Source organism: Staurois parvus, unplaced genomic scaffold (genome assembly GCF_062004578.1).
Source record: "Staurois parvus isolate SC_StPar_1 unplaced genomic scaffold, SC_StPar_1.0 ptg001049l, whole genome shotgun sequence".
In the NCBI taxonomy this organism is placed as follows: domain Eukaryota; kingdom Metazoa; phylum Chordata; class Amphibia; order Anura; family Ranidae; genus Staurois; species Staurois parvus.
Genome location: NW_028318845.1, coordinates 721,456 through 783,562, shown reverse-complemented (window position 1 = coordinate 783,562; position 62,107 = coordinate 721,456). Strand labels below are relative to the sequence as shown.

Below are 62,107 nucleotides of genomic sequence, written 5' to 3'. Positions count from 1 at the left end.
CCGTCTAAGAGACCTGTCGTGCGGAGGACCCATGGACCCCAAGGTGGATGTGTCAGGCCAGGCCGGCCTCATCACAAGACCAGGATCGTCATCGGAAGTGTCCATCTAAAGACGCCGAGTCAAGTTGAGGAACAACCAGCATGACCGCTGCCATTTTATTATCGGAAATTTTTTTTTTTATTATTTCATTCCCTTCACCGGAGAAGACGAACAATCACCCTAGCCAAAAGCCTCACTCATGTTTTGCGACACAGACACCCCTATACACGTGCCTGTACCCCAAACAAAGGGGGATTTTGTTGTGGGCTTTTGAATCATGTCTCAAAAATATGACTTTTATCAAGACATAATATTATATGGCAAACAGCTCAGCAATAGCCGGATGCTAAGAGTTAATTTTGTCTTGGTTGAACCATCTAGCTAGAGAAATGTAATGGGTAAAGGGATTGTTTTTCTTTCCTCCTAGAGACAATACTATTTTAAAGTTCTACAGGTGATCAAACACCATTATTCAGACTTCAATAAGCAGGTAAACATATACAAGGTCTGGACATGACAATAGAGGAACCAAACTGATTGTCTGAGAGCTTACCCAAACCTTGTAGAGTGTGATGAACCAACAGACCTCTGAAACTATTACTATCTACTATTGTTCACCAAGGGTGAAAGCATTAACAATTGTTTACCATGAGTCAAATACAAGGGCTAGGCAAACAGAGATTTTTTTTCCCTACACAGAGAAAAATGTTGATTCTGAAACAAAGGGGTGAAATTCAGGACATTTAAGTCTAAAAGTTCACTGTATATCATTACAAAAATGTATTACAAAAACAGATTATAAATAAGATGTCATAGACTTTAAACACCACTAAATACTCAGCAATGGGAACTATATATCACTAACTTGAGTATTGAGATGATGGGAAGTAAGATGTATTATAAACTAGCATTAGTTACATGTCTTATCAGGAAACAAACAGGATGGTACTTCAAGGAGGAATAACCTAATATACACCTATATTCCATGGTCCCTATTTAGAATAATATAGGGATCACTGCTATATCTGGAAAGTGCTGTATATTTTATTCCTGAAATTACCTGAAGATTCCACCCAAGATATGAGTCATATCAAATACTCACATTGTTCTGTGATACATGACCGCCACCTGGCGGGCAGGTGAGAAATAGCTTATGTACACACATTTCTCAACTAGCCAATCAGGAAGCCTGGTGGGAAGGTATCTTAGAACAATGGACTAGTGGATATAAAAAGCCCATGTGCTGTAACAAAAAAAAAAAAACCTCATGAAAAAGAAGAACCCTCATAAGACCTCATGGAAAGACCTGACATCTGAAGAAGATCTCTGCTGAAATAACTACTCTTCCATCTTTTCAAACTTCCTAAAACTTTAAACCTCTAAACTTATAACTTCCTACATTCTCCCCTATTGAATCTATCACTTGCCTATATATCAGTCTAAAGGCGTTCCACTGCCAGCTAAATCCACGGGAGAGTTGCCTAGTCTGACGTCCGGGTGTGGTGAGATGTTTATTTGATGTTGTATTAATTATTTCCTCTGTTGTGTAGAATCATAAAAATTACCGTAGTGTATTACAACAATATTGGATAGTTAGATATATGTAGTCAGATACTGTGTTACTGTTAAAAATTGTTTATTGCCATATTATAAATTTTTCCATATTTCATAATTTATTGAATATTAATAACCAGAGTATCACATATCAAGGGCTTACTTCTTGCAAGCCTATGGCCACGGCATGCGAGAATATAACCTTTGAGATATTCGAAATTATTAATTATTAATAAAATTAATAAATAATCATATCATAAAAAATTTGTGATTGATGTAATTAGTTAGAGACCTTATTATTGTGTCTTACATTGGTAGGATATGTTTTTGATTGTGTGTACCAATATTCATTTATCACCAGTCTTCTGTGTTTTGTGTTAATATATATATAATTTTTGTACATAAATAAATTTTTATATTTATCTATTATAAGGCAAATTTTGTGTGTATGGTACGAAATCATATTGGCTAAAAGAATTCAAGGTATAATAATAAGTGGTGATCAAATTATCAAGGTGTCCAAATTATTGGTTTACTAAATATTTGCCGTATTTTAACGGCTGGAGGCACTGTAATATTTCATCTAAGGGAAAGGGACACGCCCTTTATAAATAATATATATCCTTACATAAACCACCACAACAATTCACACCGCAAAGAAATCGCATGTGATTTGCGCAGGAATGCAAACATTGTATACTTGCCTGCTCTGTGCTATGGTATTGCACAGAGCGTACCCCAAACCTCCTCTTCTGGGGTCACTGCCGATGATCTTGGCTCCTCCTCTTCTCCGAGTGCTCCCATAGCTTCTGGTTACATATGTAGGCTCAATCCGGAGCCAGGCTCTGTGTGCCCTCCACTCCCTTCCAACAGGCTTTGACTGACAGCAGCAGGAGCCAGTGCCGGCAGGGACAGTGCTGGATCGAGAGTGGTGTCAGGTAAGTGATTGGGGTGGGGGAGGCACACACACACACACAGGTTTTTACCTTAATACAGAGAATGCATGAAGGTGAAAACCCTTTTTGCCTTTAGAACTAAACATGTGTGGTTCATGTCGCTCCAAACTGAAATTCGGACAAAAATTTTCATTATTCAGATGTATCCTAATTTCCGAATTACAACAGTAATTAATTTAAATGAATCCAAAATAAGGAAATAAAATTTTGTCTAAAATTCAAATTGAATCGAATTCAAAACCATTTGAAATATAAACATATTGCTAAATAATGCTGATTTCCTTCAAACACTGTGTGTATTAATGTTAGAATATAGCCATCTTGTAGAATTAGAATTTCAAAAAGAATAGAATAGAACAAAACAGAATAGAACAGAATATAAAAGAATAGATATGAAAATAAAAGAATAGAATAAAAAAGAACAGAATAGAAAAAACTAGAATACATTTGAAAGGAATAGAATAAAACAGAACATAATAGAACATAAAATAAAAGATAAGAATAAAATAGAATAGAAAAAAAAGGAATAGAATACTCCACCAAGTGCAATTCAAAGCATCGGATGCTGTGGTGTAAAGCATGCCGCCACTGGACTCTAGAGCAGTGGAGACGTGTTTTCTGGAGTGACCAACCACGCTTCTCTGTCTGGCAATATGATGGACGGGTCTGGGTTTGGCAGTTTTCAGGAGAATGGTACTTGCCTGACTGCAATGAAGCAAGTGTAAAGTTTGGTGGAGGGGGGATTATGGTGTGGGGTTGTTTTTCAGGGGTTGGGCTTGGCCCCCTAGTTCCAGTGAAGGGAACTCTTAAGGCATCAGCATACCAAAACAATTTCATGTTCCCAACTTTGTGGGAAGAGTTTGGAGTTTGGGGATGGCCCCTTCCTGTTCCAACATGACTGCACACCAGTGCACAAAGCAAGGTCCATAAAGACATGGAGGAGCCAGTTTGGGGTGGAGGAACTTGACTGGCCTGCACAGAGTCCCGACCTCAACCCCATAAAACACCTTTGCAATGAATTGAGGTGGAGACTGTGAGCCAGGCCTCCTCCCCCGACATCAATGCCTGACCTCACAAATGTGCTTCTGGAAGAATGGTCCAACCTTCCCATAGACACCCTCCTAAACCTTGTGGACGGCCTTCCCAGAAGAGTTGAAGCTGTTATAGCTGCAAAGGGCGGGGCCAACTCCATATTGAACCCTACGGACTACGACTGGGGGGCCATTAAAGTTCACATGCGTGTAATGGTAGGCGGCCCAATACTTTTGGCAATATAATTTACTTTACATTAAAATTAAAGTCAAAACCTTTGGTGAGATTTTTTTTATTGCTGTATTTTTCCCAGTTGGGATATTCACTTTATCTGTTTGTTCAATTTTCACCTATTTCCCCAGAAATAAATGTGAGGGGGAGTTGCCACCAGAACAAGAATGGGGGGGGGGGGATTTTCCTATGAGCAAATTCCCAAGGCAATAGTAGAAACATAGAAAAGTGATGTCAGAAAAAGATTGAGTGGTCATCAAGTCTGCCCTTTTTTTTTATGCGTTTTTTTTTTTGGGGGGGGGTGTTGTTTTTGTTTTGTTTTTTTGGTATTTCTTTTTGTCTGAGTATAGATCTATGCATGTTTGCAGCTATTTACTGTTGACTGGCTCACTACCTCTGCTGGGAGTTTATTCCACACATCAACTACCCTTTCAGTAAAATAATACTTTCTGAGATTAGGTTTGGACTTTCCTCCAGTTAGCTTGACGTCATGTCCCGTGTTCTTGATTTTGGTTTCATGTTGAAAATCCTGCCCTCCTGAATCTTATTCACCCCCTTGATGTATTTAAAGGTTGCAGTCATGTCTTCCCTTTCCCTTCTTTCCTCCAGACTGTACATGTTAAGTTCCTGAAGTCACTCTTCATATGTTTTATTTATCCATTTTTATATTTGTCTATTTTTCTTCACATTGGAAAGATATCCTCTCACTTCCTGTTGAGTCTACAGGGCAGGAAATGGAAGGAAATCTCCCTAATGAGACACAGATGGCAAAAACATCGCAATGATTTGAACCTTTGCCTACTCTATCCAAAAATGAGTTTAGATATTTTAAGTAGATCAGAAAATTGCAGACGTCTAATTATGAACTGAAGCCTCATTGATCAAATGTCATTAATTTTCTCTTAGACATTTGAATTAGAGTACAGCTCTGTATACACGTCATACACATTACAGAACATAATTGTAGAGTGTAAAAAGAGACACCAGTTGGCTTGATGTGTTTGCTTATACTGACAATGGACTGTCAGAACTTTCATGAAAAGAGGAATATACATATTCTATCACTTTACATTTTGGACTGTAGGAGTTTTCTTACCAGGCCAGAGACAAGCTCCCATTTTACCCAACACAAGAATAAACTGCCAGGGGTCTGCAAACAAGCTTGCTTACAGAACACATTCTCTGGACAATGGAGTTTCTGATCTGCACACACACCTGAAATTTAGGAGGAACCTTTATTTCCTTGAGAATGGGCTATCTTGGTGAACCAAAAAGCCTTATGTGACTAGATAGGCGAGAAAGAAACCCTGGTATATGCATCGTGTCATTTGTGCACACAACCAATCACAAGCCCGGTGGCTCACCATTGTCGCAGCTTTGGGAAAGACAAAATCAGGACAAGACCCCACTCACAAAAAGGAACTGCTTGAGAAAATCTACAGGAGAGAGAGAGGTGCGCCAGACTAAGTGCAGTAAAAATGGTAGCTGTTTATTGCACACAAGATATTTAAAAAGTTACAAGATGTGGGTAAAATTCAGGCATCAGGTTATAGATATAGGAGGTCATCTAGGGTGGACATCTGGAGCGGATGGCTGAGGTACCAGGGGCCAAAAGCTCCCTCAGTGGCTGGTGCTCTGGAGTGGGTCTCAGTGGAGGAGCGAGGAAGGCGGGTGATTGTCCTGGGAGTCGCGGTGCAGGGAAGGAACCGTGCTCTGGACGGGTGCTGCTAGCCTCTCACATCAGCGAGGGTAAGGTCACGTAGTAGAGCCAACTTGAAGCGCATCCAAGATGGCCACCGACCGGAAGTGACGTCAAGACGAAGGAAGGGGCGGTGACGAGTTTCTAGTCAACAGCCTTTTCATCAGACCTCTGATGACCCGACCCACGCTGAGGTGAGAGGCTAGCAGCACCCGTCCAGAGCACGGTTCCTTCCCTGCACCGCGACTCCCAGGACAATCATCTGCCTTCCTCGCTCCTCCACTGAGACCCACTCCAGAGCACCAGCCACTGAGGGAGCTTTTGGCCCCTGGTACCTCAGCCATCCGCTCCAGATGTCCACCCTAGATGACCTCCTATATCTATAACCTGATGCCTGAATTTTACCCACATCTTGTAAGTTTTTAAATATCTTGTGTGCAATAAACAGTTACCATTTTTACTGCACTTAGTCTGGCGCACCTCTCTCTCTCCTCTATTTTCTCCACACAGAGTTCCGGTTTACTCTAGAGAATGTGGCCTCACGTCGGTGTTTATATTGCAGCTATATATATATTTTTAAATATATATATACATCTTTTTGTTCCTCACCATATCTCCCCTTCCTGCCCATCACTACCTGAACTATAAGACTCCTCCACCTTTTGAACTACGCAAGCTGCAATACCCTTCCTATACTACCATATACTATATATATCTCTCGCCCCACCCTCCCCCTTTTTTCTCCCCCCCCTGTACGGAGAAACCCCCATGCTCTCCTATAACTGAAATGTTTTTACACACCTCAAAAAACTCTTTACAGTCTGCATACCCACTGCTACCTCTCCTGCGCCAATATGTACTTCTGTTTTGAGAAAATCTACTATTTCCTTAACTCAAATATTTATATAATATAAGTCAGTTCACAAACTCTGTATTGCAAGTCATAAGGTTGGACACATGTGACACTGTTTATTATATATATTTATATGTATGTGCCTGCTTACAATCTAATAGAATATAAACTCTTTTACTGGACAATGTCACTATAGTTATTGTTGTGCCCCTCGGGTTTAGCCAGGGGAGCTAGTTTGTATTTATTAGATAGAGGCTGAATAGCAGCCTGGGATGAGTCAGCCTACTTGTGAGTCAGCCAGGTTATTTTAGGTTAGGGCTGACAGCTCTGCAGGTTAGTTCCCTGATACCTCCCCCTGCTCTAGAAGCTTGAGAAGTTTCTAGAAGACAGTGAGTGGGCGTAAGGAGGGGCTGATCTGCATGCTTAAGGAATCTTGACCAATCCCAAAGCAGGAGGCTTGGCATAGGATCAAGACAGGATATAAGAGAGCCTGGTCAGCAGGAGAAGTGTCGGGTAGAAGATGAAGTGAAGGATGGAGTGTGGAGTCTGGGAAGGGGCCCAGGAGAAGGGCCTAGCTGCAGGCAGATGCTGGACAGGAGGATCTCTCTACATCAATCATCCCCTGAGAGAGGACAGCCTGGGAAGCAGCTTTTGGGTCCCCTTGCCCTGGGATTCTGTCTGGCAGCTGAGAGAAGAAGAGAATTCTTCTGGGGTCTGAGGTGGCACAGCTCTTCCGAGAAGAAACCTTTTTGTCTATGGACTTGTAAATAGCTGCTAAGAAGTTTGTTCTCATGATTGCAGTTTACTTGGGCATCCCATACACCCCTCAATCCCATCCAAGTTTAATACCCCTTAATAAAACTACAAAAACAAGCCCAAGGACTGTTTACTGTCTCCATTGTGCAAGTGTTGATGAAAATGCGTGTTTCCTGGCTGTGCAGAACTATAGGGGGACCTAAAAACCCAGTGACTCCTAAGGGGGTAGTGCTATATTATCATGGACCTAGTGCTATATTATCATGGATCTATCTATAAATATATGACTTTAAACTGTAACAAAATATTGAAAGTGTATATGGTGATTAGATAGAAAAATATTTTATCATTACAATATCCCCCATTACTAGAAAGAGTTTCATAATATGAATACAATCGCTAAAAACATATGTGTGTGATTTTTTTAAATTTTATTTTCTCTGTATGTGTACAACTATTATTTTAATTGTTATGTATGAAATCCCACCTTTTTTATAGTTAAAAGTTCCCATTTATTTGCTGCTACCATAAAATAGAAAATCAAAAGATTCTCCTAGGCATTCTATATATTTTTTTAAATAAAATCACCTAGTCCAACTTGTTATAGTAAAATATTAATTTGTCCAATAACAGATTACTTTACAAGATCAATTCCCACTAAGAATAGACAATTCTTGTTCTAGGGTACCATCTTGTGGCCAAGTGAGCTAGTACATAAGTAAACACAAGGTTGACAATTACATTTCCTTACCAATCCTAGAGAGGGTTACACCTTCTGGGCCAAGTTTAGCAAAGTTTTATGACAGTATTGTCTGGCCACTCCATAAGAGATCAAATCAGGTGACAGAGGAGGAGACACTCATCATCGGCAGACACATGCCAATCATGTAGAGAACAGATGCCCATCATCTGGAGACCATCACATCATCTGAAGAGCACTCATCTAGATCTGACACTTCACTGAATCCAGGGCCCCAGCTCCAGCCTAGATAGACACCATTTTGGGGAAGATCAACTCTACCTGTTAGTCAGCAGTCATTTTATAAGAGTCTGGCCAGATAGCCATTTTAACAAGTAACTATAGTTTCCTATATATTTTTGATTTACTGTGTGCATGTATTGTATGCTAGGTAATTTTCTACCCCATTAGATCTAACACATTTTAATTCGCCTTAATTGGCATAACTTTAGATGAACTTCACCAGGTAATCCGACTACAGCGGTTTCAGGGGTCAATTTAGTCAAATGCAGATTATTATCTGCCTAATTTAATAAAAACAAGTTAGGATATCTACATTTATTTTAATCCAAAAGATACATCAATGCTTTAGCAATCCATTATAAATTGTAATGTCTGTGTCTACCTATTACTCAAACTGTTAGTGCTGTTTTTAAGTGACTTATTGTAATAAATATTAATTTTTTTTTTATATTACTTTGATATTCTTTGTGCTTGGAAAAAAATAGTTCAAAATAATTAATTAAGTCAGTTAAATTATTTTATAAATTATTTTTGCATTGGAGGCACTGTGGTTTATCGGGTGAATAAAACAATTTTGTTTGATTAGCCGACTAATTTAATTGTTGACTTTAGCTGACTAATTTAATTGTTCAGGCATTCCCTGATAGGACAGAAGGCTTAATACAGACCTTTATTTAAAAGTGAAAGTTCCACTAATCCTCCTCCCCTACTGCATCAGAATTGGTGTTTTATATCTGGGAGAGGGTACCTTTTTTCTGTTCCCAACTCTGCAATTCTTACTTTGACAAGAATTACATAAGCTTGGCCTACCCCTGACCCCGTCCCAGGAAGCTGTAGGATCAGTCTGAAAGCTCCACATGATCAGTGGGGAGCCAGGTGTGAAACCTCAGGAAGTTACAGCCGCCTCCTATATCCAAGATGGTGGCATTGGTGATTCAAAGCCTGGCAAAATCAGCTCCAGTGAAGATAGCACTGAACTACTGTGGTTGGTAAGTGTATTTTGTTTAAAAGTCAGTAATTCCAGTATTTGTAGTTGCTGACTTAATGTTTTTACAACAGGGCTGAAGTTCCTCTTTAATTAACCCCTTCCCTAAAGAGAAAGTACACGACATAAACTCTTATGCAGTATAAAGCAAGCTGAGCATGCAGCCATAGTGATGAAGGAGGAATTGCTGTAAGAAACAGGGAAATATTTTTTTTTCTTCAAAACCTCCTGTTCATGCCTGTTTGTGCTGCTCCATCTGTCTCCTTGTCTTGGTGAAATGGAGTTGTATTTATTTTCACCATGTTTTAATTTGATTCTCATTAAAGGGAATCAATGGTTAGAGCATGTTTTCATTTTATAGCATCAGCATCGCAGTAACAATACAAGCAAACGTTGTTTTTGACAATCATATATAAGCTTTCCTGCATGCTTTGCAGCTTCTTTTGCTGTCTACTTTCTATTTCTAAGGACTACATATCTCATGATACCTGGACTCCTGTACTGACTCCACCTCCTGAAACTCCTCCTTTCAGCCCCTCTGTAGTCCAGAAGGCAGGCTCTGTGAAATGTGTGACACAGCAGTGCCTACCCACAAGGCATAGTGACTACATGTCACAGAATTCAAGGAAGTAAATGTGTGGGGATCTTCATACAGTAAATTTACAAACTTCAAGATCATTCAGATTAAAGGCTAAATTCACTTTTTTTTACAACAATATACAAGTTCTCTTTGATCTGGAGAGCAAGGCCTTACCTTAGCCCTTGGTAAATTTCTTATAAAGCTCTTTCAATTCCTGGAATGTAGACAGAGGACAGAGGAACCAGTAGGTCCCCGTAAGCAGATTACCAGCTGATCTCTCCCCTGTCAGCTCCTGCACACTGCTCTGGATGGCTCTGCATCTGGCATCTGCTTACAGTGTAAAGCACACCCACAGCACACAGTTAACCCTTTGATCACCCCCATGTTAACCCCTTCCTGCCCAGTGCCATTAGGACAGTGTCAGTGCTTTTTATTAGCACTGATCACTCTATTGGTGTCACAAGAAATGTCACCCCCCCCCCCCAGTGTCAGAATGCCCGCCGCAGTCCCCCTATAAGTCGTTGATCGTCACCATTACTAGTAGAAAAAAAAAATTCCCGTATATATACCCCCATTTGTAAACACAATAACTTCCACGTAAACCAATTAATTTAGACATATTGGTTTTTTTTTTAGCAAACACATGGAGCAGAATACATTTTAGCTTAAATTTATAACGAAGTTTGATTTTTAAAATTTTTTTACTGGACATGTTTAATAGCAAGAATATAGTTTTTTTTCAAAATTGTCAGCCTTTTTTTGTTTATATCGCAAAAAATAAAACCACACAGGCGATCAAATACCATCAAAAGAAAGTTCTATTTGTAAGAAAAAAAGGATGTAAATTTCATTCGGGTGCAGCATTGCATGACCGCGCAATTGTCAGTTAAAGTAACGCAGCGCCGTATCGCAAAAAATGGCCTGGTCAGGAAGGGGGAAAATCTTCAGGAGGGCAAATGGTTAAGACACTGACATTCACATTCATTAGATGCGATTTCAGGTGTGATTTAAATTTGCAAATTGCACCTGAAATCTCACCGGTATGACTGGGCACTAATAGCAGTAGGCTAGAAATAACTGAAATACAATGTGAAAATGAATTTATGATTTTACATTTTGACCGGAGACACATTTTAAAGCTGTAATCCCATTATAGTTTACAAATGACTGAATAAAGAATTGTAGTTTATATGATGGCTGTTACACTGTATGTTGTATAATAGAACATTTATGAAATCATAGCTCACCATAGGCTACATTGCTCAAGTTTACGATCAAAAGTTTCATGATGATAATAACAATAAAATTGAAAAAATCTGATGAAACAGGAATTGCCTTTCACATAGTTTTTAATGTTTCATAGTTTATTGGGTTGAAAAAAGTACACAGGCCGATGCGGTTCTACGAATGTACATATACACATGTGTGGGTTTTAGTCTCTAACAATTTGCATGTATGTGCTGCTTCCAGAAGGAGATAGCTAAACTTTTTTTTTACGTTGTTGTCACTCTCTGCTAGAACCACTTCCTGGGGATGGAGTGCCAAGAACCCTGTATTCAATCTAATTGTAAACCTTCTTTCTTCTAACCTCAAATTGTGGCCATGTGTCCGCTTTAGGAACCTTCGAGTAAACTCCAACTGTAACCTATGTAATTGATCCTCATAACTGAAGCCTTTCATTGCCCTTAAAGTGTTACAAAACCCATAACATCAGTCTGTATATTATGCAGTAAAGAATGCTTGTTATACTCACTGTGGAACCTAAGGGGTTAATCCTCTGCATTGAGTAGAAAGGCTGTTCGATCCTTTCTTCTCTGCCCCTCCTATTGTTGAAATGACCACCTGATACAGACTGAATCTGTGGTCACATTCACATGCTCAGTTTGGTGCGTATTGCTAGAGAGGTTTTTGTTTTTCTTGGGAGGGTGCATGTGATCAGCACAGGGCCAATCAGCACTGTCCAGACAGAGGGTCAAAGGTTTCACATCCTCCTAGAGCAGAAAAAAAAACTCCTCCTACAAGCTTTAACCAGTGCTCTGCTGAAGTCACAAGACTGCTCTAACTGCTGATGAGAAAAGGTATATAACAGTTTATATTTACTAAATTAATTGCATTCCCATGTTCCGTGTATTGTGGGAGACCGGATATAGTGAATGCAGGATCCAGGGTTTAGTATCACTTTAATAATTTTGTTGCTGTTCGCTGAACTCCAATTGAACAATTGTCTTGCATGTTTTAAATCATCAGCTACTGTATAATAAAGACATTAAAGATAAGTATTACTTTCATCCTGTTAGTATTTGTGCTTAAAGTGATACTAAAGAATAGTTTTTTTTTCTTTTTTTTAATATCAAATGTCATACTTACCTGCTCTATAATGGTTTTGCCCAGAGCAGCCCGAATACTCCTCTTCTCGGGTACCCCCGGTGGCGTTCCTGGCCCCTCCTTCTTGCTGAGTGCCCCCAGAGTAAGTGGCTTGCCCAAGCAGTTGTGCTCCCGAGCACAAAGAGCGGTGGCTAGCCACACCTACTCCCTCTCCTGATTGGCTGTGATTGATAGGTACTCATGTATAACTGGATTGCAATGCGGCTCAGGTAAGTTTTGGCTGGGGGGGGGGCTGCTGCACAGATAAGGTTTTTTCACAGCTTTAACATACTCAGGCACTTTGCCCAGCACAGCTAAAGTGACAGTTACTTGAAAGCCCACCCCAACCCCCCTATAGTCATCTTTATTATGCTCACCTATTACTCTGTTCATCAGTTGGAGTTACACCATATTCAAGATTTGTTTTGAATTTTCAGAGCCTACACAATTTACTTTTTTTTATATTCTTGATCTGGCCCACTCTCCCTTCATTTTGCCTAGACCAGAACTACATCAGCCATGCTCTTGCAGATGTCAGATATTCCAGGAAGCATCGGCTTATGCTGGGTGGCTGTAAGTGGGTGGAACCAGCAGTGCATCATCAGGGAGCCAGCTGCCTGAACCAAGAAGAGACAGATAGGTCCCTGATGAAGAAGATGAGGAACAGGACCCAGCATGAGGTGGCTGTTCAGTAGAGCACAGCTGCACAATGATGAATTTGTTGGTGTGGGTGAGTATGTGAATTCAGAATATCTTAACAAACCAGGGAAGAGAGGGTTAAAATCAAAATTATCTCCACGTGTTTCCAGTTTTGCTGTAGTGCAGTGATTTCTCCAGTAGGATGTGCTTAGGGGTTTCCTATGATGTGTCATCTGCCTTACTTAGTTGAGAGATTCAGAGGATTGACTCAGAGATACAGCATGGACTGACTTTGCAGGTTTCTTGACTGGCCAATCACTGATAGGCAGTGGGTTGGGTCTAGCTTTTAACAAAACATCCTGAGTAGGCTTCTCAAAGGTTCTTGGTCTACAGGCTGTTGACTGAGTGTGGGGTGCTGTACTGGAGCCACCATGTGCTACCTAATTCATGGAGGACCTTACATAAACTGTTCTTGCTGCTAAAAGGGATATCATTTGGGACACTAGAACCATAGTTGAAACTTACTGGTCTTAGACCCCATCCATGTTGATGCAGTAGATGAACAGATATCACTGGGGATACTGAAGCCACACTTGAACCTTTACTGGTCTGTGACATCATCTTAGTTGATTCAGTAGCTAAACAGGTATCACTGGGGAGAGTGGAACCACACTTGAACTTTTACCAGTCTGAGACCCCACCCATGTTGACCTAGTAGGTGAACCGATATCATTGGGGTTAATGGAAAACACTTGGATATTTACTGGTCTGCGACAATATCAATGTCAATCCAGTACCCCAATAAATACCACTGGGAACACTGGAGAGACACTTGATCCTTTACTTGTCTAGAACCTCATCCATGTTAATTCAGTAGATGAACAGATATCAGTGGAGACACTGGAGCCACACTTGGACATTTACTGGTCTGACCTCACCCTTGTTGATCCAGTATCTGAATAAATACCACTGGAGTAACACTTGAGCATCTAATGGGCAGCATAGTGGCTAAATGGTTAGCACTTCCACCTGGCAGTACTAGGGTCATTGGTTTGAATCCCAACCACGGCACCACCTGCCTGGAGTTTGGATGTTCTCCCTGTGCCTCCGTGGGTTTCCTTCTACACTCCAAAGACATGCTGGTAGGTGAATTAGCTTCTGTTTAAATTGGCCCTAGTATGTGTATGTATGAATGTAAGTTAGGTATCTTAGATTGTACGCCCCTTGAAAGTTAGGAACTGATGTGAATGTACTATACAGTATATATATGTAATATCACTGGGGACACTGGAGCCACACTTGAAACTTTACTCATCTGGGACCCCACCCATGTTGATCCAGTAAATGAACAGATATCACTAGAGACAATGGAGTAACACTTGGACAGTTACTGGTCTGAGACCTTACCCATGTTGATCCAGTAGATGAGCAGATGTCACTGGGAACACTGGAGCCATACTTTGACAGCTACTGGTCTGGGACCTCACTCGTGTTGATCCAGTATAAGAATAAATATCACTGGGGGCAGTGCAACCACAACTTGAACTTTTACTGGTCTGGGCCCTCACCTATATTGATCCAGTACTTGAACAGATATCACTGGGGAAACTGGAGCAACACTTAATCCTTTACTGGTCTGGGACTTCACCCATGTTGATCCAGAAGCTAAACATATATCAGTGGGGTCAATGGAGTATCACTTGACCCTCAACTGGTCTGAAACTGCAGTCACTACATGGCACATTGAAAGCTTGCAGAGGCTCAGCATTAAGTTTACATAATGGGCACAAGTCCTTTTAGTAGCCTGAAGAAATAAAGATCTAGTATTGTTTAACAACATTGCTACATTAATTAAATATTGATTCCATACATTCCTGATTAAAAAGTCAAACAGTTTACAGATTATAGCAGTACTGTTGGAGTCTGTTCATTTTCCTTTGGACAGTCATCTTCAGAAAGCTTCAATGCTGTAAATAAAAAATGTTGTTCATTATTTTAAAATAGTACGTGAATTTTAAAATAGTACGCTTGTGGTACTAAAACTTTACCCCGAGCTACACTCAGGAATACCACCAGGGAGGTTAAAGAAAACCCCACACCAAAATTTAAAAAAAAATGCCCTTAGGTCTGGTATGGATTTTGGGGGAACAGCACACCATAATAAAAAAACAAACAATGGCCTGTAGGTGCCCTCACAATCCAAACAATTTTGTGGGTCTGGTATGGATCTAGGGGGACCCCACGCCGTTTTTTTTTTTTTAATCTTGGTGTAGGGTTCCCCTTAATATCCATATCAGACCTCTAGGGGTTGGGGGGGGGACCCTCTCGCTGCATCTGAAAAAACACTGCATGTGATGTGGCCAGCAAAACCCTGGTGATAAATATTGTATTTTTTTTTTACTTTCTGTTGTGTTTGTGAATTGGACGTAACAGCTTACCGCATGGTTATTTGCGGTATTTACTGACACGTTATTAAATTCACGTTAAATACCGCAAAATCAATTTTTCGGGGTTTTTTTCTCAATTGGACAGGTGAGGACAAAACATCTCCCAACTCCCGCCAAGTCAAATGACCATTTCTTGCCAAGCCACATGTAGCTATCTGCAGGTTTTTGTACTCTCCCAGCCTCCCTTGGATGTCTGTAGTTGCCTTTAGCCAAATGTTAGCCCTATTCTTAAAGTAAAAATAAAGGAAAAGCTTTTTTTCCCATTTGGATAGGGTAAGGGAGGGTTATAACCCCTGTCAGTTTTTCTGCCATCTGTATCCCTTTCAAGAGATTTCCCATTACTTCCTGTCCCATAGCCAAAACAGGAAGTGAGAGGAAATCCCTCCAAAGTGAGGGAATCGCTGGTTGTCACCAGAACCAGTGTCCTCTATTGAAAGATTCCCCCTCTAATCCTGTTCTGGGGGATTTTCTTTTCCATTCAGTGATAACAGTAAACAGGACACTAGTGAGAGGGTAAATCTCCCTAAATACAAAATGCAAAACGCAGATTTTAGATGGCATTCATTTGAATGACACCTAAAAACGTGGTATGATTTTGCCACAATTGTCACGCGATAAATCACAATGCAATCTCAGCAGACCATAACATGCGAAGCTTGTCACCCAAAAGAAGCTCTTGCTCCTATTTGGGTGACACGCTTTGTGCATTGTGCCGCGACTGCAGCGTGATTTATTGCGTGACAATTGTGGCAGAATCGCACCGTGTTTTTAGGTGCCATTCAAATGAATGCCATCTAAAATCTGCGTTGTGCCATCTTGTTAGAGCATTTTGAAATTGCAGGCAGAATCGCAGCAATTCTGCCTGCAATTAAAAAAGTCTAGGTGTGAATGCAGCCTAACCAGTCTAAAGCTAAATCAAAAAATGTATTAAAACAAACATGAAATCTTTGCAATAATAAATTAAAGGTGATATCGCATCATGGACACATCGTGTAACAAACAAGCTTACTACAAACCCTTAACTAAATGAGAAAAGAAAAATAAATAATAAAAAATAACAAAGGCCAAATCACAGCTAAGCCCAACCCCCCCTTCCCCCCCGAATGAATCGATATTATTCAGGTAAATGCTTGCTTATAGCAAAGCAATTCTTTGCTATAAGCAAATTGTGTAAAAAAAAACAAAAAAAAATACTGATCACTTCCCCAAAGTAGTACAATGTTACTATGGTAACATTATACTACTTTGGTCATAGTGAAATATGAAAAAAAAAATTTAAAAAAAGAGAAAAAATGTAATAAGAAATTAAAACGAATAAAAAAAATTTAAAACATTTTAAAAAAATTATCAATTTTTTTTTCGTACTCTTACCAGTCAGTGTCCCTGATCACCGCCATGCCAGTTATATGATGACGCTGTACTGGCACTAGTGAAAATAATTTTTTAAATTTTTTAATTTTCTGAAAAATTATGACAAAAAAAATACAACTTCAAAAAACTCGCCATGCCTCTTATGAAGTACGTCGGACTGTCTACTCTGCAAAAAGGGGTAATTTGGAGGATATCTGTACTGTTCTGACATTCTTGGACCTCAAGAAATTAGATTGGCCGTCAGTACTTCAGGATTGATCAATTTTCAGATATATGCCATAGTTTGTGAACTCTATAACTTTCCTACAGACAAAATAATACATCCTAATTTGGGTTATTTTCACCAAAGACATGTAGCAGAATACATCTTGGCCTAAATTTATGAAGAACAATTATTTATTTGCAAATTGTTATAACAGAAACAAAGGACACACAACTTCCAGTGGATGCGCCATCTCGGTGACGCTGGCGGCCATAATCCACACACTTCTCCCACTGTCCTGAGGCTCCTGGGTGGTGTAACCTACTGCTGGGTCTGGGATCATGTGTTATCCTTCAGCTTCTGGGATTATGTGGTTTTGTTCTCCACTGGTTTGGAGATGTATCAGTCCGGCCCCCCTGCATGTAATGCCATTTAAATTAATTTTGCTAAATTTTGATTTTATCTATTCCTGGGCTTGTGGCTCTATTGGCTTCCACAGGGCTGGGACAGGTGTTCTACTCCCTTTCCACTCTATCCAAAACTAAAAAAAGTTTTGCCTTTATACTTTAAAACTGTTAGTTAATGCATTAATCTACTTGGTCCTGTTTCTCAACCACCTAATGGATAACCATGATTTTCCTACAGACTTCAATAACAAAAGCTCTTTCCAGAGGTGGCTACACAACTCTTTTGCAATATCTAAACATTTCTGGGTGTCCATTTATGATACATAGTTGAAGTGTACAGTACAGGGCTTTTTTTCAGCGAGAACACGAGGGAATGCAGTTCCAGCACCTCCAGCAAAGAATGTATGTACTGACAAAGTTGGATGGGGTGTGCTGAATGGTATATTGGTGTCCAAGATCTACTGTAGCTAAGTGGTGTAGGGAGTCTATTGTCATTCTAGGGTTATTATGTTGTTGGGGGATCTACTAATGCTGGCTGCTGGGAAATCTATTGTTGCCATTAGGAAGGTCTATGGTTGGCTGGGGAAGGTCTTTCTTGCCAATTAGGAAGGTCTATTGTTGGCTGGGGAATATCTATTGTTGCTGGGGGTGTAATTTGTTCCTGGGGGAGGGACTATTGTTGCTTAACCGCTTTCCGTCCGCCCTATAGCAGAAGTACTGCTACAGGGCAGCACGGGTGTGCAAAATCACACATATATATTGTGGGGTTAGCTCAGGTGGGGGATCTCCTTCCCTGGGACAAAGGTAGACCGCACAGCAGGCTTTCGTCAAAATCTGACTGGTTGTCAGTTTTATTAAAAGGTTTGCAAGAAATATAAAAAAAAAAAACAAAACATCAAAAATAAACCCTTGCCATCCAGGCACTAACTAACAGAAGATGATTCCTCTCTCAGAGGTGAAGGGCTTCTCCCTGTCACCAAAACAAAATAACAGCAAACCTTTTCTTGTAGGTATAGTCCATACACAGCTCTCTCAGAATACCTCTCTGAGTCCCAGGCCACGAGCGACTCCTTGCTCCAGCCCTGCCCTTTTTATACCACCTGTTGGTGGTCATCAGTGGAGCCCAAACTCTGGTCCGGACCCACCTGCTTAACTGTGGCCCCGAAAACCCGGAGTGGACTCCACCTAAACTGTCAGGTATGAGCATATGCGAGGTGACACATAGCGTCCCTCTATCACCTCGCCGTTCATCCTGTCACATATCCCCCCCCTCTGCTCACGCCCCTGCGGCTGAGCAACTGTCCCAACCAGGCAATGGACCCGGGAAAGGGCATCTACATTACTTTGCAGTTTCCCCGCTCTGTGTTCCACCGTAAATTTGAACACTTGTAGGGCGAGAAACCACCTTGTCACTCGACTGTTTTTCTCCTTATTATCACACATCCATTTGAGCGGGGCATGATCAGTAACCAACTTGAACGGTCTTCCTAACAGGTAATATTTCAGGGCCTCCAAGGCCCATTTGATGGCCAAACATTCCTTCTCCACAATGGCATAGTTTCTCTCATGTTTGTTGAGTTTTCTACTTAGGTAGACCACAGGGTGCTCCTCCCCATCTCTGATTTGGGACAGTACCGCACCTAGTCCCACGTCAGAGGCATCAGTCTGTACCACAAACTCTGTTGTGAAATCTGGAGTCACAAGCACAGGTTGGGGACAGAGAGCTTGTTTCAGCCTTTGAAATGCGGTCTCCGCCTCGGGATTCCACTTGACCGACCCCCTACCTTTCGTCAGATCTGTCAGTGGGGCTGCAATGGTGGCAAAATTGGGGATAAACCGCCTGTAGTATCCTGTGATCCCAAGAAATGCCCGGACTTGCTTTTTATTTACAGGTTGGGGCCACTTTTGAATCGCCTCAATTTTATTGATCTGAGGCCTAATGAGACCTCGACCAATGATGTAGCCAAGATATTTGGCCTCCTCTAAGCCTATGGCACACTTTCTGGGGTTGGCGGTAAGACCTGCTTCCCTCAGCGAATCTACTACCGCTTGCAGGCAGGACAAATGAGACTCCCAGTCTGGACTGTGGATGACGACATCGTCCAAATAGGCAGCTGCATATTGGCGATGTGGTCTTAACGTTTTGTCCATCATTCGTTGGAATGATGCCGGAGCACCATGTAGACCAAACGGCATCCGCTTATACTGAAAGGACCCCTCGGGGGTAGAGAATGCCGTCTTTTCTTTTGCAGCTTCCGTTAAAGGAATCTGCCAATAGCCTTTGGTCAGATCTAAGGTGGTTATGTATCGAGCCGTTCCCAACCTGTCAATGAGCTCATCCACCCGAGGCATCGGGTATGCATCAAACTTAGACACACTGTTCAGTTTCCTGAAATCATTACAGAAACGAATGGTTCCATCTGGTTTTGGGACCAACACTATGGGACTCGACCACTCACTGTGAGATTCCTCAATCACTCCCAACTCTAACATGTCCTTTATTTCGTTTGCCACCGCTTCCCGCCTGGCCTCAGGTATTCTATAGGGCTTGACATTTACGCGGACCCCGGGCTGGGTAACTATGTCATGCTGTATGACCGTCGTCAGTCCAGGTAGGTGAGAGAAGAAATCTCCATTTTTCCTCACAAACTCCTTAACATCATTTTGTTGGGCTACTGACAAGGTTTCCGTTATAGGTACCTGAGGGGCCACGGGAATCACGTCCTTTTGGGGGCTTGGTACTGCCAACAAACTTTCCCTGTCTTTCCAAGGTTTTAAGAGATTAACATGATAGATTTGTTCGGGTTTCCTTTTCCCTGGCTGGTAAACTTTATAATTTACTTCCCCCACTTTCTCCCTAATTTCAAAGGGACCTTGCCACTTGGCGAGGAATTTACTTTCCACGGTGGGGACTAGCACCAGCACTCTATCCCCAGGGTTGAAGGTACGAATCCTGGCACCCCGGTTATAAACCCTTCTCTGGACCTCCTGGGCTTGCTCCATGTGTTCCCGAACAAGTGGCATGACCGCTGCAATTCTATCCTGCATCTGTGAGATATGCTCGATGACACTTCTATAGGGCGTGGACTCTGTCTCCCAGGTTTCTTTTGCAACATCTGGCAATCCCCTGGGATGTCTACCATACAGTAATTCAAAAGGTGAATATCCTGTAGATGCCAGAGGTACTTCCCGTATAGCAAACATGAGATATGGTAGCAAAAAATCCCAATTTCTCCCATCTTTGTCCACCACCTTTTTTAACATATTCTTAAGGGTCTTGTTAAACCTTTCCACAAGCCCATCGGTTTGGGGGTGGTAGACCGAGGTACGGAGATGGGAGATTTTGAACAGTTTGCATAACTCTTTCATAACTCTAGACATAAATGGCGTGCCCTGATCCGTTAATATCTCCTTTGGAATACCTACACGACTAAACACCCGGACAAGCTCTTTGGCGATATTTTTAGCTGAGGTATTACGCAAGGGGATGGCTTCAGGATACCGGGTGGCATAGTCAAGTATCACCAGTATGTGCTGATGGCCCCGGGCAGACTTTACTACTGGACCCACTAGGTCCATGCCCACTCTTTCAAACGGTACTTCAATTATGGGTAGAGGTACTAGCGGACTACGAAAATGGGGTGAGGGCGCAGAATATTGACATTCCGGGCATGACTCACAATGCGCTTTGACGTCTCCATGTAAGCCTGGCCAAAAGAATCTCTGGGTTATTCTCTCCTTTGTTTTCTCTACACCCAGGTGTCCACCCATTATATGCCCATGGGCTAAATCTAGTACCATCCGGCGAAAGGGTTTGGGGACCACTAACTGTTCTACCACCTCCTCCCCTTGCTTTACCACTTGATACAGCAAGTTATTGTTAAGAGCCATGTAGGGAAAAGACACCGCTACATCATTTTCAACTGGTTCCCCATCAATCATTTTAATGTTTTCACGGGCTCTATTAAGTGTGGAATCTTTCAGTTGTTCCGTACAAAAATCCTCTTTTCTGACCTCTAGGTCAGGCACCACATTCTGTCCACTCTCACTAGAGCTAGCGATCATCTCTTGTTCTATATCCTCAATGTCTGGGGTTGGATCCAACTCCTCCTGCTCCCCAGCCATTACAGAAAAAGGAAAAAGGTCTACACCTTCCTTGGACACACCCACAGTTTCCCCTTCCACCTTGCCGTCAAAGGGGTCAGAAGTGAGTTCAGGAGTTTCCGGCGTTTCCCCAGCAGGGGGAGCTCGGTCTTCCTGACTCCCCTCCTTATCCCATAACTTCCAGAAATGGGGAAAATCTCTCCCCACTATGGCTTCATGAAGCAGAGAGGGCACCACCCCCACAGAATGGGTCACAGGGCCCCAGGGAGTACCAATCTCCACCAGAACAGTCTGGTAATTACGTGTATCACCATGAATACAAATAACCCCAATCGTGCTAGGGTGTAGGCTGGCAGGGTTTACCAAATCACTTTTAACCAAGGTCACAACACTACCCGAGTCTAGCAGAGCAGTTACTGGCTTTTCATCAATGGCAATCACACACATTTGCTTTTCCATGCGTTTCTGACATGCTGCAGTACATACCACCTGTGCAAAAAGAGACATGCGTTTTCCTAAATAAGCATTTTCACATTGCATAGGTTCATCATTTAAAGGACAGTTTGCAGCAATATGACCTAACGCATGACAACGATAACATATTATATGTTCAGTGCTTAGACCTCTAAATGGCTTTGGGGACCTTCCTGACCTATTTGGCCAGTCTCTAGGTCCTAAGCCTACAGTCTCATTATCTGACACAATAGTCTTATCATTTTTTTCTGAGCCTTTGGCCCATGGAACAGTCTTACCGGATCTTCCGGATAGTTTTCCACCCCTAGTGACATTGGGGTACGGCCCAGGTGAATGAAAAAAGTCCTCAGCGGCTGCATATCTCTCCACCAGGTCCACCAGCTCGTTTGCAGATTTAGGGTCTCCACGGCCGACCCACTTCCTCAAAGTGGCAGGGAGTGCACGCAAATATTGGTCCATGACCACACGCTCCACAATCTGAGGGCCTGACAATACCTCTGGCTGGAGCCATTTTTTGGAGAGATGTATCAAATCGAACATCTGAGATCTGGGTGGTTTGTCAGCCCTGTAATGCCACTGATGCACCCGCTGAGCCCGGACTGCAATGGTGACGCCTAGGCGTGCAAGGACCTCAGCCTTCAGTTTCTCATAGTCCTGGGCATCCCCTGGTTCCAGGTCATAATAGGCTTTTTGGGATTCACCTGTCAAAAATGGCGCAAGCAGTCCTGCCCATTGCTCCTTTTTCCATCCTTCCCGAACAGCAACCCTTTCAAAATTTGTGAGGTAGGCCTCCACATCATCCGCAGGTGTCATCTTCTGCAAAACATAACTGGCCCGCGCCATTTTCTGCTCCCCTGGCAGCGGATCTGCAGATTCCTTCTTTAATTCTAACAGGTGTTGGGCCACCTGCTTAAGGAGCTCTCGGTCTGCTTGTTGGGCTTCATGTTGTGCCTGTTGGGCTTCATGTTGAGCCTGTTGAGCCTCATGTTGTGCCTTTTGGGCCTCATGTTGTGCCTGTTGGGCCTCCGCAAACTGGCGATATGTCTCCCGTTGTACTGCATTGGCCTGCAGTAAGGCTCTTATTATTTCCTCCATCTTCCCACTTGCTCAGGAAGTTGCCCGCCAAATCCACCATATGTGGGGTTAGCTCAGGTGGGGGATCTCCTTCCCTGGGACAAATGTAGACTGCACAGCAGGCTTTCGTCAAAATCTGACTGGTTGTCAGTTTTATTAAAAGGTTTGCAAGAAATATAAAAAAAAAAACAAAACATTAAAAATAAACCCTTGCCATCCAGGCACTAACTAACAGAAGATGATTCCTCTCTCAGAGGTGAAGGGCTTCTCCCTGTCACCAAAACAAAATAACAGCAAACCTTTTCTTGTAGGTATAGTCCATACACACAGCTCTCTCAGAATACCTCTCTGAGTCCCAGGCCACGAGCGACTCCTTGCTCCAGCCCTGCCCTTTTTATACCACCTGTTGGTGGTCATCAGTGGAGCCCAAACTCTGGTCCGGACCCACCTGCTTAACTGTGGCCCCGAAAACCCGGAGTGGACTCCACCTAAACTGTCAGGTATGAGCATATGCGAGGTGACACATAGCGTCCCTCTATCACCTCGCCGTTCATCCTGTCACAATATATATATATATATATATACACGTGATTTTGCATTTCCGGGTAGGGGGTGCGCGCTCTACCCGCACCGCCATTCACGGCCACGGCTCCCAATCACCAGGCCCCAGACGGTGATTACTCATCGGCGCCCAGTAATTGCCGAGCATCTCCGATGGGGGGGGAACTGTTTGTAAACAAAACAGTTCTCTCCCCTGTCAGCTCCTGCACACTGCTTTGCAAACCAGTGTGCTTACAGTGAAGCACAAACACACAGCCCCACAGTAAAGCAGCTCACAGTTAACCCTTTGATCGTCCCTCATGTTATCCCCTTCCTGCCCAGTGCCATTAGTACAGTGTCAGTGCTTTTTATTAGCATTGCTCACTATATTGGTGCAACTGGGGATGTCAGTGACACCAAGTCATTTCCCCCCCAGTGTCAGAATGCCCACTGCAGTCCCGCAGTTCCACTATAAGTCGCTGTTCGCTGCCATTACTAGTAAAAATAAAAGGTGAAAAAACCCCAGTATATATACACCACCATTTGTAAACGCTATAAATTTCATGTAAACCAGTTAAGTTAAACGTATTGGGATTTTTTTTTCAAAGACATAGTTACATTGTTAGTCTGGCTGAAAAAAGACACAAGTCCATCCAGTTCAACAATAAAAAAATAAAAAAGTTATAATCCTAGTCCCACAGTTGATCCAGAGGAAGGCAAAAAACCCAGCAAAACATGACCCAATTTGCTCCTGCAGGGGAAAAAATTCCTTCCTGATCCCCCGAGAGTCAATTGGATATTCCCTGGATCTACTTTACCTATAAATGTTATATCCAGCTATATTCTGTGTATCTAGGAAAGAATCCAGGACTTTTTTAAAGCAATTCACTAAGCTGGCCAGAACCAACTCTTGAGGGAGTCTATTCCACATTTTCACAGCTCTCACTGTGAAGAAACCTTTCCGTATTTGGAGATTAAATTTCTTTTCCTCCAAACATAAAGAGTGCCCCCTTGTCCTCTGTGATGACCTCAGGGTGAATAACTCTACACCGAGTTCACTATATGAACCACTGATGTATTTATACATGGAGACCATATCCCCCTTATGTATTATACATGGAGATCATATCCCCCCTTATGTATTATACATGGAGATCATATCCCCCCTTATGTATTATACATGGTGATCATATCCCCTCTTATGTATTATACATGGAGATCATATCCCCCCTTATGTATTATACATAGTGATCATATCCCCTCTTATGTATTATACATGGAGATCATATCCCCCCTTATGTATTATACATGGAGATCATATCCCCCCTTATGTATTATACATGGTGATCATATCCCCCTTATGTATTATACATGGAGATCATATCCCCCCTTATGTATTATACATAGTGATCATATCCCCCCTTATGTATTATACATGGTGATCATATCTCCCCCTTATGTATTATACATGGAGATCATATCCCCCCTTATGTATTATACATGGAGATCATATCCCCCCTTATGTATTATACATGGAGATCATATCCCCCCTTATGTATTATACATGGAGATCATATCCACCCTCATGTATTATACATGGAGATCATATCCCCCTTATGTATTATACATGGAGATCATATCCCCCCTTATGTATTATACATGGAGAACATATCCCCCTTATGTATTATACATGGAGATCATATCCCCCTTATGTATTATACATGGAGATCATATCCCCCCTTATGTATTATACATGGAGATCATATCCCCCCCTTATGTATTATACATGGAGATCATATCCCCCCTTATGTATTATACATGGTGATCATATCCCCCCTTATGTATTATACATGGAGATCATATCCCCCCTTATGTATTATACATGGTGATCATATCCCCCCTTATGTATTATACATGGTGATCATATCCCCCCTTATGTATTATACATGGAGATCATATCCCCCTTCTGTATTATACATGGAGATCATATCCCCCCTTATGTATTATACATGGAGATCATATCCCCCTTATGTATTATACATGGAGATCATATCCCCCCTTCTGTATTATACATGGAGATCATATCCCCCCTTATGTATTATACATGGTGATCATATCCCCCCTTATGTATTATATATGGTGATCATATCCCCCTTATGTATTATACATGGAGATCATATCCCCCCTTATGTATTATACATGGAGATCATATCCCCCTTATGTATTATACATGGAGATCATACCCCCCCCCCTTATGTATTATACATGGTGATCATATCCCCCCTTATGTATTATACATGGTGATCATATCCCCCCTTATGTATTATACATGGTGATCATATCCCCCCTTATGTATTATACATGGAGATCATATCCCCCTTCTGTATTATACATGGAGATCATATCCCCCTTATGTATTATACATGGAGATCATACCCCCCCTTATGTATTATACATGGTGATCATATCCCCCCTTATGTATTATACATGGAGATCATATCCCCCCTGATGTATTATACATGGAGATCATATCCACCCTTATGTATTATACATGGAGATCATATCCCCCTTATGTATTATACATGGAGATCATATCCCCCCCTTATGTATTATACATGGAGATCATATCCCCCTTATGTATTATACATGGAGAACATATCCCCCTTATGTATTATACATGGAGATCATATCCCCCTTATGTATTATACATGGAGAACATATCCCCCTTATGTATTATACATGGAGATCATATCCACCCTTATGTATTATACATGGAGATCATATCCCCCTTATGTATTATACATGGAGAACATATCCCCCCTTATGTATTATACATGGAGATCATATCCCCCTTATGTATTATACATGGAGAACATATCCCCCTTATGTATTATACATGGAGATCATATCCCCCCTTATGTATTATACATGGAGATCATACCCCCCTTATGTATTATACATGGTGATCATATCCCCCCTTATGTATTATACATGGAGATCATATCCACCCTTATGTATTATACATGGAGATCGTATCCCCCCTTATGTATTATACATGGAGATCATATCCCCCCCTTATGTATTATACATGGAGATCGTATCCCCCCTTATGTATTATACATGGTGATCATATCCCCCCCTTATGTATTATACATGGAGATCATATCCCCCCTTATGTATTATACATGGTGATCATATCCCCCCTTATGTATTATACATGGTGATCATATCCCCCCTTATGTTTTATACATGGAGATCATATCCCCCTTCTGTATTATACATGGAGATCATATCCCCCCTTATGTATTATACATGGAGATCATATCCCCCCTTCTGTAATATACATGGAGATCATATCCCCCCTTATGTATTATACATGGTGATCATATCCCCCCTTATGTATTATACATGGAGATCATATCCCCCCTTCTGTATTATACATGGAGATCATATCCCCTCTTATGTATTATACATGGTGATCAGATCCACCCTTATGTATTATATATGGTGATAATATCCCCCTTATGTATTATACATGGAGATCATATCCCCCCTTATGTATTATACATGGAGATCATATCCCCCTTATGTATTATACATGGAGATCATACCCCCCCCCCTTATGTATTATACATGGTGATCATATCCCCCCTTATGTATTATACATGGTGATCATATCCCCCCTTATGTATTATACATGGTGATCATATCCCCCCTTATGTATTATACATGGTGATCATATCCCCCCTTATGTTTTATACATGGAGATCATATCCCCCTTATGTATTATACATGGAGATCATACCCCCCCCTTATGTATTATACATGGTGATCATATCCCCCCTTATGTATTATACATGGTGATCATATCCCCCCTTATGTATTATACATGGAGATCATATCTCCCCTTATGTATTATACATGGTGATCATATCCCCCCCTTATGTATTATACATGGAGATCATATCCCCCTTATGTATTATACATGGAGATCATACCCCCCCCCTTATGTATTATACATGGAGATCATATCCTCCCTTATGTATTATACATGGAGATCATATCCCCCCTTATGTATTATACATGGTGATCATATCCCCCTTATGTATTATACATGGAGATCATATCCCCCCTTATGTATTATACATGGAGATCATATCCCCCCTTATGTATTATACATGGAGATCATATCCCCCCTTATGTATTATACATGGAGATCATATCCCCCCTTATGTATTATACATGGAGATCATATCCCCCCTTATGTATTATACATGGAGATCATATCCGCCCTTATGTATTATACATGGTGATCATATCCGCCCTTATGTATTATACATGGAGATCATATCCCCCCTTATGTATTATACATGGAGATCATATCCCCCCTTATGTATTATACATGGAGATCATATCCCCCCTTATGTATTATACATGGAGATCATATCCCCCCTTATGTATTATACATGGAGATCATATCCCCCTTATGTATTATACATGGTGATCATATCCGCCCTTATGTATTATACATGGTGATCATATCCGCCCTTATGTATTATACATGGTGATCATATCCCCCCTTATGTATTATACATGGAGATCATATCCCCCCCTTATGTATTATACATGGTGATCATATCCCCCCTTATGTATTATACATGGAGATCATATCCCCTCCTTATGTATTATACATAGTGCTAATACTTAAGCATTTCACATACATTTTGTCCCGAGTGCTTTGTCCGGCGCCCTGCCTTTATTTTGACTGTTCTTTCTGCCTGGAAACTTAGAAAAGTCCACGGCGTCCAAAAAGCGTCCCTTTAGGTCAAAATCGGTTTTAGACCGGCTAGAGAACAGCGATAGTAAATCAGAACTACTTGCAGAATTTAGTGATAATGATTCATGGGGGAAATTCCTCATCAGACACTGAAAACGATTTTGCGACTTTGCTCAGCGATGTGCGAACTTGGCGCTATATTTCAAATTTCAGTGTTTTTGGTTTGATTATATTATTGAATTAAATTTATTATTATTATATTATTATTTTTTATGAGTATTTATTAAGTAAGTAATTACTAAGAATTGCAGGCCTACAATACATAACACCAAATTTCCACCGCTTTTGGTACAAAATTCCTGACATAATCATACCACCAGGGAGGTTAATAGCAAAAAGTCAAAAATATAGTTTTTTTCTCAAAATTGTCGATCTTTATATTTTATAGCACAAAAAATAAAAACAACAGAGGCGATCAAATACCACCAAAAGAAAGCTCTATTCGTAGGAAAAAAGGATGTAAATTTCATATGGGTGCAGCGTTGCATGACTGTGCAATTGTCAGTTAAAGTAACACACCGCCGTAACGCAAAAAATGGCCTGGTCAGGAAGGGGGGTAAATCCTCTGGAGGGTAAGTGGTTAAAAGGGTTGATTGTTGCTGGAGTGTATTTTGTTCCCCGGGGGAGGGACTATTGTTTCTCTATTGTCACTGGCAGTGTATTTTGTTCCTGGGGGGGGTGGGGGACTATTGTTGCTGGGGGGGTCTATTATCACTAACCAATTCCATACAAATTACTTAATACCACAAAGTGATACTTGGTGCTATATTCTCTAAAAGGAGAAGAACTAGGAGGTGGATAGGAGGCAGAGGCAAGGGACGGTGCTCAGAGGTTGGTGTGAGAGGAGACAAGGGATGACTCAGGGGAGGGGGGAGATTACCTGCACATATATTCTAACAAAAAAGCCGTGGTACAGTATATATAGATATTTTTGTTAGGGGTCTTACACAATGCTCCATTGCAAAAATGCACAAAAAAATGCATACGCATTTTTGCAGCTTTTTTGCCCTGGTACATTAAGTTTAAAGCAATACATAATGCATGTTTGCTGCGCGTGCTTTATTTTTTTTCTCTTTATATGTGATTTGATGTGTAGTTGATGCAATTTTGCTAGAGTTTCAATTTTGCCACAGTTTTTGATGCAGTGTTTTTGCCCCACAAAACATGCACCAAAAATGCAGCAAGCAGGACTTTTAAAAATGCAACTGATTGGCATGAAGTCTTCCATAGGATTTAAATGGATGCATTTTTCATGCAATTTTCTTCTGATTTTTTAACTGAAAAACTGATGATTGTTAAAGGACCCTTATTTTTGGATAGAGTAGTGAGGTTTAAGATCTGATGTCAGGCTTTATTGCTGTTTGTGTCACCATTAGTAAGATTCATTATATTGTCCTTGTGAGCATAGTCACCAAGACAAAAAATAAGGGGAAATCCAAAATGTTAGTTATCGGCATACAGTACCAAATAATGAGGATAAATCTTCCAATGAGGACACTTGGTCCGAGGACAAATGGTTAGGAGGGGACTCCCCCTCTCTTTGTAGTTGTTTTCTTTTACTTTTTGTTGTTCCTCCAGGATGATGTGCCTACGTGAATGGAGATCTTGCCCATGGGTTACATGCAAAAAAATGACAGGTGTTTTATCCCTTCCTTTTTCTATCCAAAACTAAATAAACAAAGTGTTGGCTATATATACACTTTGGGGTCTATGTGTAAAAAGAGCCAAGTCACTAGATGGCTCTAATGATCATACAAGACAATTCAATAACAGAATACTGAAACTTTCTTTGGAGCCATGTGACTGTGTGTCATTCAGTGAACTTTTTATACATCGACCTTTTTTACGAAAGTCAACAAGTTAATAAAATTATGCTCATCCACACAAACGTCTTGTTAAAGTGGTACATAAAACAAAACCCACAAACCAGCGTGATTAAAAGCAGTATATGTGGTCCACAACCACAGTCACAGTACATCTGTGTCTAATGATGCGAATGAACTGACGCGTTTCGGGAGCTAAACCCCTTTCCTCAGAGCTCTTTTCTTCAATAAACACGCGTTTTACCACGGTAATGCACGATGAGAGTGCGTCCTTGTCTGTTCTTTTTCACTAGTGCTCAGATTTCCCGATCTTAGAAGGGCTGCACCTCTTCGGTTGGCATTTTGGCATCTTCTTGGTTGTATGAAGACTGGAGCGCTGGTCACGTTTGTTTATAAAACAAAACCCCACTGGGCAAATGTGCCCGATTTTTAATCAAAGATGAAATAAGTATTCTTTTCATACCCCACAAAAGACATTGGACCAAGTCCTGGGTTGAAACATTTCCACACTGTACTTCAGTCGTTATATGTGTCTAAAGTTTCTAATCAGTTCTTTCTGCCTCCTCCTGGATGACCAGTCTACAGTCATGTCCAAAAATCTTGCCCCCCCTGCGTTTCTGTCAGATAATGCACCACTTTACCCAGTAAATTGTTGCAATTACAAATGTTTCAGCATTCTCATGTTTATTTCTTTTTCTTTGCATTGCTATGACACAAAAAAGTGGAAAAACAAAAAGCCAAATCTAAAACATTCCATGCAAAACCCCAAAAATGGACTGGACAAAATGGCACAATTTAATATCTGGTAGTACACCCCTTGGAAAAAATAACTGAAATCAATGGCTTCCTGTAACCATCAATGAGTTTCTTCCACCGCTCTACTGGAATTTTGAAGCACTTTTCTTTCACCAACTGCTCCAGGTCTCTCAGATTGGAAGGCTTCCTTTTCCCAACTGCTGTTTTAGGATCTCTTCACAGGTCCTCTATGGGATTGAGATCTGGACTCATTGCTGGCCAGTTCAGTGCTCTCCAGAGCTTTTGTCCGAAACGATTTCTGGGGGCTTTTTGACGTGTGCTTTGGGTCATTGTCCTGCTGTAAGACCCATAACCTATGATGGAGAACCAACTTTCTGACACAGGGCCCTACATTGCACCCCAGAATTCTTTGGTCATCTTCAGATTTCATAATGCCATGCACACGGTCAAGACATCCAGTGCCCGAAGGAGCGAAACAGCCCCAAAACATCAGTGACCCGCCACCATGTTTGACTGCAGGGACTGTATTCTTTTCTTTAAAGGCCTCATTGCTTTTTCTGAAAACAGTAGAGTGATGGGCTTTACCAAAAAGCAGGAATTTTGTTTTGTCTGTCCACAGCACATTCTCCCAAAAGGATTTTGGCTTCCTCAGGCAAGTTTTGGCAAACTCCAATCTGGCTTTTTGTTTGTTTCTGTGTCAGCAGTGGGGTCCTCCTGGGTCTCCTACCATAGCGTCTCTTTTCTTGCAGATGGAGATGTACAGTGCAAGCTTACACAGTTGTACCCTGTGCCTGAAGGTCAGCTTGAATTTGTCTGGAAGTTGATCAAGGTTCGTTATCCACCATTCGAACAATCCTTTGTTGCAATCTTTGATCAATTGTCTCTTCCGTCCACATCCAGGGAGATTAGCTACAGTGCCATGGGTTGTAAACTTCTTGACAATGTTGCACACAGTGGACACAGGAACACTAGGATCTCTGGAGATCGACTTTTTGTTCTCAAAACCTCAGACAATTCTTTTCTGCTCTCTCCATGCTCCATGTGGCGCACAGAGACACACAACAGAAAGGTTGATCCAAATTTTCACTGTTTTAACTGGTTGCTGGTATGATTTCTATATTGTCAGCAACTCTTAATTGATACAGGTGAGTTTAATTACAAATTACAGGAGCATCACAAACTTGGAATGCAATTACAGTTGCAAGAAAAAGTATGTGAACCCCTTGGGATTATGTGGAGTTTTGCATGAATTGGGCATAAAATGTGCTCTGAACGTCATCTAAGTCACAACAATAGAAGAACACAGTCTGCTGAATATAATACTACACAAACATTAGATGTTGCCATGGTTTAATTGCACATAACATGTAAACATTCACAGTGCAGGGAGAAAAATGACTTCTCCCAGAGCTAATTGGAGCCAGGAGTGAGCCAACCTTGACTCCAATCAGTGTGATGATATTGGATGTGTTGCTGACAGCTGTCCTGCCCTTAAAAAACACACACCTGTTTTGGGTTTACTGGTTTCAAGAAGCACTGTCTGATGTGAACCATGCCTCGCAGAAAAGAGCTCTCAGAAGACCTACGATCAAGAATTGTTGGCTTGCATGAAGCTGGAAAGAGTTACAAAAGTATCTCCAAAAGCCTTGATGTTCATGTGTCCACGGTAAGACAGACTGTCTACAAATGGAGAAAGTTTAGCACTGTTGCTACTCTCCCTAGGCGTGGTCGTCCTGTAAAAATGACTGCAAGAGCACAGCGCAGAATGCTGCATGAGGTAAAGAAGAATCCCAGAGTGTCAGCTAAAGACCTACAGAAATCTTTGGCACATGCTAACATTTTTGTTGACACATCTACAATAAGGAAAACATTAAACAAGAATGGAGTACATGGGAGGACACCACGGAGGAAGCCATTGCTGTCCAAAAAGAATATTGCAGCACGTTTGAAGTTTGCAAAAGAGCACCTGGTAGTTCCACAGCACTACTGGCAAAATATACTGTGGACAGATGAAACCAAGATTGAGTTGTTTCGGAAGAACACACAACACTATGTGTGGAGAAAAAAAGGCACAGCACACCAACATCAAAACCTCATCCCCACTGTAAAACAATGCGGAGGGAGCATCATGGTTTGGGGCTGCTTTGCTGCCTCAGGGCCTGGACGGATTGTTGTCATTGATGAGAAAATGAATTCCAGAGTTTATCAAGACATTTTGCAGGAAAACGTACGACCATCTGTCCGCCAACTGAAGCTCCACAGAGGATGGGTGATGCAACAGGACAATGACCCAAAGCATACAAGTAATTCAACAAAACAATGGCTGCAACAGCACAGAATACGCCTTCTGGAGTGGCCCAGTCAGAGTCCTGACCTCAACCCGATTGAAATGCTGTGGCATGACCTTAAGAGAGCGATTCACACCAGACATCCCAAGAATATTGCTACACTGAAACAGTTTTGTGAAGAGGAGTGGTCCAAAATAACTCCAGATCGTTGTGCAGGTCTGATCTGCAACTGCAGGAAACGATTGGTTGAGGGTATTGCTGCCAAAGGAGGATCAACCAGTTATTAAGTCCAAAGGTTCACATACTTTTTCCTCCCTGCACTGTGAATGTTTACATGTTATGTGCAATTTAACCATGGCAACATCTAATGTTTGTGTAGTATTATGTTCAGCAGACTGTGTTCTTCTATTGTTGTGACTTAGATGACGTTCAGAGCACATTTTATGCTCAATTCATGCAAAACTCCACGTAATCCCAAGGGGTTCACATACTTTTTCTTGCAACTGTACTTCTTACAATTTTGAGAACTTGACAATAATTTTGTCCAATCCATTTTTGGGGTTTTGTGTGGAATGTGTCAGATTTGGCTTTTTGTTTCTCCACTTTTTTGTGTCATACCAATACAAACAAAAGAAATAAACGTGAGAGAATGCAGAAACATTTGTAATTCCAACAATATTCTGGGCGAAGTGATGCATTATCTGATAGAAATATTTTTGGCCATGACTCTACGTGGGGCTCATTTTCAGACCTCCTATATGACAAAAAGAACTTTTCAGTGTGTCACGTATCTTAATTTTAACACTTACCTGATTCCTGCATGCTACGACTCCAATAGCAGCAGCAATAATCACTTTTACTGCAATAGCAACACAGATGCCAATAATTACGGTTATATTGTCCTTAGGCTTTGCACTAGAATCTGAGGAGGGAAAACACAAGAGAAATGACACATCAGTATTGCTGAGTACCTTGCATACCAGAGGTGTAACTAGAGCTTTTAGGGCCCCAGTGCAAAAACCATGAAGGGCCCCCCTGACCACAGGACCCTTTACATCTGTCATGGGGACTTTCCCCTGGTCCTGGGGCCCTTCTCTCTGAGCCCTGGGCCCTTCCCAAAGGGAATCCTTCCCCAATCCCCTCCAGCACAAGGACGCAGCAGAATCAGACACACAAATCAATTGATGTCCCATGAATCTGGGCTGTGTTCTGGAGCCCAGTGTAAAAAACAGTTCTGGAACTTGGTTCCAGTTGCTTGACTGACAGGGGTACACCAGAGTGGGCACCCAGGGCAATTGCCCTAAATCCTTTATGTGGTGCCAGATGCCACCATTGCTCCCTTTGATTTGGGGGGGAGTAAGAGGATATGTGTTGGGGGAGGTGCATTGAGAAGGGATGTGACTTGCTAGAAGGTGAGGTGGGGTTTTTTGAATCTGACCGCCCCAGCACAAGTCCTCTCTACTCCAAAGATCAGAGCCGTGGAGGAGGGGGCAGCTTCTGCAAGCTCTGCTGTTATGTGTTCAGGCATTAAGCAGAGAGAGATGGCGGCTGCCACATAGGGGGTGATCGCCATGTGTTGGACCTTGGGCACCCTGCAATAGATGGTAGCCTATGGTAGCACACCCCTGTCAGGCTAGTTACCAGAGCTCAGTGCTGGAACTTGTTCCTGCACTGGGCTCTGGGATTCCACACTGATGTCTATGCTGGCTCTGGCTCAGTTGCAAGTGCGACCATTGCAACCCTGGTAGTTCTGGCACTGTTGCATACAGAGTCCCAGCATCAGCTCCATTACGTAGAAGAACATGTCCCTTCTTAGCTTTTCTGTTCACAATTGTTAATATTTTGCCTTCACTTCCACTTTAACATTGTGAGCTGACATGCTTTTGAAAAAGTATAACTTTATATCAGGACAGCAGCTTATAGAATCATCCAGATTGTAGATTGGTAGGACATTTCTATAGCAGAAATTTTACAATTTCACAATGAATTGGCCAGAATGTAACATTTAGATACTCTGTTGGATTAATTGGTTGAAAGTAGATCCACATACCCAATCAAAGAAGGATATTTATTAAGATTACATTAGAGAGACAATCAGAGAAAATTACAGTATGGAGAATTAAGTCAGTTTCATTGTTAAATATAGTAGGCATAAAAGAGGAAGTAGTGAATCCAGGCATCCTGTTCTGGTTTCATGTATTATGAACACAGAGGAACACTGGGCTATAGGGAAATGTCCAGAATGCTCATAGCAGAACATTTATCATTGGAGAAGAAACTAATGCTTGATGAATGCCTAGGGCATTTTTTGAGCTTTGCAGGCATTTGGTGATCACTTGTAGGCCGTTTACCAAGCATTTGATAAAGCCTTCCAAATGCAGGATATCAATTGAGGTGATGTGAAATGAGTCTTTCTTCTTCCACAAAAGATAAAGTAAATCTAAGAGCAAGATATTTTTTATTGCTGCTGGTGTCCTACTGGACAGATTTACTTTCACTTCACTTCAACAGAAATTGGGAGGAGAAATAATCTTAACTTAAACTATTGTCATTAGAATTGTTGTCCCATTTTAAAAATAACCCTTTTCTCCAGTTCTGGTGACAACTATCTGTGGTTAGATCTCCTCCCTTTCAGCACTAAGGTTCTTAGTTCCAGTCTCAGCCATGGCACTACCTGCATGGATGAAGAAAAGAAGTAAATGGCTTCCTTCTTTTCTGCATCTAGTTTGAGGGTATGGATGGCTTAGATTTGCCATAAGCACCTAGGACCCGGTTACTACTTGCATGAAGTTTACATGTTCTCCCTAAACTTATGTGAGTCTCCTCTCACTCTCCAAAGACATGTTGGCATGGTCTTGGGGTGCCTAATGTAACTAAGTATTATCAGGCGAGCCAGATTGCCCCGCTGTCTATGTTGCACGCTTCCTCTGACATTTCTCTCTGGGTCCTGCTAGAACTACCTAATTGTGCCCCTATTGTGACATTGACACTTTTATGGCTTCCCCCTGCCCTACGCCCTATAACACTCAGTTTGATTTTGTTCCATGGCCTACAAGTGTGGGACTTGGTACGCTACTCCAGTGGCCTGATATCTCCTTTCCTACTTTTGCTCCCAATTATTAACAACCCTCTTTTCCCACCAGGTTTAGATCAACCAAGGGCGTTTTCTTGGTGGGTGGACAATAGTTTTTCGCAGGTGCACCACTTTTTGACTTCTTGGTCCTTCCCCACCTGGAATTCTCTTCGGGGGTCACGGGATATCCCTCCAGCGGAAATTTTTCGTTATCTTCAATTGCGGCATTAGCTGACCTCACTGCAGGGCACTTCCGCTTTCCCATATCGGAAATCTGCATTTGAACAGCTTTGCCAACAGCGTCCGGGCACCCCGGGCCTTATTTCCCTTCTTTATGCAGCTTTGAACAGACACTCGATGCATACTTCTCTCTCATATGTCGCTCAATGGGAGCGCGACCTGGGGGCAGTCATGGATCTGGAGTACTGGAATAGGGCCTGGTCGTTTATAGCTAATGTTCATTTAATACAACCACGCTGGAGGCGGCATACAAAGTATTGTTTCGTTGGTATTGGGTTCCAGCTCGTTTGGCCCAGGCAAACCCTGCCTACAGGGATCGATGCTTTTGGGGTTGTGTGATGTATTGCATATCTGGTGGTCATGCCCGAGACTGTTTCGTTTTTGGTCTCGTGTGTTTGGCCTCCTTTTCACCTTGCTCCATCTCCCCATACGCCGGGATGCTCGGTACGCTTTGCTTCATTGTCCCATACCGGGCCTCTTGGCTCACCAGCGGAAGTTGGCTTCCTATTTGTTTTTGTCGGCCACTAGAACAATTGCTTAGGCCTGGAAGTGCCCGTTTGTCCTTCTTCAGGGGGTGCTGTACCATATGACCACTATGATGCTTAACCCCTTCAAGCCGGCCGCACGCAAGTGTGTGGCCTCCTTGCGTCTGGGCCTAGACGCCGAGCGGCCGCACATTTGCGTTCTAGTAACAAAAAACATATGTGCTGAGAGCGCGCGCCTTGCGTGCTCCCAGCACACATGTGTGGTACTCATGGAAAGATCCCGGTCTGCTCTTTCGATCGGGACCTTTCCCAATCATGTGACCGGCCGTGACGTGACATCACGGCAGCCACATGACGCTAAGACACGCCCCGTCCCACCCATCTCCCGACACAGGAACTACTCTTCACGCCGGGACGCTCCAGCGTGAAGGGGTTAATGAACAGATGTCGAGTATCTGTAACGACTCCCAACGGAAATTTTTTAAAATATGGGAGCAGTGGTTGCCATATGTCCTTCCCATGCTCCCCCCGGCTAGTCTGGGGTTGGGATGTTGCTCGGTATTGGCGTTCTGGGACCCCTGCTCTTGGTCTTGTCATCTTTTTCCTTTTGTACTCCTCCTTCCTTTTTTATTTCTGTTTGTTTTTTTGGTGTGGCGGTGGATAGCTGCCTTTGGTTTGTGTTACTGTCGGTATTATACCAATGTTTTTGTCATTTATGTGCCATTGATAGCCCCTGCGTGGGCGCACTTTTTGCTCTGTTGGTGTTAGAGCACTGTTTTCTTTATTTTTTTATGTGCAATTGATGACCCCTGTGTGGGCGTGTCTTGTTGCTCCTGTTTTTTTTAAATGTTTATAAATTAATAAATATCATTGAAATACAAAGACATGTTGGCAGGTAAATTGTCCCTAGTATACTAGATCAGCATGGAGCATGTGTTTTGCTGATTGGTGAGCTCTAGCTGTGACGTAGCAGGGAGCATGTCTGACCTCTGCAGAGAGACCATTGCTTCCATGTGGAGAGCAGAAGTCTCTCTCTGCAGAATGATGGCAGGGGCCAGGCTTTTCTACTATGAATATTTCTGCTTTCTGAAAGAAACGGCCAGTAAGACTTTGCAAACCTTTTGTTTTAATGCATCCATAAATGCAAACAGACATTAAAATGTGTATAAACAGCAGAAGCTCTACTTAAACTCACCCCTTGTCACAGTGAGAACATCCTCCAGACTGCTGTGGTCCACATGACAGAAGTAAGTGTCTCCCTCCTTGGTTGGCACTTCCACACTGACTCTGATCTGATAGGTGCCATCAGGATGGGGGAGAATTGGAGTCATTTCATCTGAAGGAACATGGTCCTCCCCATTCCTCATCCACTTCACATCCACAGGTCGGGGGTGAAACCCGTACACCAGGCAATGAAGTCTGGTCACATCATCCGACTGACGACGGCCCCACACCTTCACATCTGGACGCACTGACAAGGAAAAGAAAACTATTTGTATGGTCTGCTAGCAGAAGCAATACTGGTCTCTCCCTTGAGGTAAATTAGAACATGATATCTATGTATTTATGAGGATCATTTTAGGTGTCTTCAGGTCACAGAGGAGTTTTCAGGGCAGCTTGGACCAGCATCAACCGTGTGTATGCACAACAGTCTACTAGCTGTGCATTGACATTTTTCTCTCATAGTCTAAGGGTATTCAGTTTAGCTTGTTTCCCTTGGTTGGGACATCATTCAGTCATTTACAGGAGATCTTTAATTATTTTTTACTGGTGATTCACAGAAATTCCCAGATTGTATGTACCCAGGTCATCTTGAACAGCAGCATTTGTTCTAGTTACAACAGTAGGCTTGGGAGACAACACTGTTCTTGGTCTCAGCACACAGTTCAATCACTGCATTCATTTCATAGATTCTCTAAAGACAGCCTCCCTGATCTTCTACAATTGAGGTCTCTATATACTGGGCATGAAGATTAATGTAGACCCCCTATATTACAGGGAGGGCTTCTAGGTCTGTAACCAAGCCCTTCTTGTAAGTTGAAACCTACCTCTAGTTCACTTACTATATACACAATAGGAGGCATTTATGAATGCAGTTGTAATCTATTTCTAAATGCCACACCATATAATTGCATGCAATTCATTTTCATATTATACCCAATCAATAGTGTCATGCCATTTCTTGATTTGAAATGTCTGCCTATCTTTGCACATTTCTGCAAGTACTATGAAATAGATTACACCAGATCTAGCATTCCAATCTAGAATGGATAAGTTCACCTTCTGGAGCATGTTACACATTACACCCATATTTAGGGTGTAATGTGTAACATGCTCTAGACCTGATACCCCCAATCCCCCCTCTCTATGACAGTGGGTAGGGGATCCACTCCTTGCACCCACTGTTACAACTTGAAAACAGAGTTGCTGCCCCTACAGCCACATCATTCATTCACAGCAATCTGTGAATGAAAAAACTACAAGTCCCATCCGCCACTGCAGCAGACAGATTTGTAGTTTGAATATGCCATGAGTTTACTGGTTAGCATGCTCATAGTCCATTCACATTTCCTTGCTAGTTGACAGCCTGTACAGTGGTATGGACTGAAAGCTGAGAGAGAGTGTAAGAACCTGAAACTGCACCCGCAATCTACTGATCATGGATGCAATACTTTGTAGGCTCCTGTTAAAAAAAATGTATCTGCTAAAATATGTGCATTTGTTATTTTTTAGTAAAAGGTGAACTTAGCATTTAAGAAGTGATGTGATCGGGCATTTAACAGATACAATGAAAACAGAATTTTCATGCTTCATACAATATAAGAGTCACAGTATGTATGTATGTGATATATATATAGCCACCTCTTTTCGCAAGATCTTCTCTCCCATATGCAAAGAATTTTTCCAGCCGCTCTATACAGGTATCCATGAGAAAAACCTTCCATTTCTCTGTCCCTCTTCTGTCTTGGCGGTTCCATGCCTCTGTGTAGAACCGAGCTTCATACATGACTGGGATCCAGTTCCACCTATATGTGTCCAGATACATGAAATCTCTCCCATTGTATCCATGCCTATTATACAATGCAGTGATGCCATCATCTCTCTGTTCACAACCATACATTTCCTGGTAGATATGTAGACCTGCATACAACATAGACAGATGTCACATGGAAGCAGATTGTGTGTTATCACATGCATAATATGTTACAGATGTAGAAAAAAAAGGAAAAATAATTTTGTTCCTTTCTCTCTTTTTTTCTCTAGACAGCACAAACTTTTAGTCCATGTCTCGTTCTAGCCACATGTGCCAACTGTACTCTGGGCTCCATCAACTTCCTTCATCCGGTAGGTTCAAACAACTGTAGAATTGCACTCTACTGCCTATTGCATTAGTATAACTGTGATGCCCAAACAACAAACAGAAACACTCCAACCACATCCTCAACTGATGCTTTTTTTGTGCGTTTCTAGTGCTTACTCATAGAGCGCTACAAATATTGGTCAATTAGTGAGGGGGCGCACTGGATACCTCCACTGCCATTGTGCTATTGCTATCCCTATAGCTCCAGACATACCCACCCAATCTATCTTTTTTTTATATATGTTCTCCAATTCAGGAGACTCTCATATCTATAGGGCTAGGACTGCAGTACACTGGGATGCCGTGATGTGGCCCTGCACCTTACGCACGTATTTGCACATGCGAACAAACCCTTGATTTTAATGTGAACTGTTAGAAAGGGTCAATTTGGTTACTACACTATGAGTGCTTCCCTATGTCTCCTGTGAGGAGCTTCTTCCATCCTTGCAGCCCTGGTGATCCCTGTGTCAGCTCCTTTGGAGGCTTATCCAGATTGATACTGCTCTGACCTGCTGGACCACTTTCTTACCACATGAGGGCATAGGATCTCCATCTTTCCCAGCTATTTCCCTGACCAGACCTGAGAGGAGAGGGGATCTTCAGGATATATATATACACATGCGTGTAACCCATGCGCGTTCTGGTTAGTGTGAATTTCTACCATTTGCACTGGGAATCAAGGAGCACTGTTCTCACCGGACTGTGTTTATCACTATAATTCATTAATTTTTTAAGAGCGCTGCATTTCTTTTATTTATCAATTTGGTTTGTTGCAGGCTGGCTGGTAAGTGAGCTGGGAATTTTTGTTTGTTCTTTTTTCACATGCATCACCCTTCCATGTGCTCCTTGCAGCACAGGCCAGTTAGGCTACATTCACACTAGATTTGTTAGCAGGCGTCAGACAAGCATCTGTGAAGCGTTTTTAATGGTTCTCGAACGCCTATGAAAATTCTGCACATTGCAGCACACAGTGCTGTTCACACTGAAGCGTTAGTGTCGTGTTGCGGGAAAATTGACGCCTCATGTTGAGTCAAGAGGAGTTGAAGCCTCCCATTAAAGTCTATGGTGACGCTCCTCAAATGCCTGGCAGGTGTTGGCGGGGTGTTTGTGAAGCGTTTGCTTGAAATCTGCCAGTGACTAGTGTCTTAAAGGGGCTTCTCATAATTCAACTACTGTTTCCAGGGGGAGAATATTGTTCTTCATCACAGTGTTCTTCAGGGAACTATTATTCACTTTTCCCGTCATTGTGCACCAACTGGGCCCCATCAAGCGAGCAGAAGACTCACCACTGCACTTAAAGGAACATTGGTTACTTCAGGGGTAAAGAGCCCTTTCATCTCAGGCTACATACCTGCAATCAAGCCCTGAGGACCCAAAGTGAGCTAGTTTACCCGTTGATAGTTCTTGTTGCTCATTGGGGACTGTAAAGCCACATTACATCATAGGGAACCTGAGGGTCAATGATGACCTTCCTTTATTTATTATATATTAACCCAGAAAATTCTACAAAAATGGATCATGGTCCTCCAGCACTGGTATAACACATTTCCCTGGAGATTACTTTTGTGTAATGATGAGCCAAGGTTCAGGCCTAATTTCCAGAAAGCTGTCACATGATAGCAGGTCGCTGGTCCAATCTGCTGTGGCTATAAAATTTCCCACCCCCACAAAACAGAGTAGCAAGGATACCGGCTTATGTCATTATCCAGATATGGTCACATAACTATATTTGGACAATGGAATTTACCAAATATGATCATGTGGCCAAATCAGGTCAATTATGTCACCTGCATCCCTACCCCCTTGTTATGTAGTGTGAGTAAAAGCTTCCCATAGATTTAGGACTAACAGGGCTTGGCCCGAACCTTAGCCCATCACTTCTTTTTAAGTAATCTCTGCAGTTTATTCTGTTTTATAGAGACAAAGCTATGCCCACAATGCTGTGCCTTTATACAATGTTTCTGTATGTTAAAGTAGAACTAAAGCCAAAAATGTTTTTTTCATTTTGGATAGAGTATGAGAGGATTATCACCCCTGTCAATTTGTTCTGCCATCTGTGTCCCATTGTGAAGATTTCCCTTCACTTCCTGTCCCATAGCTGACCAAAACAGAAAGTGAGAGGGAATCCCTCCAAAGAAAGGGAATGCATGGTTGCCACCAGTGGCCCCATTGGAAGATTTCCCCTGTTACTGCTGTGGACACAACCCAAAATGTAGGCTTTTCTTTTACTTAGACTTTTAGTGACAACAATGAACAGGAGAAATAGACAGGATGAATCTCCATAAACAGGGTTCAGACAGCGATAGAAACCTGACAGATGTTCTATTGCATCTCTAACCAAAAAGCTTCCCTTTAGTTATACTTTAAATAGGAACTCCAAGTATGGATAATTTATACATAGTTATATTGGTTCACCTTGAACCAATATAACTACAGTATGTATATACCAGGGGCAGACTGACCATTTGGAAACTCGGGCACTGCCCGAGGGCCTGGGGTCAGTAGGGGGCCCCATGAGATGCCCCTGGTACCTTTTTCATAGGCTTTTTTGAGTTTGGAAAAGGACACAGGGGTCCCATGATCCCCTATTGCTCGGGGGGTGGCCCCATGAGATGCCCCTGGTACCTTTTTCATAGGCTTTTTTGAGTTTGGAAAAGGACACAGGGGTCCCATGATCCCCTATTGCCTGGGGGGTGGCCCCATGAGATGCCCCTGGTACCTTTTTCATAGGCTTTTTTGAGTTTGGGCAAGGACACAGGGGCCCTATGATCCCCTATTGCCCGGGGGCCCCATGAGTTGTCAGTCCGCCCCTGGTATATATCATACCTGGCCAATGCCCCCTGAAGCTGAAAATCACTTAAGTAAAGACCTCTACTTCAGTGATCTCTACTTGCCTCTGGCTTTTGTGCTGAACAGCTAGCCTGATGCATTCTGAACACAGGGGGTTGGCTGCTTGACTTGACCAAGTGAGACATTACTGTCCTGCCTCTCACCTAATCCAATTAAAGAGAACTTTTTATCTATTCAGAAAATGCAAAGTATTCTCTAAATGGTGCATTTTCTGATTGGCCAACCTCCTGTATTCAAAATGCAGTAGGCCAGCTGCTCAGCACAGGACCCAGAAGCAAGTGAAGAGCACTGGAGTAGAGGTGTTCCAGCTTCCAGGGATATGGCCAAGTATTGTATATGTAGCACTACCCCCTTAGGAGTTACTGAAGATTTGGCTCACCCTATAGTCCTGCACAGCCAGACATCACACACCTCCCTCGCTCAGACTTGCACCAGGAGACAGAAATCAATCCTTGAGCTTTGTTTTGAAGTTTTCTTAGGGGTTTAGAACTTGGATGGGGTAAGGGGTGTATGGGATGCCCAAGGAAATGGCAACTGGCAAAAACTTCCTAAAATTATATTACAAGTCTTATGCACAAAACATCCTCCAGTTGTATGGAGTAATCCCTGAACAGTGGATCCAGCAGTAACTACTAGAAGGACAATTGTCCCACCTGTAGAGCGAGTTAGGTTTCCCACCCAAATGCTTTCTCCCTTTTTTTGGCCCAGGGGGTGTAGGTGTACTCACTGAGTCCTTCTACTGTGCTGCTGTTGGGTCAGTGGCTGCTACCAGGCCTTAAAGCTGAGCCGTTCCTTCCCTGCTGCCAGGTGGTCCTCTCTCAGGGGGCCAGTGAAGTCCACAGCTTTCCTCCTTCCAGGCATCACTCCTTGAGGTGAGCCCCTTCAAGACTGGGTTCCCTCCCAGGCTCCTGCACCTCAACCTCACCCCACCTCTCCTTCTCTCCTCCTTCTCTCCTCCTGCTTAGCAGGCTCCCTTATCCTTAAGGGCTGTCCTGGCCCCTTGCCAAGCCTCCTGTTGAGTATTGGTCAGGATCCCTCAAGCGTACAAGCCAGACACTCCTCAGATCCACCCACTGCCTCTAGATCTTCCTTCAAAGCTCTAAAGAAGGAAAATTCCAGAGGGGCTGGCCTGCAGAGCCTCTCAGCTCTGACCAAAATTTCACCTCCTGACTATCACACCCAGGCTGCTACTGAGCCCTCCTCTCTGACAATCAGGATTCTAGCTCCCCCTAGCTAACTAGGAGGGCACTACATATATACATACAGTAGCTACCTGGTCCAGTATAATTATGTTCAAATTAACAATAACTGGAATTCATCTTTATTGTATAAACATTAAGGTGTGAAGATTGTCTCACCTCCAGTCCTGTTAAATTGTTCAGTTACTGACTGCAAATGGTCTTTGGAAGACTGCTCAGTGCTCCTATGGTGTTTTGTTTCTCTCTCCCAGTATTCAGTTTCCACTTTCTTCATCCACTCCACTTTGGGAAGATACTGACGAGTGTCGCTGTTATAACTCTCTATTTCCCGATCATCCATATATCCGACTGTAAAGAGTACAGGCAGCCCAGGTCCTGGAGAGGAGACTGCTGTTCTATAGTATTGGAGAGAGTGTCCGCCTGGGAGAGAGATATATGGGCATATTCAAAAGAAAAATGTAATTCTTGGGTGTAGTAACACATGCAATCAATCAGAATCAATCAAGAATATTGTTTACACAATAACAATGTATTTTTGGGCATACTGCATCACAACACCCCCAATTTTTTTTTTAGTGCAGTGCTCTGCTCATTGTGTATTATTGTGCACTGTAACACAGCTGCTTTCTAATGGCATAGCATCATACTAATAAGTGCATGCTGTGCTACGCAGTGAGATAATGCACGTGGTGTACAGCGTGTCACTGCAAAGCAGTAGTGTGAATTGCCTCTAACTCAAAGATTACATTCACTTAAAATGAATTATTCTTAGGTTAGCTTCACACCATGCATGCAATTCCATTTATTCTGAATGGTGACAACTAGAGCAGTGATGGCGAACCTATTGCACGCGTGCCAGAGCTGGCACGCAGAGCCATCTCAGTGGGCACGCCAGGAAGAAGAGGAAGATGAGCGCACACGGACCACGCACACTGATCCAGATCTCGTCCACACTGGACCCTCATCAAACTACATCTCCCACATGTCTCTGGGGCCAGGGTGGGTGTGGATGAGAGGAAACGGCTCCTATGCGGATCTGGCACCAGGGGTGATGTAGCCGGGGATGGGCGTGGAAGAGAGGAAGAGGCTCCCACACTGCTCCGGGGCCAGGGGCGATGTGTTCAGCGTGGATGGGAATGAGCTGCAGGGTTGGAAGCCACACTGACACTGCCAGAGGTGAGATTAACTGCTTGCAGTATCATCCATCAGTGCCCTGAAGTGTCACCCATCAGTGCCTAGCAGTGTCGCCTGTCAGTGCTGCCCAGCAGTGCCACCTGTCAGTGCCCAGCAGTGTCGCTCATCAGTGCTGCCCATCAGTGCCACCCATCAATGATGCCCAGCAGTGCCGCCGATCAGTGCCTTCAGTTGGTGCTATCAGTCAGTGCCGCTTATCAGTGCCCATCATTGCTGCATATCAGTGCATCATCAGTGCCTCCTCATCAATGCCCACCAGTGCCGCCTCATCAGTGCTACCTATCTGTGCCGCCTCATCAATGCCCATCAGTGCTGCCTATTAGTGCAGCCTCACCAACGCACATCAAAGAAGAAATATTACCTGTTTGCAAAATGTTATAATAGAAGCAAAGAAAACCTTTTATGTTTTTAATTTTTTGCTCTTTTTTCATTTATAGTGCAAAAAATAAACCACCCAGTGGTGATTAAATACCACCTAAAAAAGCTCTATGTGTGTGAAAAAATGAGTGTTGCATGACCGCACAATTGTCATTGTCAAGTGCAACAGCACTGAAAGCTGAAAATTGGTCTGGGCAGGAAGGGGGTAGAAGTGCCCGGTAGGCAAGTGATTAATTCCAGTGTTGGCACTTTGAAATAAAAAAGTTGGTTTTGTGTTGCAGTTTTGGGCACTCGGGCTCAAAAAGGTTCGCCATCACTGAACTAGAGGAACACACTTCAATGCCCCTGCACTGCAACACACTGCAACCCATAGTAATGCACTGCTGTGTGTGGTGATCACTGATATGGTGCATTAGAAGAAGCTGAGTAATTGTATGTTCTCTTCTGTCATGGTGCAATGGCACACTTCACATGAATTGGCTGTCCTAACACTGTTACATAGATAAGTGTTGCACTAATTACTGAAAATTCTAAATGTATACAGCAAATGAAAAAAAATGACATTAAAAAAGACTCTCACAATTAATCATTAATTGTGAAAATCCACGGCATGTAAGCATCATGAGATATGGAAAAGGTGCCAGGATATATTCAAAACCTTCACTGATGGTAGCAAAATGCAGGCTATGCAAACTGATATGACCCCCTAATGATAGAGAAGTCATAGATGGCATGTGTAATGGTATTCCACGTCGGCCGCATCCCTCCCACTCCTTCTCTAGGTCCGCACATAGCCCAGTTTAACATAGAGGAATGCATCCAGCCATCAGCCACATTAGAAAGGGAATGAGAAGCAAATACCCCATATAGTGTAAAATCATCCAACAACTTGTATCAGAATATTGCACTTACAATATGTTCAGGGCAATTGCGCATTGAGATAGACACATTCAGGCTGGCAAGTGGACAACTTCTGGATGACCTCCGGTTGCGTGATGACGTCAGCATGTAGCTCTGCCCTGCACGTTTTCTCATATTTGATGTCTATGGGTATATATTGTCTTAACACTGTGCCTATTATTGGGCAATATCAAGGCCAGGACAAGGGGTGGGGGGCAAGAGGGACACATGCCCTGGGCACAATGTTGTTATGTAGAGGGAAGTGCACTAGGAACTTGCAGGCCGCTTCATTGTCCAGCTGCCTCATTACAGGACTGACAGGCAGTAAGTCCTCTAAGGCAGAACCAACAAATCCCAATGCACTGGCATTTGTATCTCTACCAACACTGATGCCATGGCATTATGCTTCCAGTGAAAACACCAATGAAGGGACTTTTTTCCTTCCAGTGACACTTCTGACATAGAAGCATTTTTTCCTTCCAGTGACACCACCAACATAGCAGCATTTTAACTCATACTGATGTTGGAGAATTCCTTGGCCACGGACAATCCCCACAGTTTCTACTCCCCTATTCTCTGGCACTCTAGGATCCTGACATCATCAGGACCAAAACATTGTCAAATCCAGAGAGGAGGGAGTGGGGGCGGGACTGAGATGTGCTGTGTGTGTCAATGGACACACAAAGCCATGCTCTGGATGGAGCCCCTATAGCAAGTGGCTTCCTGTGATGGCAATCAAAGGAAGGAGGAGCCTGAAGAGCTGGCAGGGGATCCCAGAAGAGAAGGATTGGGGCTGCTTTGTGTAAAACCAACCAGCAGGAAAATATAACATGTTATTTAAAAAAGAAAAATGTACGTTTACAATCACGTTAACCACTTCAGCTCCTGAAGGTTTCACTACCCTCAGGACCAGGCCATTTTTAGCTATTTAGCACTGCGCTGCTTTATCTGGTAATTGTGCAGTCATGCAATGCAGTACCCAAACAAAATTAATATCATTTTTTATGTGTTTTTTCATTGTTGGTTATATAAACATATACATTTTGAAAAATATTTTTTACTTTCTGCTATAAAACATTTCCAATAAAGAAAAATTTAAAAATCATAATTTCTCCATATATGTTGGCAAAAATGTCTTTAATATATAAAATAATCCCACTAAGTATATATTGATTGGTTTGCGTGAATGTTATAGTCTCCAAACTATGGTATATATACTGAAATGTTTATTTTTTTTATACTGGTAATGGCGGTGATCAGTGTGGTGGGTAATACTGACTCTATCTGACACTGGGTGGGAACTGACACTGACCAGTGACACTGACACAGTCATCAGTGATAATACCATACACTGTCACTGTACTAATGACACTGGCTGGGAAGGGGTTACCACCTTGGGCTAATCAGGGGGTTATGTGTGCCTAACAAATGTTAAGCTGGCCATACACGTGTAGATTTTCAGCCGAGAATATTCGTAAGAAACGTTGTGCGAAAATTCTTTGAACTTTCGATGAATGGACGAATGTCATTCTAAAATTGTCTTTTGCTTTTAATATTTGAGTTTAACATAAATGTAATTTCTGAACGATAACTACATCCAATGGTCGAAAATTTGTTTGATCGAGAAAAGTTCCCCCCCCCTTCGAATTTTCCTATTACTGCCATCAAAAGTGAACATTGATTTGACCCCACTAACGATTGAAAAATCAAACGAATATTCTTGAAACGAAAATTCCCGAACGAATAATCTATACATGTATGGCCAGCTTTAGTGTGTGTATTATGTGCTGCTTTTTACTAAAACAACCCTCTTTGATCCTTCTCCCTGCGTCGCTGTGCCTGTAGGAGCCGCACATCTGCAGTACAATGCAGGTGGACGGTCCTGAAGAGGTTAAAGTGCTATGAAACCCAAATGTCCAAACATACAATCATACAGCCACACATTCCTGTATGACCCTTCATATTATTACCGTCAGCTTCTATTTATCTCAGGAATTATTTATTTTATTGCCTCTCCAGACTTTTCATGCTGGTTCCATTACCTAGTGGGGTTCTATGGAGCCACCCCAATATGCACCCCCCCCTCAATAGTGACTCCACATATACTTTATTGCCAAAGGTATCGGGCCCGCCCTCTCCAAATCATGTGATTCAGGTGTTCCAATACCCTCCATGGCCACAGGTGTATAAAATCAAGCCCCTAGGCATGCAGACTGCTTCTACAAACATTTGTGAAAGAATGGGTCGCTCTCAGGAGTTCAGTGACTCCAAGCGTGGTCCCGTGATAGGTTGCCACCTGTGCAATAAGTCCATCCCTGACATTTCCTGGCTACTAAATATTCCACGCTCAACTGTTAGTGGGATTGTAACAAAGTGGAAGCAACTGGAAACAACAGCAACTCAGCCACCAAGTGGTAGGCCACGTCACATGACAGAGTGGGGTCAGCACATGGTCACCAACCTTCTGCACAGTCAATAGCTAAAGACCTCCAAACTTCATGTGGCCTTCAGATTAGCACAACAACAGTGTGTAGAGAACTTCATGGAATGGGTTTCCATTACTGAGCAGCTGCATCCAAGCCTTACATCACCAAGTGCAATGCAAAGCGGCGGATGCCGTGGTGTAAAGCACGCCGCCACTGGACTCTAGAGCAGTGGAGACATGTATTGTTTTGGTTGTAACATGACAAAATTTGGAACATTTCAAGGGGTATGAATTTTTCAAGGCACATTATTTGGAAATACAATATATTTGCTTGTTTTATGGGGTGTTTAGTGGAAATAACCTCTCCTCTCCTTTACAGCCAAGGAAGCTGCCATAATATAGCCTCTGTTTGATCTGCAGTTGCCATGGTGCTGCACATGTCATCAGTTATGGCATAAGCCATTTAATGGCTTAGCATTTTGGCTGAGAACACAAGCTACTGTGACAGTTATCATTCATGGCATGCCTTAAATGTAACTGTTTTGGGAAACAGTTAAATTGATCAGATAGTTCCACATTAAAGTACTGCTTGAACCTTTGAAGAAGGGGTTACACCCTGAAAGCTTGTCCTGAAAATGTAACTTTTTGTGCAAATAAAAAAGTAGCATGAACAGTACTCAAGTGTATTGTTGCAAGTGCATTAAGACTGATAACCCCTGGCAACTAAAAATGATTCCTTGCAGCGGGGTTGCACCCACACTGTAAGGGTTAGTTACTCATTTTGAGAAAGAGAAACAGTTTTTCTAACCTGATCCTCCACTCCCCCAATAGACAGTGCTCCCCCATGTTCTGTTGGTAGACTGTCCCTCGGTATAATAACATCTATTGGGTTAGGGACCCTTCTTTGGTCTTGATGATGTCAGGACCCTAAACGACTGGAGCATGAGGGAGAAGAAGCTGCAGGAACTGGTCTACTTGTGGGGAGGATTTAGGAGGGCTGAACTGTGCTCTATCATTGGTATCAGTAGAAGAAACAGTGCCCCATTGTTGGTGTCAGTGGGAGGAATAGTGCCCCATTGTTGGTGTCAGTGGGAGGAATAGTGCCCCATTGTTGGTGTCAGTGGGAGGAATAGTACCACATTGTCAGTGTCAGTGGCAGAAACTATGCCGCACTGTTGCTGACAGTGGGGGAAAATGAACCAAGGGCTGGATAAAAGCAAGCAAAGGATAAAAGCAAATAAAATCCAGCCCCCGCCCCACAGTTTGGAGACCACGGTCCTAGACTAAAAAAAAGAATTAATCCTTGCAGGGCTGTCCCTGCACTGCAAGGGTTAATTGCCTATTTTGATCTAGGCTATAATTTTTAGTTGCCCAGAGTTGAGCTGTAGTTTGCCACCAGGTTTGCACACATCTCAGGAGGGATTTTGGCCCACTCCTCTTGGCAGATCCTCTCCAAGTCATTAAGGTTTGGTGGCTGACATTTGGCTACTTGAACTTTCAGCTCCCTCCACAGATTTTCAATCGGATTAAGGTATGGAGACTGGCTAGGCCACTCCAGGACCTTAATGTGCTTCTTCTTGAGCCACTCCTTTGTTGCCTTGGCCGTGTGTTTTGGGTCATTGTCATGCTGGAACACCCATCCATGACCCATTTTCAATGACCTGGCTGAGGAAAGAAGGTTCTCACCCAAGATTTGACAGTACATTGCCCCGTCCATCGTCCCTTTGATCCTGTGCAGTTGTCCTGTCCTATCCTGTCCTGAGTTGATGCCAAAGAGCTTGATTTTGGTCTCATCTGACCACAAGACTTTCAACCAGTCCTCCTCTGCATCATTCAGATGTTCAGTGGCAAACTTCAGACGGACCTGGACATGTGCTTTCTTGAGCAGAGGGACCTTGCGGGTACTGCAGGATTTCAGTCCTTGTCGGCGTAGTGTGTTACCAATTGTTTTCTTGGTGACTGTGGTCCCAGCTGCCTGGAGATCATTGACAAGATCCTCACATGTAGTTCTGGGATGATTCCTCACTGTTCTCATGATCATTGACACTCCACGAGGTGAGATCTTGCATGGTGCACCAGACCTGGGAGACTGACAGTTGTTTTGTGTTTCTTCCATTTGTGAATGATTGCACCAACTGTTGTCACCTTCTCACTAAGCTGCTCGGCGATACTTTGGAAGCCCAGTCCAGCCTTGTGCAGGTCTACAATCTTGTCCCTGATATCCTTAGACAGCTTTTTGGTCTTTGCCATGGTGGAGAGTTTGGAATCTGATTACTTGATAGCTCCTGTGGACAGGTGTCTTTTATACAGGTAACAAAATGAGATTAGCAGCACTCCCTTAAGAGACTGCTTCTAATCTCAGATTGTTACCTGTATAAAAGACACCTGGGAGCCAGAAATAATTTTTTGGGTGCTATTCTGTCTCTCAGTGTTACAATACACCTACCATTCAATTTATAGACTGATCATTTATTTGTGAGTAGGCAAACATTCAAAATAAGCAGGGGATCAAATACGCATTTCCTTGACTTTGCATTCTCTTGTGGTATGCTTGTGATCTTTGACCCTCTCCTGTAGTATGTGTGTTGTCCCTGACCGTCTTCTGTAGTATGTCCACAATCTCTGTCCATCTCCTGTACTATGCCTGCAGTCTCTGACCATCTCCTGTACTATGCCTGCAGTCTCTGACCATCTCCTTTACTAATCCTGCAGTCTCTGACCATCATCTGTACTATGCCTGCAGTCTCTGACTATCTCCTGTACTATGCCTGCAGTCTCTGGCTGTCCCCTGTAGTATGCCTGCAGTCTCTGGCTGTCTCCTGTAGTATGTCTGCGGGCTCTGGCTGTCTCCTGTACTATGTCTGCGATCTCTGGCTGTCTCCTGTACTATGTCTGCAGTCTCTGACCATCTCCTTTACTAATCCCGCAGTCTCTGCCCATCATCTGTACTATGCCTGCAATCTCTGACTATGTCCTGTAGTATGTCCGCAGTCTCTGACCATCTCCTGCAGTATGTCTGCAGTCTCTGACTATCTCCTGTATAATGTCTGCAGTCTCTGACCATCTCCTGTATCATGTTTGCAGTCTCTGACCTTCTCCTATGGTATGGCTGCAGTCTCTGACTTTCTCCTACAGTATGCCTGCAGTCTCTGACGATCCCCTGTAGTATGTCCGCAGTCTCTGACCATCTCCTGTAGTATGTTCACAGTCTCTGACCATCTCCTATAATACGTCTGCAGTCTCTGACCATCTCCTGTATCATGTTTGCAGTCTCTGACCTTCTCCTGTAGTATGCCTGGAGTCTCTGACCTTCTCCTGTAGTATGTCTGCAGTCTCTGATCATCTCCTGTAATATGTCTGCAGTCTCTGACCATCTTTTGTAATATGTCTGCAGTTTCTGATCATCTCTTGTAGTATGGTGTACAGGCAGTGAGTAAATGATGTGCAGTAACCTCTAGCAACCAATCAGTGAGCAGTAATGATGTGCTATAACCTCTAGCAACCTATCAGTGAGTGTGGACCAGTTCTTTATCTTTACATTATTAAAGTGATACTAAAGTCTTGTTTGTCTTTGTTTGTTTTTTAACCACTTACCCTTCAGAGGATGTACCCCCCTTCCTGACCAGGCCATTATTTGTGATACGGCACTGCATTACTTTAACTGACAATTGCGTGGTCATGCAACACTGCACCCAAGTGAAATTTACAGCCTTTTTCCCATAAATAGAGATTTATTTCTGTGGTATTTGATCGCTGGTGTGGTTTTTAATTTTTGTGCTATAAACAAGAAAAGACCCAAAATTTTGCGAAAAAAACCCCAATATTTTTGATTTTTTGCTATTAGCCACTTGCCCTCCAGAGGATTTACCCCACTTCCTGACCAGGCCATTTTTTGCGTTATGGTGCTGTGTTACTTTAACTGACAATTGTGCGGTCATGCAACCCTGCACCCAAATTAAATTTATGTCCTTTTTTTCCCCACAAATTTTTTTTATTTCTTTTTCGCTATAAACCAAAAAAGACCAACAATTTTGAGAAAAAACATATTTTTTACTTTTTGCTATTAAACATGTCCAGTAAAAAAACGTAAAAAATCAAATTTTGTCATAAATTCAGCCCAAAATGTATTCTGCTAAATGTCTTTGCTAAAATAAATTCCAATACGTGTAAATTAATTAGTTTACGTGAACGTTATAGTGTTTACAGATAGTGGTTGACGAAACGCGTAGGGAAGGCCACGCACACACGCCACTGCGCATGCGCGACTGGCCAGCAGCCATTTTGAAAATTGGAAAACTTTGAAATTTTGTCTCTCTATGCTCAATGATGTCCATTCTTATGTGAGTGCAACCATACTTCATTACCACGAGTTTGAATCCCATCCGGAGAGGTGTAGTTACCCTAATTAGGGTCCATTGCTTGGAGGATCTTTACTTTTCTCTCTTGGTGATCTGGAGGAGGATCCGGTTGTCCAGCTTTCTGGGTTGTTTACAACAAAGCATGATTGGCCACTCTTTGTTTCATCACGGCTTCTGGGGACTTCTTCTATCTGAATATATTTTGATGGACAATTTTTTGTATGGCACATTTTTCACTGTTTTTTTTCACTAATCATTTGTCAATTTATTAAGCGCTGCACTTTATGTACCGTATATATAAGTTGTCTACAGATGCAACAGAATCTATTGAATTTGGTCATTTACGGCCAGGCAAATGGTATTCAGAGTTTGACCAGATTATTGTATTTATACCGTATCCCGAAGAATATTGTTCACTTTGGCTCTTCACTGTTGTTGTGTCTGCGGCACTTTGGAGCGAGCAGTTCAGCCGCCTCTTATTGGTGAGTGTTAGAATAGCATTTTCCTGCAACTAAGATATCTGGACCTTCCTGGCCTTCATTTTATATTTAGGGTAAAGTAAGACATTTTCAGGGTAACAAAACATTTAACAGCAGAGGCTTTGTTTTTCCAGGTTTCCAGTGTTTCAGGACACCGGTTACCTCAGCAGTGAGCAAAGGCCTACAATGTCCTTAACACCAGTTTTTTGCTTGCAGTTATTTCTGATATAATATTCAATTCTCTTGCCTAAACAACCTGCATTATCCATGCCACTGGCTATTTCTCCTTTTGAGGGCTCCGCAGAACTCTTTGGCCTTTATATGACATTTCATCAAAGTGGTTGTCTCCACACTCATTCATCAAAACTCTTAGTAGGAGTTTCTTTTTAGACTTTGCGTATAATTCTCGTTCCTGAAAGGACTTTAGAAGCCATGTTTACATGCTGCTATCGGGTCACAAATTGCATTCAATGTGTCATGTAATATCGCTACTGCTATGGAATCAATCTGTTCTTCTGCATATAAAACACTTTAGAACGGTTTTCCCACTCCGGCCAGTCTGGTTAGTTAAAGCGGATTTCCACCCAAAAGGGGAAGTTCCGCATTAAAGACTGGCCCCCCGTTCCCCATTAAGGATTGGCATCTTTGGGGAGCAGGTACCTGAAATTGACAGGTACCCGCTCCCACTTCAACTGCGATCGCCTAGGTGATCGAAAGCGGAAGTTGTCCTCCCCCCTCCCTCCCCGTAGTCTTCTGGGACACGTGACAGGTCCCAGAAGACTAGGGGGCCATTCAGGAAGCGCAACGCTACTCGCCGCAAGCTGTCACAGCCGGGTGCTCACAATGAAGATGCCGGTGCTTGGAACACAGGACGGCTGGTGAAACGGGCTGTGTGGGGAACACCTCGGGATCGTGGGACAGGTAAGTGGCTGCTTTTCAGAAGTCAGCAGCTACAGTTTTTGCAGTTTTTTTACAGTGTGAGTGGAAGTCCGCTTTAACTTTTTAGACAGATGTGTGTTCAGAATAGCAATAGATTAGCAAAACAAGGACAGGGAGTTATCATTTCATGCCTTAGGCCACTCACATTGCCCAATTCAACAATTTTAACAATTCGCAAAACTTTCCTTTTTTTTTTTTGCAGGTGAATGGCTCTTTTTTTTATCAGAATTGTAATAAACAGAATTTATCAGAATTGTAACTTAAATCTGTCCTTAAAGCATGTTGATGGTGCAGGATATGCAGCTGCTATATAGGGAGTTTACCAAGACGTGGATGGGAGTCCTGCTCTTTATATCCGCATTGTTCTTTCCATTTATTACACACGTTTTTCCTTTTTATAACTATTAATTAAAAAAAAAAATTAATAGTATGAATAGTTGACATTCGTGTGTTTTCTGGTGTGGAGGATTTTTTTTCCTCCTGTTAAAATTCCAGTTCTTTCAGGGTATATGGAATAGCTGGCTGCTCCTATTCCCTATTTGCAAGTGTGAGCTGTGTTGGAAGTCCTTGTAGTTCATCTTGAAGGAAATGATTTAGGTGGATTCAAAATCTTAGTCCTTGTAAATAAAATGGTAACTGTTCTGCCACAAGTGGTTTTCTAGGCCTGGGCTTCAGATCACCATACAGTTACCATAACATGTGAATTGATTGATATGCTGATTTACTGTATACTCATTATTGGTGACTTCACTTTTTCTCTATTGTAAATTGGAGAGTTTCATCAGAGGTCTAGCAGAGTTTGGCATAGCTCCCAATTGTCCTTCCTTTTGAGACCAAATTCCCCTGCCCCTCGTGTAGCTTCAGTTGTCCCTCTTTTTGGTCTGATGTGTACATCTCTAAATATACTATTTTACTGTCAAGTGTTCTGCTGCATTAAACCTTTTATTCAGCTGATAGATTACTGCATTTGTTATTTATAAAAGTCAATATAAAGGAAACATAGATGTAAGAAATAGCACTTGTGTTGTTTAGCCAATCATTTTCTGCATATTAGATCTTTGAGGTCCCTGTAACTGGGGACATGTCCTTTGCTACTTCGGATGTCCCTCTTTATAATTTCAGAAATTTGGGAGGTATGTTTTTAAAATATTTTCTCACATACTGGTAATGGCATTTTCAATTCTGGATTGTAGAATGATTGTTTAGGCCGCGGTTGTGGAGTGGAGCCAAGTTGGTAACCTGGCTTTTGGGTAATGTTGGCCACTTTGTGGCTGGACAGTGGTTGGTAAACTGTTATTTGGTTGGTATAAGATATTGCTGCTGGAGTCTTAGTGACTAAGCATGTTGGTCTGTAAAGGGTTAACAGCAGTTCTGTTTGGTATTAAAGTTTAAAGTTCATTTCATAATTAAAATTGATTTAAACCCAATAAAGGGGCCGCGGCCTAAACTTTTCCACAATTGTTGTGTGTTTATTTTAATATTTATTTATGTTCTTATGGTATGCTGGGTGTTAATGGGGTGTACAATCCCATAGAGGGGAAATCTATACCTACCAACAGTCCCGGATTGGGCGTGACTTTCCCGCATTTTCACCTTTGTCCTGCGGTCCCGGTGTACAGGGGCTTTGTCCCGCATTACTCTATCTATTCTTTATATGCTAACTTCCAGCAGAGGAGAACCTGCAGCAGTGTGAACAGTGTGCACATCTAGCGCAGCCAGGGATTGGTGGGAAGGCCACCGGGGATTGCAGCCACAATGAGAGAGAGCGCAGCTGTCAACTCCAACCTGTGATGTCAGGGATGGGCGGGGCCGATATGCTTTACAGCGGCTTTTAATTGTACATGAATGTTTTATATTCTTTATCTAAAACTATAAGTAGTCAGAGCTCCTAACTATAATATAGCCAGAAAAACATCTTATCAGTTACTGTATCAGCATCACAAAGGGTATAAATAAACTAAATAAATGTATAAATAAAGCACTAAAACCAGAGTTATGTACATTATAAAACTTCAGCACGATTTCAAAGCTGTGGTTCCATTGCTGACAATGGGGTGCAGCTTGTCATGTGATTTGGAACTGTCAAATCGCATGACAAATCGCACCGGTGTGAACGGGACCTCAACCTAATTTCAATCTATTGTGTAATAAAACAAGTTTCCTTCATCAAGATAAATAATAGTCCAGCCAATAAAACCCCAAACAATCTCTGGAAAACAGCGGGCAATAAAATCAATTCTCATCTTTCACTGTCATCTTCATAAATGTGTTTATTCCATCATCATAACACTCCCTCAGTGGATACAAAGTCACAGATTTGGATACAAAGTCACCGATTTCCTTTGACCTCTTAAGTAAATAAGTAGTTTAAAATAGAGCCAATGTATTGTATAGCAATGATATCTTTCCTTCCCAGACACTCCAAGCAAACTTCATCACTTCATCATGACATATACGAAGCAGAAAGAAGAGATTCCACAGTGAAAAACTGTCTTATTAAAACAAGGCAGAAAGTTAATAAAATCACTTACAACACAAAAGTTCTCACCCCACACTAAGAATGAATCGATTCGTCTCTTTGGGAGAATGCATCTCCAGCGACTGCTTCCATCTCTGCTAATCACATCCTTTACATTTATTTATTTCAGGTACTTATATTGCTGTCAATTTACACAGCACTTTACATGTATATTGTACATTCACACCAGTCCCTAACCCTCAAGGGGCGTACAATCTATATTGTACATTCACATCAGTCCCTAACCCTCAAGGGGTGTACAATCTATATTGTACATTCACATCAGTCCCTAACCCTCAAGGGGCGTACAATCTATATTGTACATTCACATCAGTCCCTAACCCTCAAGGGGCGTACAATCTATATTGTACATTCACATCAGTCCCTAACCCTCAAGGGGTGTACAATCTAAGGTCCCTAACTCACATTCATATACTAGGGCCAATTTAGACAGGAGCCAACTAACCTACCGGCATGTCTTTGGAGCGTGGGAGGAAACTGGAGTACCTGGAGGAAACCCACACAGGCACAGGGAGAACAAACAAACTCCAGGCAAGTGGTATCGTGGTTGAGATTGTGAACCAATGTCCCTAGTACTGCCAGGCACAAGTGCTAACCATTAAGCCATGCATGATGATGTCCTAGTGCTTTGACTCTGTACAAAGCATTTCATTTCAATAGACGTCATCAGGCGTGACTACACAACTGTAACACCAGCGTACCTCAAATAACCCCATTTATCCCTTCCACTTGGCTGATTTAACAATTAGGGTCCATTCACATGGGGTGCTTTACTTCAGGCCCAATGCAGGTCTGTGTTTTGCCAGCATGAGGATACAAAGGTGTTGTGTGTATCCCCATGCTGGCATCCTATTCATTTCTATTGGGACATGCGGATGCACAGACACAGCCACTGAGTCCTAATATGAGATGCAGGTGAGTGAGGGTAGGGGTCCCCATTGCACCCTGTATGCATTTGGGGACCTGCGTCTGCACACATGTGCATGTCATATTAGGACCCAGTGGCTGTGTCCATGCATATGTGTTTCCCAATATAAATGAATGGGACACCAACACAGGGATGCATGTAACACCTGTGCATCCCTTGCCAGGAAAACAATGACCTGCATAGAGCCCATGTGCCCCATGTGAATGGACCCTCATAATACCAGTCAAAAGGCTGAATTCACAAAGTTTTACACAAGGAAAGGGTCTCAATTTTCAGCCATGGCACTTTGCAAATCTCATTGGATTCAGCAAAAAATAATTCACTTTTATCAAAAGAATCCTTACCGTGGTGTTTTAGTTTGTGAATTGAACCTTGTATCTGAATGCGTACTTTATGTTATATAGTTACAAGAGACATATGAGAAGTGCTGGGGGTCCTCAGATCAAGAACTGCCACCTTATGTTTCTGTTGAGAGTGCTAAAGCTGGAAAGCAGGAACAGGTAATCATTGGGATATATCAGCTTTCTGATGTAATGTATAAAATATTCTCTAAAATAGCCAAAATAATAACCTGGCAGCTCAAAGCCCCCCCCCCCCCCTCCCCCGTACCTACCGGCATAAACATGTGATACCACCAGAATAAGCAGGATAAAAGGGGTCATCTTCATCCTCCTGGCTGGGATATTCAGAGTGACACCCAGGTACTCCACCATGAAGTTCAGAGGAGCTCTGCCAGTCCACATTGCGGTGTGTATGACAGCTGTGTGCTGGTTGTGTAATCACAGGAGATGAACGCACACCATGCACAATGCACTGAATGAGGAACAGCAGCATCTCTACAGACTCTTCCTCATTTGGAGGAATAACCCTCCATCTCTTTTTCCTCCTCAGTTGATCGTCTTTTTTGTTCTGACATATTGTCCTTCATAAAAATGTACTAATTAAAGTGGAACTGGAGTCAGACTGGGGTGCCTGGAGACGACCGGAGGAGGAGAGTCGGAGAGCCCACCGTGCAGCAAAATATTGGTGTAGGTTACCATGAGAGGACGGGTAATCAGGCGTTGCTTAATAGCTGCAGATTATTCGATCTCCAGATAAAAATTGCTTTTATTTTGTTTCTCAGTAACCAGAAAGTCAACCCTACCTGTAATCCACTGATACTATGCATATGGTGAATGTTGCTTGCATGTTAACCGCTTTCCTGCCGCCCTATAGCAGAAATACTACTACATGGCGGCAGGGCTGCACAAAGTCATGTATATATACGTGATTCTGCATTTCTGGGTATGTAATAAATGACATAGTCAATCCTATTGTTCCAATGCAGGAAAGGGAATAACATAACTGATAATTTAGTACATCTCATAATTATTTGAATAAGGTTAAATAATTTTCACAAAAGTAAAAGAAGAATAGATTGTAAGCTCCACGAGCCGGGCCCTCCTATTCCTTCTGTACTGAAAGTATTGTAATTGTACCGTCTCCCTTATATTGTACAGCGCTGAGCAAACTGTTGGCGCTATATAAATCCTGTATAATAATAATACGGACCTGAGGAAGAATATAAATGACCATTAACGTATATAGACCAATAAACCAGCCCTCATGTAACAGTATAAACACTGACGCGTTCCGATTCTTAATCTGTACAATCTTCATCAGGAGTCAATCTGGTGGTGAGCTCTGAAATATAAATACATGTATATCAAAGTCATGAAAAAAATGTATTTTAACCTCTGCCCGATCGCCCTATAGCAAAATACTGCTACAGGACGGCAGTGCTACGCAAAATCACGAATATATACGTGATTTTGTATTTGTAGGGGGCACACGCATCAAAAACGCATAGGCAATCAAATACCACCGAAAGAAAGCTCTATTTGTTGGGAATTAAAGAACATACATTTCAGTTGGGTGCAGTGTTGCATGACCGCGCAATTGTCAGTTAAAGTAATGCAGCGCCGTATCGCAGGTCAGGAAGGGGGGTGAATCGTCTGGAGGGCAAGTGGTTAAACAAATTACTTCCAATCATGAGATCCATTAGTAGAGTGCGTGGACTCCCCAGCTCAGGTCTGTTTAAGGCTGGCCATAGACTATCCAATTTTCTTGAGATTTTTGGTTTAGATTTACCAAAAACCATATAATAGAGGATCAAACCTAACAACACTTTCAATTGTATCCAATTAGGCAGGGTCTTGCACTACATAGTTGAAGGTAAATCTAAAGGAAATTGGGCAGAAATGGGAGAGAAAATTGTATAGTGTATGGCCAGCCTTAGTGTCTCTCTCCCCATGTGTTGCTGAGTGGGGGAGAGAGCGGGAGAGTGCTTTAAAGGGACAGTACCAATATAATTCAAAGGAGGAATGGGATTGCAGCCAAAGCAACAGGAAGGGAGAATATCACCAGGAGGGGCCACCAGGAGGACCGCAGAGATAAGATATGTCCATAGAGGGGGGGGGGCACAAGCTCCCTATGACCCTACATAGCATGTAAGGCCATGGAGTCCAGGTGACGGCACAACCAGTGGTGGTCACACCAGATTGTGGAGGATAAATGAGCACAATTGGTGATACAAATAGAGATGCATTTCACAAGAATTTGTACTTTATTATAACTTTGTTATTTATCATCTATAGTTGTATATTTAGTGCTGATCGCGGTGTGATACTAAGGCGTCATTGTGATCATATCAGTGGATGTAAAACGCACTTCACCATCTGGGATGTTGGTTTACAGATCCAATTGACTCCAGTGTACCATGGCTGCAGGTTTGATGCCCTCCTATATTCATCCCATACGGGTCCCAGGAAGATTTATATACATTTTTCATACAAGGAGTTCTTTTTTTATATTTTCTGATTTTATTTTTATGTTTTCTGGTTTTGATTTTTCTCCCTTAAGAGCAATATATATTGTTTTATTATATTCCCGTCTGAGGATTGAAAAGCTTGTTTGGTCCGTTCATGTTTATTGACTAGCATGTGGAGTGGAAACATAAGGCGGAGTCACACCTGTGCAGTTTGTGTTTGATCCGTTTCTACAGTGCGTCTTGCATATTTGTACGTGTTTTTGCTGAGTTCTTGATGCGTTTTTTTTTTTTTCTTGCTGCTAGGCAGATTAAAATGCAAAACGCATCAAACACATGGCAAAAAAGCATAAAAAATGCACTACACGCTTTTCTGCAGCATCTCCATTGAAGTCTATAGAACCAAAAATGCAACGTTTGGCATTTAAAAAAGTCCCTGACCCTTTCCAAAAAACGCACCGGGTGAAAAGGCGGAGATGTGAACCTGTCCCATAGGAAATCATGTTAAATGGACTGCTGTGCGTTTCCGCAAAATGCTGCAGAAAACGCATAGGTGTGGCCCTAGACCAGGCATGTCCAAATTCCGTCCCGCGGGCCATTTACGGCCCGGGGGTCGGTTTAATACGGCCCTCCAACAGCCCTCCCTGCTCTGTGTAATGTGGCCCTCCCACGGCCCTCCCTTCTATGGCAGACAGTCTTCTGCTTGAGAGCAGAGGGCAGTGCGCATGCCTGACTGCGGCGCGTTCTTCCTGGTCTGTGTAAATGCGGCTGTCGCACGGCCCTCCCTTCTGTGGCAGACAGTCTTCTGCTTGAGAGCAGTGCGCATGCGTGACTGCGCTGCGCTGGGAGCGACAGAGGGCGGTGACGTCAGGGCCGGGCTTCCAGCGTGAAGTGTGTTTGTCTTCCCCTCCCGGCTGCCGAGCAGAGACTTCAGCTCCAGCTACCTTTTTCACCCTTCAC

General features: G+C 42.5%; 1 protein-coding gene across 1 annotated transcript; it reads right to left on the bottom strand.

Moving 5' to 3' along the window:
* Positions 1 to 12,528: 12,528 nt before the first annotated feature.
* On the bottom strand, positions 12,529 to 59,141 carry LOC149440897 (class I histocompatibility antigen, F10 alpha chain-like). Its single transcript, XM_089658012.1, has 6 exons — positions 58,955 to 59,141; positions 44,361 to 44,621; positions 39,654 to 39,932; positions 37,987 to 38,262; positions 33,803 to 33,915; positions 12,529 to 12,648 (listed from the first exon to the last, which is right to left on the bottom strand). The coding sequence occupies exons 1-6, from the start codon at positions 59,082 to 59,084 to the stop codon at positions 12,529 to 12,531; spliced, it is 1,179 nt and encodes a 392-aa protein (XP_089514138.1). The 5' UTR covers positions 59,085 to 59,141.
* Between the last annotated feature and the right edge of the window lie 2,966 nt (positions 59,142 to 62,107).

Excerpts from the sequence above, each read along its gene's own strand:
- LOC149440897 (XM_089658012.1), bottom strand. The coding sequence starts at position 59,084 with ATGTGGACTGGCAGAGCTCCTCTGAACTTCATGGTGGAGTACCTGGGT. Across the intron at positions 44,622-58,954 it reads GGTATCACATGTTTATGCCG|GCGGACACTCTCTCCAATAC; the intron begins GTAGGTACGGGG and ends TCTCTCTCCCAG. Across the intron at positions 12,649-33,802 it reads TCGTAGCATGCAGGAATCAG|GCAGCTGGCTCCCTGATGAT; the intron begins GTAAGTGTTAAA and ends TTCTTGGTTCAG.